At 39.1% G+C, this 72,089-nt stretch overlaps 4 protein-coding genes, 1 long non-coding RNA gene and 1 pseudogene across 9 annotated transcripts in view; 2 read left to right on the top strand and 4 right to left on the bottom strand.

The window, feature by feature from the left end:
* Positions 1-12,677, bottom strand: part of LOC134746471 (phosphatidylinositol 3,4,5-trisphosphate 3-phosphatase and dual-specificity protein phosphatase PTEN) — a 71,101-nt gene extending 58,424 nt beyond the window's left edge. For 3 of the 4 annotated variants that reach the window (XR_010128236.1, XM_063680869.1, XM_063680870.1), the window contains exon 1: positions 11,882-12,677. Coding sequence is in view for 3 of the 4 variants with exons in the window: in XM_063680869.1 (XP_063536939.1) it covers positions 11,882-12,134 (253 nt within the window). In the remaining variant the exon portion in view is untranslated. The remainder of the gene's footprint in view (positions 1-11,881) is intronic. The other variant, XM_063680871.1, reaches the window with a different exon arrangement.
* A 9,874-nt stretch (positions 12,678-22,551) lies between these two features.
* LOC134746466 (nucleolar MIF4G domain-containing protein 1 homolog) lies at positions 22,552-38,150 on the bottom strand. Its single transcript, XM_063680864.1, has 14 exons — positions 37,862-38,150; positions 37,212-37,440; positions 36,160-36,558; positions 35,694-35,965; positions 34,674-34,764; positions 33,855-34,012; positions 32,174-32,228; positions 31,036-31,157; positions 29,964-30,160; positions 29,034-29,209; positions 27,498-27,676; positions 25,706-25,870; positions 24,251-24,382; positions 22,552-22,862 (listed from the first exon to the last, which is right to left on the bottom strand). The coding sequence occupies exons 1-14, from the start codon at positions 38,060-38,062 to the stop codon at positions 22,566-22,568; spliced, it is 2,673 nt and encodes an 890-aa protein (XP_063536934.1). The 5' UTR covers positions 38,063-38,150; the 3' UTR covers positions 22,552-22,565.
* A 452-nt stretch (positions 38,151-38,602) lies between these two features.
* On the top strand, positions 38,603-50,634 carry LOC134746950 (outer mitochondrial transmembrane helix translocase). 2 transcript variants are annotated; one of them, XM_063681522.1, is made up of 8 exons: positions 38,603-38,961; positions 41,639-41,747; positions 42,712-42,856; positions 44,437-44,604; positions 45,136-45,264; positions 46,882-47,021; positions 49,527-49,658; positions 50,454-50,634. In XM_063681522.1, the coding sequence occupies exons 1-8, from the start codon at positions 38,789-38,791 to the stop codon at positions 50,607-50,609; spliced, it is 1,152 nt and encodes a 383-aa protein (XP_063537592.1). In that variant the 5' UTR covers positions 38,603-38,788; the 3' UTR covers positions 50,610-50,634. The 2 variants fall into 2 exon arrangements, with proteins under 2 accessions (XP_063537592.1, XP_063537593.1); XM_063681523.1 differs by having other exon boundaries at positions 41,651-41,747; positions 50,454-50,633.
* Positions 50,635-51,590: 956 nt separating this feature from the next.
* On the top strand, positions 51,591-58,359 carry LOC134746432 (uncharacterized). The gene is made up of 3 exons (XR_010128235.1): positions 51,591-51,689; positions 52,194-52,256; positions 52,531-58,359. It is a non-coding gene; the product is annotated as an uncharacterized LOC134746432 (long non-coding RNA).
* Positions 58,360-60,041: 1,682 nt separating this feature from the next.
* On the bottom strand, positions 60,042-68,211 carry LOC134746412 (uncharacterized; annotated as a pseudogene).
* Positions 68,212-71,004: 2,793 nt separating this feature from the next.
* LOC134746504 (uncharacterized) overlaps positions 71,005-72,089 on the bottom strand; it is a 2,030-nt gene continuing 945 nt past the window's right edge. Inside the window, exon 3 of the mRNA XM_063680915.1 lies at positions 71,005-72,020. Coding sequence (XP_063536985.1) covers positions 71,474-72,020 — 547 coding nt within the window. The 3' untranslated portion in view covers positions 71,005-71,473. The remainder of the gene's footprint in view (positions 72,021-72,089) is intronic.

Here is a 72,089-nt window from a genome sequence, read left to right as displayed (position 1 = left end):
GGAACCCTTATAGGATCACTCGTGCGTCTGTCTGTCTGTCACAGCCTATTTTTAAGAAAACGTTTATTTTACGTTCGCATTTGTACTGCCTATTCTGTGCCATATTTGTGTTCTGTATTTTGTACAATAAAGAGTTTATACATACATACATACATTTTTGGCACAAATATGTGAGATTGTTATGTAGGTACTTTATAGTTGGACGGACGTGAAATTTCGGTTTAAGTACTTAGCACTGTAGACGTGGATTATTTGGAATTTGCGAAATCCTGGCGCAAGGCCAGGTCAAGAGCACCCTAAACCGGCGAGCGTGTATGAAGAATGTTATGAAAGTGAAGGAAGCGAAATAGGTATGTCAGGATCGTAGCAAGTGGAAATCCGTGGTTTCTGCCTACCCCTCGGGGATATAGGCGTGATTATATGTATGTATATATAACACATTAAACTCTCGCGTTTTGTACACATAATTAATGTCATCACCGAGTCTAACGCGATTAAAATTTAAAACCGTCTCACCGCCGTGTCTTCCGTGACCACAGCTAGCGCAACCTAGCAAAAACGTCGGAAACAAGGTAAACTAATGAAATTTAATCGCGGTAATGACATTAATTATGTACACGTACACTACAGCTCAAAAGTATTTAGGCACCCGCAATTTTCACCATACAATTGTATACAAAAATTATTTTCAAAATCATACTGTACGATCGCAGGCAAATGACTCTCTAACATGTTGGATTGAATTTTTATTTAATAGGTAAATATATTGAGCCTCAAATTGTTGCCAAAGACATCCTTTAAAATTTCAAGTTTACTTTATGCAACGATTTAAAAGACCCTTATGGACTAGTTCATACAAAATAAAAATATTTTGTACTGGAAAACGATTTATGGATTTCTTTACGCTGGCCATTTGGTAAATAGGCAATGTACACGAATATTCTGCACATCATTTTGAAGGTCGATATGTCTGTTAAATTAAAAAAGTAAACTGCACAAAAAACTGTTACCCGACTGCGACTTAAGGGGCCCACTGACTATCAGTCCGCCGGACGATATCGGCCTGTCAGTTAAGGGGTCCACGGACTATCAGTCCGCCGGACGATATCGGCCTGTCAGTTAGAACAAATATTTGACAGTTCCGAACAACTGACAGGCCGATATCGTGCGGCGGACTGATAGTCAGTGGACCCCTTTAGAACAAAAAATTGACAGTTCCGAAAACTGACAGGCCGATATCGTCCGGCGGACTGATAGTCAGTGGGCCCCTTTAGCGGTATATAATTCTGAAAGTCGATTTTGTATGAAAAAAATTACGAGTGCCTAAATAGTTATGAGCGGTAGTGTATGTATGTAAAAATGAATGAGACGAATGCGCGGTAAGCTAAGGCAATAAATACTGAATAGCTTTTGTTGACGAAAACGTGTGGTCTTAAAATAAAACTTGTTTTATGTTTAACAATTGCATTATTATGAGGCAATGACCCGTTCCTCGGATATTATTTTTGTATACTGCAGTTAATAGAAATGCAATTTCGAACAGAGCAGACTCTTCCTCACTGACAAGTCCTAGCACGAGTGCGACGCGACTTTATATCGTGCGACTACCCGTCTCCTTCTAACTGTATTGAAGACGGTTGGTCATTATCAAACACTGTGCAGAGTTAGCTTAGCCTGACTCTATCACTATCACGTTTTTGAATAGTAATTTTTTTTAAAGTTAAGAAAAAAAACCGGCCAAGTGCGAGTCGGACTCGCGCACCGAGGGTTCCGTACTTTTTAGTATTTGAGTTCATGAGATACAGCCTGGTGACAGACGGACAGCGGAGTCTTAAGGTAAAGTAATAGGGTCCCGTTTTTACCCTTTGGGTACGGAACCCTAAAAAACATAAGTTCGATCTAAAATAAAATTGCGCATTTTTAGAAGTAATTTTCGTATATTTAGCTTTTTTGCAAAAATTGTCACAAATGTTTAAGGTACGTTGTACGTTTTAGTCCTACTGTCGTGATTTTTCCGCGCGAGTCGGACTCGCGCACTAAGGGTTCCGTACCATTATGCAAAAAACGGCAATAAAATCACGTTTGTTGTATGGGCCCCACTTACATATTTATTTTATCCTGTTTTTAGTATTTGTCGTTATAGCGGCAACAGAAATACATCATCTGTGAAAATTTCAACTGGCAGCTATCACGGTTTATGAGATACAGCCTGGTGACAGACGGACAGACAGACAGACAGCGGAGTCTTAGTAATAGGGTCCCGTTTTTACCCTTTGGTTACGGAACCCTAATAGACGAACGAAACGTCATTGGCTTACATACAGACAAGCAAGCGGTCAGCATATCAACACAGATAATTACTACATAATTATTTTTATAAATAAATAATGCATGTTTAATGGGCCGGCTGTCGTTAAGATTATAATTAAGATTCGGCCTTGGGACGGGTCGGATTTAGATGACTAAATGTGGTATTTTCTATAAAAAGGGACCTTATTGTCGATGGCGCTTACGCCATTATAAAAGATGCTCCAATATAAATACAATGCCGCACGACGCTGTGCAGCGTAAGCGCCATCGACAATTAGGTCCGTTTTCATAGAAAATGCCCCAAATACTAAATTAATGATTACCCTAACAACATAGCTGGATATACGAATACACAAGTGATTAGGCATTTTTGATTTTTTTTTTGGAAAAATAAATATCTTAGGACATAATATTGTCTTCGGTTACCGCGATAGTTACTCATGAAATAAAGCTATGAAAACGGATTATATCGCGTATGCTGAATTTATAATACAGCGCGATATAATCCGTTTTCATCGTTTTATTTCATGATTATATGACATTTTTACACAAATCGATCTATTTTCAGAGTAAGCTTAATAAGGCTGCGTTTCCACCAGAGATGTGTGAGGATGCGTAGCGAGGGATGTCTTTGCTAAGAACCAATAGAATCACTTTATTTCTTACCTATCCTCGCTCGGCGCAGTTCTAGTCGGCAATCATCGCTACGCATGCTCGCACATCACTGTTGGAAACGTAGCCTAATGCTTGTGAAGATCGGCCTAAACTCGTATACATTATAGATTTTTTTGTGCTTTTTGTTTATTAGAAAAGAATTGCCGAAATAACCACAAATCTTCTTACTCGCTTTTTATATCTACCTACACCAATCTAACGTCATAACGGACCAGTTACCGTTAAACATGGCGACAATCTATCGTTGAAAAAAAACTTGCACAATAAAGCTATAACAAACTTGATTAACTTTAAAAAAAAAACATTCTTTAAACAGTCTTTTATCTAATTCAATTGCCACTTCTTATCAGGAGTTCGTACAATTTATAACCCATTAAACAGGTAAACAAACGTTAAGTATCACACCAAAAAAAATTGAGCATTTTTTCACCTTTTTATAAAACATTGAATATGTCCGAAACTAAAAACCCTCATAAGGTACCTTTTCTCGTGGGACGTCACAATTAGCCTTGAATGATTTGCCACACTGGATGCGTTCTGCAGGCAGCGGTCAGGTCAAACTTCAACTTCAAAGGTTGCTGTCAATGTTGTTCATACATAATGCGGGTTTGACCTGACCGCTGACCGCATAACGCATCCTTGAAACGCGTTTAACCATTCTTTAGTCAACCCAGTAATCCATCTTGGCTATTATTTGTAAAGTCCAGCTGATACTGACTGATACTTGGGGTAACTCCAGCCAGCAGATCCTGCAGCAAGGACTAGGAAGAGGAGACTAAAAGGGGGAGTCGATGTTGATACAATAAGCACTGTAAGCTCGCATGGCTCTGCTGATTCAACCTAAGCGGCAGCGAGTCGGTGGAGTATGTCAGCGTCACCTCCACCTCACACCGGTTAAGCCTCAAACGCGAAATCAAAACGCGCGCAAACCGGCTTATTACGCAACAACCCCTGCCACCCCTCCGTAGGCACCCGCAGCTTGCCCGAGACACCGGAGCACCCAGTAGATAGGACTAGAGTGTAGGGTTTGCAGTCAGGATGGTAGGAGAGACGGGAGATTTTAGCCGACCTGAATACAGGCAATTGGCTATTATTTGTAAAATCCATGCTATCACTTTACTAAAAGCAACTACCGAACAATAACGTGATGCCTTTAGACTCTTTTTGGCTTGGACCTTTGGGAGCTCGGTTGCCGGCCGTGTAGCATGGGCTTAATTCAGGATTGGACACAATGTGAACGCGCCCTAATAGGGTAGTTGAGATTTTTTTTAATGGTGTCAGTCGATCAGATTTGTTTTGAGGATCAAATGTATGTATGGGACCCACTGTCTTAAAGCAATACAAAAATCACAAATGATGGTCAAAGTCTGGCATCGCCACTGAGCAAACGCTCTAACACAAATGGCAACACATCGTGACGTCACTGTGTCACTTTGCTTAGAAGCCGTTCCGATGTATGGAGATCAAGGAAATTGCGATTTTGTCGGTGATATGTTGCGTTTATGTATATTGTTGCTTTACAATATTTTTTTAAATAAAATGTAAGGAATCGAATGGTACCGTAATTTTTTTCCTATATGAATGCCAGTAGTGACCCGTGAGTGACCCATTTAAAATGAACTACATTATATGATCTCTCATTATATGGTCATCTAAATGTTGTGCTGATGGCATAAGGGCTCATAAGGGGAAAAGCCCTTGATCGCTGAGGGTGCCTTGAGGCCTACTTACAGAATACATTTTTGAATTTTATTTTAAATAAGCATGTGCCAATAGCATAGGCTGAACAACAACCAAAAGGTACCACATTATCGCTAGTCGATAAGGTTAATTTCAAATTGAAGCTATATGGAAATAGCACCTTATTGACAGCCGACAATAAGTGCCCTTTAGGTTGAGAATGGCACAAATAACACTTAGTAAACAAAATAAATTACTGACTTGTATAAGTCAGAACAAGGAAAGGTTTATGCCTAATAAGAAAATAATGCAAAAGAATAGTTTGCAATCACACTGATAACGCTTGTATGTGTGTCGGGTGAATGACCTAAACCAGCTCTGATTAGGTATAACAAAGCACTAAAAAATATCTGGCCAGTTTATCTTTGTAATGTTGCAGTATTTACAAATGAATAGCAATTTAAACAGTTAACGGCCATTTAATTTAGGACTCCTAACCAAAGGAAGGCAGCTGACCCGACTTAATTATTAGACAGTTTTTAGGGTTCCGTACCCAAAGGGTAAAAACGGGACCCTATTACTAAGACTCCGCTGTCCGTCTGTCTGTCTGTCACCAGGCTGTATCTCATGAACCGTGATAGCTAGACAGTTGAAATTTTCACAGATGATGTATTTCTGTTGCCGCTATAACAACAAATACTAAAAACAGAATAAAATAAATATTTAAGTGGGGCTCCCATACAACAAACGTGATTTTTTTGCCGTTTTTTGCGTAAGGTACGGAACCCTTCATGCGCGAGTCCGACTCGCACTTGGCCGGTTTTGTTTAGATTGAGATGCTAAGCTTTTCATGCCACTTTACTTTGTATCTTATCACATTGACAATAATATGAGATTCCTAGTGGTTTTTAGGGTTCCGTACCCAAAGGGTAAAAATGGGACCCTATTACTAAGACTCCGCTGTCCGTCTGTCTGTCTGTCACCAGGCTGTATCTCATGAACCGTGATAGCTAGACAGTTGAAATTTTCACAGATGATGTATTTCTGTTGCCGCTATAACAACAAATACTAAAAACAGAATAATATAAATATTTAAATGGGGCTCCCATACAACAAACGTGATTTTTTTTGCTGTTTTTTTTCGTAATGGTACGGAACCCTTCGTGCGCGAGTCCGACTCGCACTTGGCCTGTTTTTTAAAATGATTGTCACTGTGACCACTTACATAGTGTAAATAAATCGAATTCAATATTCATTCACTGTATATAGACTACACTCAATTCATTGTCAGTCTGATAAAACAACGATAAAACTAAACTATGTGGGCTCATTGACCCAATGAGGATCTTGGTTTGTACAATTTTTTAGGGTTCCGTACCCAAAGGGTAAAAAAAGAACCCTATTACTAAGACTACGCCGTCCGTCCGTCTGTCTGTCACCAGGCTGTATCTCATGAACCGTGATAGCTAGACAGTTGAAATTTTCACAGATGATGTATTTCTGTTGCCGCTATAACAACAAATACTAAAAACAGAATAATATAAATATTTAAATGGGGCTCCCATACAACAAACGTGATTTTTTTTGCTGTTTTTTTTCGTAATGGTACGGAACCCTTCGTGCGCGAGTCCGACTCGCACTTGGCCTGTTTTTTAAAATGATTGTCACTGTGACCACTTACATAGTGTAAATAAATCGAATTCAATATTCATTCACTGTATATAGACTACACTCAATTCATTGTCAGTCTGATAAAACCACGATAAAACTAAACTATGTGGGCTCATTGACCCAATGAGCATCTTGGTTTGTACAATTTTTTAGGGTTCCGTAACCAAAGGGTAAAAAAAAGAACCCTATTACTAAGACTACGCCGTCCGTCCGTCTGTCTGTCACCAGGCTGTATCTCATGAACCGTGATAGCTAGACAGTTGAAATTTTTACAGATGATGTATTTCTGTTGCCGCTGTAACAACAAATACTAAAAACAGAATAAAATAAATATTAAAAGTTGGGCTCCCATACAAAAAACGTGATTTTTTTGCTGTTTTTTGCGTAATGATACGGAACCCTTCGTGCGTGAATCCGACTCGCACTTGGCCGGTTTTTTATTAAGTTGCAATGTATCTCACTTATATTGTACATATGTACAGGTCAAATCTTGCAAGTTAAATTTGAACCACTTCCCGACTTCCAATGAAGCTGAAAATTTGCATAAGTCTGTTTGTGTAAGTCGGGTGACAATGCAATATTATGGTACCATCAAACTGATCTGATGATGGAGACAGGAGGTGGCCATAGGAACTCTGTGATAAAACAACGAAACCTAATTGTGTTTGGGTTTTTTAGAATTGTCTCGATGAGTATTAGTTGCCTGTGGAAAGACAAGTACAGTCAGTGATAAAAGCTTGTACCAAAAATAAAAAATTTGCCAAATTTGACATTAAAGATCAGCACTATTCATAATTTTGGGCTATTTCATACTACTTGGATATCTCAAGAGTGTTCAGATCTTTGAGGGTTTCATTGCCTCAGTCATATCTAAGTCACAGATCTAAGGCCAGGATTACACTTGTAAGTTTTACTTACGTAAGTAGGGACACAGCTATACTACAGAATGAGATATCAATATCGTTATCTCATTCTAACAAATAGCTTTGTCCCTACTTACGTAAGTAAAACTTACAAGTGTAACCAAGTGGAAGTCTGATAAAGATAATTAAAATAAATATTCAATTACGGGATTTAAACCTGGGATCATCATTTATAACATGTAATATATATATACTTCATATTTTGAAAGAAGAACAGCAATGGGGTGAAGTGGGGTCCATTATATCCTCCCTTACTTTTATACCCTTTTTTATATCATCGCCTTGCATCATCTTATTGATAAATCTACTGAATTTCCTAGTCCTCACGACACAGGCTTGACCTAGTGTGAGGGCTACTGCTAACCAAATTGTCATATTTGTAAGTGAAACCAATTGTTTTATCCTATATTTCATCTATGCCTGGTAACAAAATAAAAATTTTGTATTTTTGTATTTTTTTTGTATATAAATTTAACTGGTGAGACGTAAATAAATGTATTTACTTTCTTTCAATGTCTTACAATTGTAAAAACAAGCAGTTTTCAAGCAAATATTGCTACTGCCGGGACTATCTGATTATGTGGTACCTTTTGCCTGTAAGTGTCATGGTATGTGTGAAAATGTCTTTAAAATCCAAACGGTAACAATAAATAAAATAGCCTTTATTTACAACACAAAGAACAGTTTCACATTAACTCTATTTTATTTACTATCTCCCATCTTTTCTATTCTTTGTTTGCTTGCCCTTTGGCAAAGGCCTCCTCCAACCTTCTTCCTTGTTTTTGCTTGCGTTTACTTTCGTTTTTTTAAATACTACGTCGGTGGCAAACAAGCATACGGCCCGCCTGATGTTAAGCAGTCTCCGTAGCCTACTCTGGCAACCTTACTCACCGGCAGGAACACAACACTATGAGTAGGGTCTAGTGTTAATGGCTGCGGTGTTCTGTAAGGTGGAGGTACTTCCCCATTCAGGCTCTGCTCTAGATCTGGAATGACATCCGCTGTCCTGTGCCCTACCACACAAAGTGAGATGACATTCACAGTGCCCATACCTCTCAGACTACTGGTGTAACTAATGCCACAAGGACAATTGTATTTTTCTTTAAGTTAAAATAGCTGTGATAGAGGAATAAGTTATTACAATTATTACATTAGGGAAAACCTATAATTTGAGAAATATAAATACTGGTACAATTCAATGATTTCGAGAATCTCTGTTTCGCCCTATGGTTCACTGGTAGAGAATGCCTTAAGACATTAAGTCCGACATGTGTTTTTATTTTTATTGCGCAATAAAGTTTCAATAAATAAATGAATGCAGTGTTATTTACCACTGCTCTGTCTGAATAGACAGAAACAAAAACAAAACAGAATTGTTTGTTAAAGTTGTTGTTAGATGTGTTACATAATTTCAAAAAAACAACGTGATCCTAAATGGCTTTTTTAAATACTGACAACTTTATCATAGAGTAACTTATACTAGAGCGGTACTGTCATAGTAAATTTTGTAACCCCAGTAAATTCACTGCCATCTGTCGACACACTTTGACAACTAAAAATGAAGATTTATAAAAATACGATAAACGGTATTTAAATATGGATAAATGAATTTTTTTATTTGCATTAATTATTTTTATGATTTTGACCCATGTTCTTTCACTGAAATGCGTTAAAATTGTTAAATAACAAACGAAACCGTCAACGCCATCTATACGACAGTAGGCCAAAGCTAGTAGCGCCCTCTGAACGAGAATCAAATTTTCTTGATTTTCGAGGCACGTTTTTTTCTTAGACTGTATCCGTCTATTACGGAGTTATATCTATCTTTGACTTTATTAAAAGTGAATGAGCTTAGTACCAAGAAACCGCAATATTAATTGTAGAATAATTGTGGCTTTCCATCAGAGAAGGTCCGTATGCTTCATCTACAATAAAGATATCTATCTGAATTTCTGTTGGAATTTCAGTTGGAACCATCTTCATTGCACTTGAAGCATACCCTCCTAAGGCCCAGCATGTGCAGGGAATAGTTGACTTTTATTTGTTTGAAAATTAACCGAAACAAAAGAAATGCAACTCTGTTCCGATGTGGCGAGCGTGATGGGCACCTTTGCGTCTGGAAGGGCGCGGGACGAGTGGTCTGACTAAGTTCTTAGTTGTCAATTACATAGATTGGATCTTGTTTTTATTAAATTCTTATGCATTACTTGACATTGTTTCAAATTAATATGGTTTAAATTTCATTGAACTGAAGAAAGTAGGTAGGACCTTGGGCCTTAGGAGGATAAGGACGCTGGAGCATATGGAAAGCCACAATCCTACTTCTTTTAATTTATAATTTTAAGTTCATGTTAGGATTACGTCTTATGTTGCGAAAATACCATTTAGTTGAGGTTATACCCTGCTTGTAGTTGCAGGCAGTTTTAGTTTCGCCAGTAGCCGCTGGCGCTAGCAGCTGCAAGCCGGTTTTTGACATGGTCGAATTCATAATTATATAATTTTGTTTCTTATACGTTTTTCTTTTTTCTTGTATACTTGTTTTTATTTTTGTTTGTGCTCATAATGTACTATGTACGCCTGCAACTCCAGAGGAGTTACATGCGCGTTGCCGACCCTAACACTCCTCTCCCTCGAGCTCTGGCAACCTTACTCACCGGCAGGAACACAACACTATGAGTAGGGTCTAGTGTTAATGGCTGCGGTGTTCTGTAAGGTGGAGGTACTTCCCCATTCAGGCTCTGCTCTAGATCTGGAATGACATCCGCTGTCCTGTGCCCTACCACACAAAGTGAGATGACATTCACAGTGCCCATACCTCTCAGACTACTGGTGTAACTAATGCCACAAGGACAATTGTATTTTTCTTTAAGTTAAAATAGCTGTGATAGAGTAATAAGTTATTACAATTATTACATTAGGGAAAACCTATAATTTGAGAAATATAAATACTGGTACAATTCAATGATTTCGAGAATCTCTGTTTCGCCCTATGGTTCACTGGTAGAGAATGCCTTAAGACATTAAGTCCGACATGTGTTTTTATTTTTATTGCGCAATAAAGTTTCAATAAATAAATGAATGCAGTGTTATTTACCACTGCTCTGTCTGAATAGACAGAAACAAAAATATTCTCTATACTCATAATGTATTTTTTGGTTTGGTTAATATGTTTGTAATTATTCCTTGTGTGTATTTTTGTAATGTTTTAATATGTATCTTTGTGTGTTATCTGTCGTGGCATCACCGAATGGGCCCTACGGAAGACCAGCGCTGGCTTTATAGCTAGCATTATGCTGAGTTGGGTCCATTTTGTGATGCACACTTGATGATTTCTTCTTTTCTTGCTGTTGTTGTCTGTACATGTTCGTACTTGTATTGTGATCGTCACAAATAAATATATTTTATCTTGTCTTTATCTTTACAATTTTATTAATTTTTACAACAATCAAACCTAAGCCTAATATTGACGTTAAACCTTTCATAATTATTTGTGTGTGGTTCTAAAATTGTGGGTTCAAACCTCGGTTGTGCTCTAGGTATGGCAGAATAAATCATTCTCAAAAAACATGACTAAACATTTGGTCACAATCTTTATCATACACAAGACAAGAGGTCACATTGTTCGCAACCAATTGTTCACATGAATAATAACAATGATTTATATGAACAGCTTTAATCAGTATATAATCATAGTAAATTATTTTAAAAATAATTAATATTTCACTTTTTTAGAAAATAAATTATAGAAGATCTGCAACCTTGTAATTGTGGTACTTGTAACAAAAATAATGTTTTATAGTAGGTATTAATATACTATCACTTTGTATATCAACGAGAACAAGCACTTCTACTACCTAAAAACATTTTTCATGCTTATAAAAATAGCAGTAAAACAGAAAATAAACTTGTATCTAGAAAAGTAATGGCCCAGATTTTATCCATTTCATAATCACCGTTAATGTGGTCAAGATAAGAATATGCAAAAACTCAAACAGAATGTCTGTAGGCTTCAGAAATATTTTATCAACTAGTTCACACAGCTAGCTGTGTGTGCAGAGCACAGAGTACACATTTATAGGTTATAGTGCTTGTTGCTATGCAAGATTTCAACTACTTTAAACTAGGCAAATATTGAGTGGTGTAAGCAATATTTGCTTCTGAGTTGACACACCTGCTTTATGGACTTTAGTGACTGTATTTTAAGCAGTCAAACCAGATTAGGTACAATCAAATTGAACACATAAGACTTTCTAACTCTAACAACCTTGTGCTCCCAATAAGATATTTTAAATCACTAAGTTTCATGATTATAAATTTCAAATGCAAATTTTAAGCGTTTAAAAACGAGTATAACCTAATCAAGTGTAATATGAATGCAATTTATAGGTTATGAATTGAATGCCCTTGACAGAAGAAAACGATGAACGAGCCAGGTTATCACAATAATTCCAAGGTTGCTAGTCGAGAGCGCAGCGCGCGTGTGCTGCGACTCAAGGCCGTAGCCACGCAGCGGTCGCGAGTCGCGGACCCGGGGGAACTCACCTCTACACACATCCATGTCGCTCTCGCACCCTAAACACGGAAGCACTTTCAACTAGCCATAAAAACACTGAAAAGGATACAGGCTAAGTCCAGGTTAAATCCGTCCTTGATGTAGCGTTTCCGCCGCTTGCTGACCATGCCCTTGATGGGGTTGGTCATCTTGATGTTGGAAATGGAGTTGGCCATGATGGGCAGCGGGCGCAACGGCCGCGGGTCGGCGCGCCGCGGCAGCAGCAGGGCCGCCGTGCCCTTAGCGGGCCCGCCCGCGCCGAGCGCCACTAGCTTCTCCGGGGCCTTCCTCTCGCGGCGCCGGCAGCTCACGCATATACCCATAAAATAACCTCAGCCGTGCCGCGTTCATCGGGCCGGCTGAGCGGAGCGGCCCGCGAGACCCCGGACCGGACGCCGCGGCCGCTCAGCTCGTGTCCGCCATGCTCCGCGACCGCGAGCGCCAAGACAAGCCTGCCCGGCTGCACGCGCCTCGCGCGAAGCGCTGCTCCCCGTTCCCGAGGCTGAGATCCTCGCTCCGCTAAGCTCCTCCGAAACCACTTTCGCACACGGTCACACTATTGCATAGCTTCACACCCGGTACCGAGTTACGCGTACGCACTCTCGCTTCACGATAGAGCGAAGAAAAGATTTATCTCGTGCGAGCGAATGGCGTCCATCGTTCGTTTGCACTAGAACACGGCCGAAGAGAAACAGTTGCACAAGATGGTTATGATGGCCGAAAGTGTTCGTGCATCTCATTCCCGTGCGCCCAAACTCCACGCAAGGGACAGGGAAGGAGCACAACCTCTTATTTTCTAGTGGCTGGTTAGCTCTTTGTTCGAGTTTCCATTATTTAACGTAGCGCCACTGTTGATTCTTCTATCGCCTGTTTCTAAACCTAAATTCACTAAATTTATTTTTTCATGTAAGCTTTTAGGATTCAAGTAATACAATTGATTCTGTTTTATTTCTAAATTACTTTAAAATAAAAACAGTAATAGAGTGTTGCTAGCATACAGAGTGAATGTAGAGTTGTTGTGACTGATTTTCAACAGATGGCGCTATAATCAATGGCGCGAAACGTTAAAATAAATCCCGCACAAACGCACAAAGTCCTACAAATATTTTTTCATTTCTTTATATTCCATGTAATTGAAATAACTGTCATAGTTCATAGTATTATTAGACGTAGAATATAAATTACAGTTTTCAACTTATTCGACTTATAATATAATTAATAATGTCACCTCATCAAAATGGTTAAGATTTAATTAAGCAATGAAATCGTAAAAAATAACAGTAACTGCAATATAAACGAGTAGTAACACGCAATGTCATTATCATAAAATCTGACAGTTTCAGTTCATGCAAATTTAAATACCTAATCCTTATTTGGGTTCATAATTATAATAAAGTCATTCACCCCTGTTTTACGACTCGAAAGTAAACCTATACGGTAGCATGGTAGCAGATAAAATTTAATAAAAGATTACTGCTCTTTTTTCTTGCATTTTAATGGTATTTCCAAAATGGACATTGGTTGAAATTTGAAATCGTGGATAACATCTAGACACGCGGTAGCGTGTCAGCCAAGTTCGAAACAAGAGAACGGGCGACGCAGCGGCCGTGTGTTATATTTTACACGATCCATTTGGAGCCACTTTTGACCCCTACATACCTAACTCAAAATCTATTTAACGTAAACATATGAAATTTGGTTCATTATTAAGACCCTTAAGGCTAACTAGAACCCCAAATTTCATGAATATTAGTTATTCTGTGAATATAGCTCGACTGTTTACAAAGAATTGAGATCTATCTATATCTATGGGTGCCAAGTTCTATTTAATTAGTTCGCTTGGGATGTAATTAAAGTTCAGGATTTGTCTTGGCTAGTTTTTATACCAACAAACTAAATTTTAGAAAAGTAACATAGACAAATAATATAGTGTGTAGCCGTGTACGTAAAAACTAGCCAAGTCAAATTCTGAACTTTAATTACGGGCTCTTGAGCGCGGTCGCAGGGGCCAATGACAGCCTAATATTTGGCCACTGGGCAAAATCGCACGCGCCACATGCTCACTATGAAAAGTGACAATGCACTAAATGTAACTTTTAAATGTAGGTAATAAAATTTTTCAATTTTAATAATTTGTACTCATTTTAATTGTGTCATTATTTAATTTATTATATTTTACCTCCTTCGATATCACGGGCCTATAAATCCCGGTCTTTTGATAGGCTTGCGTGGGGATATAGATCCAACACGTAGAGGCCCCTTGGAGAGCTTTAATGTCATGTAGAACGCCTGCTGGAACCCGTTCACAGGCGCAACAATAGACACCCATGAACCGGTCGCAGCAGGCATTGGGACTATTGCAGAAAAAGTGAACAGTATACCGGTCTATGGATTGAAGTTTAGGTGGACAATGAGACTGGGCTATTGTAAAGAACTCCGGACACCTGCCATAACAATGTTAAAACACGTTATCGAGGCAGGTGGTGACTTGCTGCTAACTAGATGGGCCCCTGAAACTGCCGTCGTGAAGACGACCAGGAGCAACACCGGTGTGAGCGGCTCAGGGGTGTCGAGAGGTGTGCGCCGCTTTCTACCCAGTGGCTGTTAGCAGCCACTGTGCCAACTCGCGTCTTATGCATCTTTGACTTCCACCCCTGGAGCATATAGCCATATTTTACCTTATTATTATGTATACAGATTTAATTTTGTAATAGGTATGTTTGGTAGTATTATTCATTCTATGGATATATAATCCGAAATAAAAGCTTTTTAATTTTTAATTTAATTTTAATTACATCCCAAGCGAACTAGGACTTGGCACCCATATAGATTTCAATTCTTTTTCCGGCGAAGTCAACAACGACGCATATTCCTAATATTGAACTTGGCTCTCATTTGACATTTATATTTTTGATGGGATTAATACTTACACCATACTTACACGATGTAAAGCCTGACCAGTAATATATGATTATTGTCAAGAGGGCGTTGTTATTTTCATGTATAGGGTGACAGTTTAGTATAGTATGAAAAAATTAGTTTCAGTGTAATTCCGCAACATGGCGCGTGATCATATATTTCTGGTCAGGCTTTACAATTTTATCTTCGCCGTACCTCAGAAGTTGACCTAATATTACTTAACTAGTTATTAATTGCATTTTCACTTTTTTTTTTTCGTACCCAAAGGGTAAAAACGGGACCCTATTACTAAGACTCCACTGTCCGTCTGTCTGTCTGTCCGTCTGTCTGCCACCAGGCTGTATCTCATGAACCGTGATAGCTAGACAGTTGAAATTTTCACAGATGTATTTCTGTTGCCGCTATCAACTAAAACTAAAAAGTACGGAACCCTCGGTGAGTGAGTCCGACTCGCTCTTGGCCGTTTTTTTTTGTTGGATTGGACAACATTGTTTTCTGCTGTCTATTAGTAGATATGAACGATAGCCGTACGAAGGAAGGTGGATTATTTTTGCGCGATTTTTTTATGTTATAGAAGGCAAACGAGCAGACGAATCACTTGATGGTAAGCGATTACCGTCGCCCATAAACACTAGCACCAGAGGGGTTGTAAGTGCGTTGCCGGCCTTTAAGATCGAGTACCTACGCTCTCTATATTTTCAATTTAAGTAATATGACTTGGTAAAGTAAATATCGTGTGATATCATAATGTCATGTAAAACAACAAAATCTATTTCTACATTGTGCTAAATAATTTACAATGTAGGTACTATTCGTTATTTTCACATTATCACACCCACGCACAAGCTAGATATTAGATAATTGAGCTCAGTAGACTGCATGCTTGTTACCAACCGAAGAACGTGCAGTTTTGCACGAACACCTTTGCCATAAAAAAAAACTAGTGTCTATTTCTTTTACCACAGAGTCGAAATTTAAACATCCGAATATTTTCCCCGCCTTACGCGCCTAGTAACGCGACGCTCCCATCTTTATCGCTTATCGTATCGATAAGCGATGACAATCGATGCATCGAAGCAAATTTATTTGACCTTGATGCGCTATGATGCAGAATAATTATTATAAATGATGTTTTAATGACTGCTATTAAAGTGTAGGTGGGGCTTAGCAACAAAGACGTCATAATACAGTACATAAATATTAGTATAACAATGAGATAAATATATTTGTGTTACAATAAACTGAATGATTGATAGGTATGTTTGATTAAGCCGCCGACCCATTAGAGGCAAGAGGGACTATTCATGTGTGAATGAGGGCTACCGCGTTTAATTTCGCCGCTAGGGGCGCTAGTGTAGATGGAGGTCTTTCAAAATGTCAAATGCATCGAACAAGCCTACTTTCGTCACTCCCTGGACTCTGCCTCACTCCAGGGAGTGAAACAAAGTAGCTTTTTAATTTAGTGAAGGCCATGAACTGCCACTTCATACTTTTATTAAAAAAAAACTGTATTATTCTGTGTAATTCGAAATACATTTTAACCTTTAATATGTCCTCACTACTGAGGTGAAAAATTATGTGCAACACGAGAGCAAAGTTATTATCTCGTGTTTTTGAGTCCCTCGTTACGCTCAAGATTCTAACTTAGAATCACTCGTTTCGCTCGTGATTCAATTAAAGAATCTTTCGCTTTCTCGGGACTCAAAATAAACGCAAGAAAAACAAACTTTCCTCTCTTGTTGCACAAATAACTATTTCACCTCAGCAGCTCGAACAAGCCTACTTTCGTCACTCCCTGGAGTGAGGAAAGTGCGACTTTCCTCACTCCAGGGAGTGAAACAATGTAGCTTTTTAATTTAGTGAAGGCCATGAACTTCATACTTTTATTACATTTTTTTTATGGTATGGTATGGTATGGTATGGTTTGGTATGGTATGGTATGGTATGGTTTGGTATGGTATGTTATGGTATGGTATGGTATGGTTTGGTATGGTATGGTATGGTATGGTATCGTATCGTATCGTATCGTGTATAATTCGAAATACATTTTTACCTTTAATATGTTCTCACTACTGAGGTGAAAAATTATGTGTGCAACACGAGAGCAAAGTTATTTTACATCTCGTGTTTTTGAGTCCCTCGCTACGCTCAAGATTCTACCTTAGAATCACCCGCTTCTCTCGTGATTCAATTATAGAATCTTTCGCTTTCTCGGGACTCAAAATAAACACTCGCAAGAAAAAACAACTTTACTCTCTTGTTGCACAAATAACTATTGTTCTTAGAAAATAAAAAATCAAAGCAAATCGATTCAAAATAAATGTTATAAAATATTTATCATTCAAAATCATCATTTACTCGTAAAAGTCAATTCTACCAGCGAGCATAAGAAAACAACTCAATTTTTATTACTTTGCCTCACATGAGTCACATGTGAATAAAATGCAACTTTTTATTATTCACTACGACGGGACTTAGTCGCGTAAAATTAAGTTTTAAATTTACCTCCGACGTTTTGAGGTTTCGAGAAGACTGTCTTCTCCGAGACCACGGGGACAACGCCGTCCTCGAAACGTCGGAATAATAATGGTGTTTTGCAACTTTCTTATCAGTTTTTGAACAATCAAGAGAGCCTTTACCAGCTGGTGTGGTAAAAAGTACTTATTTGGTTTGTCCACGTTAGTAACACGTTATTACTATTAACTAACTGATACGGCCAATATTGACTAATGCCTATTTACATACGCCTGCAGTATGACATGTTTGTCTTGGCGTGATAAAGTGATAAGACGATAACACATGGGCTGGGTGCGGAAATCAGTACCGGGATTGGTTTTAGGATGTTTTAACGGACGTCAAAACGTCAAAGCAATTTCAGGATTCTTTTTTGTTCTGGTCCCTTTGTTATAAGTTAGAAACTGAATGGGATCCTAGAAAAATGTTTAGCAAAATAGGGATTGTGATTCAGGGATGTTTCCCGCGGAACGAACTGATGACGAACGCGTAAGCGAATAGCGTCCCTACAGCGTCTGTTGTGTCGAGTGCGGGGTAGTCCCAAGTCCCAACAGTATGTATACCCAAGGTCATAGCTGAGAAGGTGGATTGCAAAATCCCGGTAAACTACCTTAAGGGAAAAAATCGTTTAAACATCTTGAAGACGGTCAGGCGATATCATAAAAGTGATGACCAATAGCGTGGCACTTAAATATGTAGGTGTTGAAAGAAAAAGAAAGAATATTAGAAATATTATATTAGAAATGTTTCTACAGTTATAAAGAATTTATTGAAAACAATGAAACAAAATCGAATAATATGTACGAATAATCACTTAATTATAATAATTGAATAATAAATATGTAATAATTGCAAGCTTTTCTTTGAAATTGTGATCTCAATAAACAAATAAGTTGTATGTAAATAATATGTAATTCAAAATAATTAAGTACCTAAAATGTAAGTTGTGACCTGTAATATTACAATTACCAATAAATGATGTCTATGTCTATTAAATGCTTAAAAATTTAAAAATGAAGGGACTTCCATAGATCAACGGTTTCGAATTGTGGCCAAATATGTAAAACAAATAATAATAATTTCCCAAATCAGCCGTCTTAGAGAAATCGGAAACATAAAAAAACTCAAAATTTAAAACCTTTTTGGAGTCTGTTAATCGCAAACGTCAGTAACGTAAACTTTCGAATTTTTAAACGGTTCGTTTACCACCAACGCGAAACATAAAAGAAGCATGGAGACTGTATATATAACATAAAAGGTATTGTCGTTTTAGTGCTTACCTACGTGCCTAATGTGCCTACAAATAGATGTAGGTAAAGGTACCTATAAGCGCACTCGCCGTCTGGTACCTATGACAAGGGCCCTCGAGGCTGAGTAGTCATCCCCACTTCTTATATAAGTACATTGTCTCGAGTGTACCGTTTAAGTAACGTTTGGAGTAGTTGGCAAAATGCATGCTTACTGCATTCTAAGGTGCCTACATACAGTTAGTAACTTAGTAGCAAATAGTATGTATGTATGTATGTATAAACTCTTTATTGTACAAAGACATAGAACACAAATATGGCACAGAAATAGGCAGTACAAAGGCGAACTTATCCCTTTAAGGGATTTCTTCCAGTTAACCTTTGAGTAGATGAGAATTGATGAAGAACGGTAGACAAATATAGCACTGCGTACAATAGACTAGAGGAAAGTCAATAAATTTATAAAAGAGGGCGAAAATAAATAAAATAAGATAAAAATTTGAAGTAACAGTATAACAAATATATATAATACCTACGTTTTATATAATAAATATACATCCATAGTCACAAACAGTTAATTCTGGTCCGATAGCCACAGTTTCCTTAACTGCCCCTTAAGCGATAATAGTTATTTGTGCAACAAGAGAGGAAAGTTGGTTTTTCCTACGAGTGTTTATTTTGAGTCCCGAGAAAGCGAAAGATCCTATAATTGAATCACGAGCGAAGCGAGTGATTCTAAGGTAGAATCTTGAGCGTAGCGAGGGACTCAAAAACACGAGTTGTAAAATAACTTTGCTCTCGTGTTGCACACATAATTTTTCACCTCAGTAGTGAGAACATATTAAAGGTTGAAATGTATTTCGAATTACACAGAATAAACAGAAAAAAAAGTATTATAATATGTACGATACGATACGATACGGGACGGGACCGGACCGGACCGGACCGGACCGGACCGGACCAGACCGTACCGTACCGTACCATAGTTCATGGCCTCCACTAAATTAAAAAGCTACATTGTTTCACTCCCTGGAGTGAGGAAAGTCGCACTTTCCTCACTCCAGGGAGTGACGAAAGTAGGCTTGTTCGAGCTGCTGAGGTGAAAATTAAATAACTCTCTAGAAGCGCTGATGGCCTAGCGGTAAGAGCGTGCGCCTTGCAATCCAGAGGTCGCGGGTTCAAACCCCGGCTCGTACCAATGAGTTTTTCGGAACTTATGTACGAAATATCATTTGATATTTACCAGTCGCTTTTCGGTGAAGGAAAACATCGTGAGGAAACCGGACTAATCCTAACAATGCCTAATAGTTTCCCCTCTGGGTTGGAAGGTCAGATGGCAGTCGCTTTCGTAAAAACTAGTGCCTACGCCAATTCTTGGGATTAGTTGCCAAGCGGACCCCAGGCTCCCATGAGCCGTGGCAAAAATGCCGGGATAACGCGAGGAAGAAGAAGAAATTAAATTACTTTCTACATGACCAAATCGATTTTATCTATAAATTATGCATAATAGTTATTTGTTATACAAGGGTGCAAAGTTGTATTTTACCCGCGAGTGTGGAATTGAAATATGAGCAAGCGAAAGGATTTTATAGTTGAACCACGAGCGAAGCGAGTGGTTCTAAAATAGAATCCTGAGCGTAGCGAGTGTTTCAACACACGAGAAGTAAAATACATTTGCACCCGTGTGTAACACAAAACTTTTCCCCTCACTATAGCGAGGAAAGTGCAACATCCACAGGCGTTAGATCATCTTCATCACTGGAATCACTAATTTTTTTACGATATTATAACAGAAAACACTAGAAATTCTGATTTTTACGTGAGTCGGTGAGAAGAACAGTAAAAATTTTGTTGACAATGTTGACATTTCTGTTCTGACGTATGAAATGTCAACGATGCGTTTTGAAATTGCATCGACTCAACTTGTGCGTTCAGAATTATATCATCATTACAAAAAATCTAACGTTTCTTATGGAATTTTAAGGTTTATGACTTAAAATTATTAAATAAAGCTAAATTTGGTATTTTTTATTAGATTCTCAAACCATTTATTTAATGATAATTAATATCGAACGAACCATTATCATGAGCGTTGTTATCTGTCAAGCTACTTAAACACGCTCCATCCAAGGCCAAATTACTTTCCCCACTAGTGGATAAAATGCGTTTTTCCCCGCTTGTTTTAAAGGATAATAGACGGCTTTCCGAGCTAGTGAGGGGAAAAATTATATGTTTCTTGTGTAGGCTGCATCCATCACTATGCATTACTGATTTTGGCCATCGCAGCTGGCGAGATAGGGACACTATCTGATATAGGATACACGCGTCCATCGATTTTGCAGGTGTGCATACAGTAATCTGATAACGTCCAGACATCTTGCGATAGGGCTTCATTCCCATAACAAGGATTTCATAGAATATGATAGTACCTGCGTTGATATTGAAGTCAAGGACACATTGTTGGGGACCGTTGGCTGTTGATCGGGTTTTGGGTTACTTACAAAAAATACCTACATACTTAATTACCTGTCAAATTTTTAGATGTAATGCAGGTAAGCTACTTAAACCTAGGAGTATCTAACCATACGGATTAGCTATTAACAGGCGTTCCCCTCTGTCGAAAATAGTTGGCCGTCACAATGTATGGGCTGGCGTTTATCTGACATGGATATTTTTACGTTAAGCATACATTTGACGTTCCCCTCCCCCGCAAAAATTGGCAGGCTGTTTTGTACAGAAAATTGCAGACATGGCGTCTCCGTTTGGTTAGATCCTCCTACACTTAAACGCATCAAATCAAGAAGTGGCTAAAAGGATGAGGTTTTTAAAATGGTCTTTTTTGCGTGGTTTTAGGAGTTTAGGGACCTCAAATCTTATTCAAAAGTCTACGTACGCTCCTATTACATTTTTTTTATACTACGTCGGTGGCAAACAAGCATACGGCCCGCCTGATGTTAAGCAGTCTCCGTAGCCTATGTACGGCTGCAACTCCAGAGGAGTTACATGCGCGTTGCCGACCCTAACTGCCGTTCCACTCCCTCGAGCTCTGGCAACCTTACTCACCGGCAGGAACACAACACTATTAGTAGGGTCTAGTGTTATTTGGCTGCGGTTTTCTGTAAGGTGGAGGTACCTCCCCAGTTGGGCTCTGCTCTAGATCTGGAATGACATCCGCTGTCCTGTGCCCTACCACACAAAGCGAGATGTCATTCACAGTGCCCATACCTCTCTTTTGGACGTAGTGTAAGGACATACCCGGGTCCATTAATAACTAAGGTTGCATTATGATAATTTTTGATAACTTTTACTTTTGCTTCTGATTGTACTATCATGGAGCCATTTGATATGGAGTCAGGACTCCTGTCCTGACTCAGGGGACTGCTTGTATGTATTTGTTTGAAGTGTCAATCATCAATGTCAAGCTTAAGTTTCCAATATTGGGCCACAAGATGGCAGACTTTACAATGCATGGTCCTTCAAGGCTGGTGTTAAAACGACACTTATTTATTTACCTAGTTTGCAGTAGTTATTAATTCCAAATTACGACACAAAATGGCAGATTCACAAACGTGTGGTTGCGTCGTGTTAAAGATGTAAACTTTGTCTGATGTATTTCTTAGTTTCAATAAACACATGAGGTAACAATAAACATGATTTATTTAAAACTTCAACTTCGTCTCAAACATACTTATTATCTTCTTAATTTCAACTGTTCTTTCCTTCAAAATCTTCATCTCTTCCTCACTTAGCACCGCACTTTTCTTTCCCGCATTTTTCAACAAGAAGTGTTGTATGAAGAGTTTCAGACTTTCTTTGAACATGTGAAGTTTGAGTGACTTTGCAATGCAGTAGTTGTTTTTTTAAGTTTTACTTTCATTTCTTAATTGTAGGGGGCAGCACAGGAGCCCCTTTCCTATCAGAGTGAAGTGTCAATATGTATAAAGTTATTAATTCCAAATTACGACACAAGATGGCAGACACACAAACGTGTGGTTGCATCGTGTTAAAAATGTAAACTTTGATGTATTTCTTAGTTTAAATAAAACACAAGAGGTAACAATAAACATGATTTATTTAAAACTTCAACTTCGTCTCAAACATAGTTAGTATCTTCTCAACTTCAACTGTTCTTTCCTTCAAAATCTTCATCTCTTCCTCACTTAGCACCGCACTTTTCTTCCCCGCATTTTTCAACAAGAAGTGTTGTATGAATAGCCTTAGACTTTCTCTGAACATGTGAAGTTTGGATGACTTGGCGATGCGGTGGAAGACTTGGAGAGAGGCTTGGAGGTCGGCATTCATGATGATGGCGAGGAGGATTTGTCGGAGGAAGCGGACTGAACTTTTGTTTAGGTCCGAAAATTCTATTACCTGTGAAAAAAAGGAAAAATAGGGTCGCGTTTATGAAATACACACATAATATCTTGATGATTTTATATGATTTTAATGTGAGATATCCCACGTTACATATTATTAGTGTATTAGTGCATTTTAATCTTTAGTGTTATTTCTTTTTTAAAATATTAATTTGTACATACTGTAAGTTTGTCTATTTATTTATTTATTTAATCTTTATTGCACAAAAGAAAACCTTACAGTACAAAAGGCGGACTTAATGCCATAAGGCATTCTCTACCAGTCAACCTTAAGGCTAAGCAGAGAAATTGTGGGCGGTCTATCTGACCTGGCTATAGTTTTCCACTCATCTACTCGAAGGTTAGCTGGAAGAGATCCCTTATAGGGATAAATTCGCCTTTGTACTTCCATTACTATAATTTATTTTTGTAAACCTGTGTTGTGTACAATAAAGTGATTACTACTACTACTTATCCCTTTAACGGGCATAAAGAGTATCAAAATTATGGAAAATTGAACCCTATCACTTTGAAATGAAGGTAAAAAGTAATTGTTGGCATTTGGCAGACTGAAGCGCTACAGCGTGACATTAATAATGTTGTGGCCTGGACCCCACGGACCTAAGTGTTCCAGAGAGTCGATCAGGGTCTCCGTCTCCGGCGTGTCTGCGTCGGTCGGAGTGGACCCCAAAGGGACCCGCAGGACTCTCGGCTCTGGCTTGCCTTAATTGGCCGTCCAGAGAGGAGTCGTTAGAGCTATATGCTCGAGGGGTGGAAGTGTTAAAGGCAGGGACCGGCCCGCTATCCCTTACAGAGGGTTTTGTAAAGGTTTTGCATAAGGCTTAACTCACCTTTATAAGGCTAACCCATATCGCTTATAAGGGTTCCTTTTAGCATATGAGCGTGCTAATTTGAATCGTCTAACTTGTTCATAAAGCACACATCACTTAGGCCCAGTTGCACCAACTACATTTAACAGACCAATTAACGTCAAACAACAGTAAAGTATGAAATTTCTTATGCAATAAAATTTTGCAAACGCTTAATTTAACGGTGACAGACGGTTTGGTGCAACCGACCCTTAGTATCCGAGCGATCGTCGGCGGCGGCATTCTTTGATATATACTAATCCTGTCTCTTTCACGCAAGGATAAACTACGACATTACTAAAGGGAAAGCTTTATAGAAAGCGCTTAATGATAAGGGTAACCCTTATGAATGGGTTAGCAGTTCAAACTGGAAAGTCTTTCAATGTGTTAGCCGTGTTTAAGGGACACCCATTGAAAGGCTTTTATCGCGGAAAGGGTTGTCCGGTCCGAAAAATTTCAGTTTTTAAGAGTTGTAAATAGTACCTAATTCATTTAAAAACTAATAAAGCTCGGTTCATGACGATCAATAACTTACCTTTAGAACAGATAAAGCCAAGCCCTTCTCCATAATGAGGTGTATGAGGAACTGCGCCAGATTGGTCGTGGTCTGCTTCGATAGACTCTCCAAGTCCTTAATCTTGTCCCAAACGGCGAACTGGATGGATAGCTGAAAAAAGTACGGTTATTTAGGCTTGTCCACAGGTGCAATACAAAGATACTTATTATTATTAATTTTACACATAATGTTATACAATAAGATTGAATATCCACCCAACTTGCGACCACCACAACCAGCTACTTTGTAATGTAGATTTGTTCTCATGCTCCCGTGCCTCATTCAAGGCTGCTGTCACAAAATTATATAAAGAATAGATAAGTAGTTTTAGATCATAACATTCATAAATCATAAATATGAATTTAATGTAGTTGTTGTAGTTGAAATAGTTAAGTGTTGCATGTTGTTAGGTTTACATTCTAATACCACTTATGTTCTCGGTGAGATATGCTTAAGGAAACAACATAATCTATAATAGTTATGTATATTCTGTCTATATTGTTCTTCACTTGTATGCTTCTGTTTTATCTCCTTGTAATAAAATAAAATAAATAAATAAACTACAGGCATACATTCTTAGGTACCCTCTTTCATTCTTATTTTTCGCATTGAATAAGCGTCACTGTGTCCCCAGAATGGGACGCCATAACTTAATAAATAGTGATCATACCCATAGTACTCTAACACAAATGCAATGAAAGAAGGGAGAGGATGTCTTGGGAGAGGATCGTCTTTTCGAGCGAAGAATATTTATTCTTCTTTCAATAGAAAAACATTGCTTTATACTGTATGAAACGATAGCCGTAGGTACGAAGGTAGATTATTTTTGTGCGATTTTTTTACGATATAGGAGGCAAACGAGCAGACGGATCACCTGATGGTAAGCGATCACCGCCGCCCATGGACACACGCAACACCAGAGGGGTTGTAAGTGCGCTAGTGTTGTAAGTGCGTTGCCGGCCTTTAAGATGGGAGTACGCTCTTTCCTTGAAGGTTTAGGTCGTATCGGTCCGGAAATAACGCACATTACATACATTAGAAACCTTTAGCAAACCCCGGGATATTAGACTCCAAGCTCCAAGGCACAAAATATCCCTGTAGTTTCCACGTTATGAGTTACCGCCCTAACATAATTTGAGGACATACCCGGGTACTCGGGTTCAATTTACCATTAATTGTAATCCATAACTTATAATACACTGAAGACTCCTCATAGACTGAACATCGTGAGGAAACCGGACTAATCCCAACAAGGCCTAGTTTCCCCTCTGGGTTGGAAGGTCAGATGGCAGTCGCTTTCGTAAAAACTAGTGCCTACGCCAATTCTTGGGATTAGTTGCCAAGCGGACCCCTGGCTCCCATGAGCCGTGGCAAATATGCCGGGACAACGCGAGGAAGATGATGGTGACACTGAAGACTCCTAAAATTCAGTACCTGGTATTTCCTGTCGACGTCACACAGTTTTTGCGCCAGCACGGAGTAGTAAGGGTTGTGGGTTCGTTCCTGCGTGCAGCACGCCAGTAGCACGTGCACTATTTCGCGTTCTTGACTGCCTTTTAGACCTAGGTGTTGGAGTTTCTCGAACGCGTCCATGTAATCCTGAAAATATTTTACAATCCATACTAATATTATAAATGCGAAAGTCTGTCTGTCTGTCTGTGTGTTACCTCTTCACGCTTAAACCGCTGAACCGATTTAGTTGAAATTTGGTATACAGATAGTTTTAGTCCCGGGGAAGGACATAGGATACTTTTTATCCCAGAACTCACCCCTCAAGGGGGTGAAAAGGGGGTGGAAATTTGTATGGGGAATCAATAACCGCTGAACCGATTTAGATGAAACTTGGTATGGGGATAGTTTGATTATAGAATAACTTTTATCCTCGAAATCATCCCTTAAGGGTGTAAAAAATGGGGTGGAAATGTATAGTGTGGACCAATTTGGGGGTGAAAAAGGGTGGATTAAAAACCAGATTTGTTTAAGAATTAAGGTACCCAAATTACTAATTCCACGCAGACGAAGTCGCGGGCAAAAGCTAGTAATATAATAAAATAATGAATCTTCTCTTTTGACGACCGGTCTGGCCTAGTGGGTAGTGACCCTGCCTGTGAAGCCGATGGTCCTGGATTCGAATCCCGGTGGGGGATTTATTTGTGTGATGAGCACAGGTTGTTCCTGAGTCATGGGTGTTTTCTATGTATTTAAGTATTTATATATTATATATTGTCTGAGTACCCATAACACAAGCCTCCTTGGGCTTACAGTGGGACTTAGTCAATCTGTGTAAGAATGGCCTATAATATTTATTTATTTATTTATTGTGATTAACTCATTAGTAATTTTAATAACAAAACTTCCGTGAGACACATACATATTAAACATATTAATAACGGGTCACTCACGTATTTTAAGTCGAAAACGCTCGACATGTTTCACTCCGTACCGAGTAGAGTCATCAGGAGCTTGCGTCGACGTTTTCGACTTAAAATACGTGAGTGACCCGTTATTAATATGTTTAATACATTAGTAATTAAATTAAATTTGTAGTGTCTTATTGGCATTTCGCATAAATCATATCACTGATATTTCGTATCTGAATTGTCACCTACGAGACAGGCTACGCGTACGCGTTACCACAACTATCAAGAAGTTTCGAAGATAAATGAGAATATTCATAGCACGAACGCATAAACAAACATCCCCTTTACGTATGCTGTGCTAAGTATATGGTTAGAGTTTGCTATAATATTATTTTGAGGGCAAAATATAAGTACAATTTGCGATAAAAAAATATAATGCGACCCTGTTTTCACCGAAAAAATTAAGAAAACTCGGAAGGTATTTTATCAATTTTTTTAAATGAATCTGATTTTCAATCATTTCAGCCCCTCGTACAAGATATGGTGAATTGAATTGTAATCATTCATGTAGCAAATGATTCTTGTTTACTTCAAAATTGGCAACCGAAACGACACTTCTCACTGCAAATTTTGAAAAATACTCCCAGGAAAACTCATTTATTTTAGGTTTAAAAAGAGAAAATGCAAACTTTAACTATTTCAGCCGCTAGTTTAGGAAATGATTATTTAAGAACGTTAACAGTTTTTGAATAAATACTAATAGTTACGTCGTAATGTTGAATGAAAAAGGAAGCATTTTGCAAAATACGCTCGTTGTAGGAATAAGACCTCTTAACGAGATTTCCTTTATCTTAATAAGATCTTACCTCAGCGGACATAATAACGCAGAAGATGCTTCTCCGAACGTCTGTATTCATCCTCTGCTTCCTAGCAAGTTCTAGAAGCTTCTGGTCCGTGCTGGGAACTGCTTTGACTTTCTCTTCAGGCATCGGTCGGTTGCCTTCCCACGCGGAGCCTACTACCCACCATTTGCCGCGAGTTTCGGCTGAAATAGAAAAGAAAGGTTGTATATTTACAACGCATGAAGAAAATTAAAAAACCGGCCAAGAGCGAGTCGGACTCGCGTTCCAAGGGTTCCGTACATTACACAATTTAAACAATGTGTTTTTTATGTGAAACGTGAGTAAAATGTCATTAAAAAACCCGTAGGGATCGGATCAAAGACTAAGTAATTAAGTCCGACTCACGCTTGACTGCAATTTCTAATAGGTTTTCCTGTAATCTGTAGGTAAAGATCTAGATTGTGTATTTTTTTCAAAATTTTAGACCCAGTAGTTTCGGAGATAAAGGGGAATGGTCATTTTTTGCCTATTTTCTTGAATAACTTCTAAATTGTTTACCCTAAAATTATAAAAAAAATATATTCGAGATTCTCACAATGAGCTCTTTCATTTGATATATAACATGATATAGTTTAAAAAATTTTATTTTTTAATTTTCTCATTTACCCCCCAAAAGTGGCCCCCATGTTTAAAATTCATTTGTTTACGTTACATGTCCGTCTTTGGGTCACAAACTTACATATGTATACCAAATTTCAACTTAATTGGTCCAGTAGTTTCGGAGAAAATAGGCTGTGACGACGGACAGACAGACAGACGAGTGATCCTATAAGGGTTCCGTTTTTTCTCTTTTGAGGTACGGAACCCTAAAAATGGGGTTGTCTGGTCGAAGTATTTTACAGATGGCGTCAGCATAGGTTTTATCTGTCAGTTCCCTGCGGTAGTGTTTTAATTTATCGCCACTAGTTTCGAATTACCTTTTCGCACGTGTATCGTACAACGTTTTACAGTACACATAGAGTAACTTATACTAGAGCGGTACTGTCATAGTAAATTTTGTAACCCCAGTAAATTCACTGCCATCTGTCGACACGCTTTAAAACTAAAAATGAAGATTTATAAAAATACGATAGAATGTATTTAAATATAGATAAATGAATTTTTTTTATTTGCATTAATTATTTTTATGATTTTGACTGATATGCGTTAAAATTGTTAAATAACAAACGAAACCGTCAACGCCATCTATACGACTGTAGGCCAAAACTAGTAGCGCCCTCTGAACGAGAATAACATTTTCTTGATTTTCGAGGCACGTTTTTTCCTTAGACTGTATCCATCTATTACGGAGTTATATCTATCTTTGCAGTACATATGGGCCGTTTAAACTTTCGACATATGCACGAAAAGTGCTCTTTACGCACTAGTGCGAAAAAGTAGTACCATGTGTACTGTAAATAACTATTGTGGTGTATAATGTGGTATTGAAAAGATGATGATTGATGAGTTAGCAACAATATACTTTAGGTAAATATAATTTGTGTTCATTAGTTTCATTACCTTTGAGTAAATCTTCCAGTGTAATATTGAGTGGAGTAGCATAGTTCCCTTTCCTAATAATCCCTCTGACGGTCTTCTTCAGCTGTTCAACGAAACTCGGATCGTAGTTCGGTATCTTGTTCAGATTATTGTTCTTTACAGCCATTAGAACTTCAAGGAGGAACTTTATTCGAGACCTGGAAACATCATTCTTTGTGACATTTTCAACCTAAAGGTACCACATTGTCGCTTGTCAATAAGGTTGATTTTCAATTAAAGCTATATGGAAATAGCGCCTTATTGACGACCACAGTTGACAACCGACAATAGGTACCCTTTTGATTGAGAATGGTACATTTTTATACTACGTCGGTGGCAAACAAGCATACGGCCCGCCTGATGTTAAGCAGTCATCGTAGCCTATGTACGCCTGAAACTCCAGATGGGTTACATGCGCGTTGCCGACCCTAACACCGCACCCTCGTTGAGCTCTGGCAACCTTACTCACCGGCAGGAACACAACACTATGAGTAGGGCTAATAGGGGTCCCTTTGTTTGACATAATTATTGAAAGTCATAATGTAATGATTGTCATATTATTATAATTCTGAAACCGTTAACTTTCAGGATTTTCCTCAGGTTATCCTACAAATAGGTTAGGTTAGGTTTGTTTTATGGCAATCTTGAAAAGTTACGCGTTTCTGAGAAAACACTAAATTATGACTAACGAAAATGTGGACAAACAAATACATTATGACTTAAAACTATATGGGAAACAATAGAGACCCGAGGTAATATCAATAGTAGTTTTTTAAAGTGTAGGCGGCACAGAAGCCCCCTAGTCATGTAGCTAGCGCGAAGTGTAAATGTCAGACGGAGTCTTAGTAACAGGGTCCCGTTTTTACCCTTTGGGTACGGAGCCTAACCTAAACTAAAGGTAAGGCCACTTACCCAGCCTGGTCACTTCCTTGCACCGCACTAGCTTGCTTTTGCGCGTCTTGTATGAAAGCCTTCAAGGCTAGCGGCTCGTCCTTGCGTAGTGACGCCCCCGCACAGCGGAACGCGCACAACACGCAGTCTATGCTTTTCTCTGTTGGATTCTCAAGTAGGCGGTTCAGGATGTCGTAGAGGAGAGTCGCGTGGAAAATCTGCGAGAAATTATTATATTTTTCAATAGAAAAATATTTTCGATCAGTGATGATGACGACATGACGACCGAGTAAGTTTACCAATTTGTAAACTTACTCGGTCTAGTACTAGGTCAGGCCTATGGAACTCTCCGCGCGAGCTCGGATTTATACCTACGACTCGCTTCCCGCCGGCGGGACTCAAGCTAGCCAGTTGGTTGCCACACGCGATCACGCACGCACGTCACCGCGCGCTATGCCAAAGAAATGTCTTCATCGCGGACAAATAACACAGCTTGTAGTGTGGATGGATGCAGAAACAATAAAACAAATAAATAGTTTTTTCCTCTTTCGACGGATGAGGAAAAGTAAGTAGACATTTTCAATATAGGTACTTACACCTACTGTCATTATTTTTACGATAGTTACAAGCTACGTAGGTATTATTAAATTGTTTTAAAGATGTAGGTAATGTTTTTACGACACATTTATAGCTAGATATCTACCTAAGACACCTAAGTGTTTGAAAAAAGCGTCGGCAACCCTAGCGTTGTGCCGGTGTCGGCGCGCGCGGTGCGGGGAGCGGCGCGTTGAAGGTCACTCCATTGTATTTTTGTGTATGTATCAAAACGGTAGGTATTTGCGTTTTCTTTGAGAGATAAGTATCTGTTCGTAAGAACTATCATATAATCTGTGACTAGGTATAGAAGGTTCACTCTCTAACAAAACGCGTCTATTACAACAGATAATCGCTAGGTGAATAGGTAATTCACTCATGTCGATTTAAAACACTCCCTTCGGTCTTGTTTTAATTTATATCGGCAGTCGTTGCGAATTTCCTACTTTTCGCACTTGTATCGTAATGTACTATTATGCATTAAGTAATCTAAAAGTACCTTGAAACTATACAGATAAGCGAGACAGCACACAATGTTGTCCAAAGTTTTATTCTCCATGGGCTGCGGAATCTGCGTCAGACGGTCGAATATCGTGCACAACTCTTCTAAGAAGTGGGCTCCTGAAATGGGAAAATAACATCAGTATGTATTTAAGTATTTATATATTATATATATCGTTGTCTGAGTACCTATAACACAAGCCTCCTTGGGCTTACCGTGGGACTTAGTCAATCTGTGAAAGAATCCATACTTAATATTATAAATGCGAAAATCTGTCTGTCTGTCTGTCTGTGTGTTACCTCTTTACGCTTGCACCGCTGAACCGATTTAGTTGAAATTTGGTATACAGATAGTTTGAGTCCTGGGGAAGGACATAGGATACTTTTTATCCCAGAACTCACCCCTCAAGGGGGTGAAAAGGGGGTGAAAATTTGTATGGGGAATCAATAACCGCTGAACCGATTTAGATGAAACTTGGTATGGGGATAGTTTGATCTGTGGGAAAGGATATAGAATAACTTTTATCCCCGAAATCATCCCTTAAGGGTGTAAAAAATGGGATGGAAATGTATAGTGTGGACCAATTTGGGGGTGAAAAAAGGATGGATTAAAAAGCAGATTTGTTTAAGAATTAAGTTACCCAAATTACTAATTCCACGCAGACGAAGTCGCGGGCAAAAGCTAGTGTCTTATAATATAATATTTATTTATTTATTAGCAAAGATACATTGATTGAGTAAGATTGTAACAATGCACGTTACTATAGGAAGGTAATTAAATTAATCATAATTTTAAACTCTACTAACACTTAAATGAACGCTTATTACTTCGCGCGAGTGTACTTTCGGCCGATCGACTTCAAGATGTGTAAAATCTATGACAATTGAGTAGTCGACAATTTTTTTTAATGGTATCAGTCGATCAGGTTCGTTTTGAGGATCAAATGTCTGTACCCATTGGGACCCATTGTCTTAAAGCAATACAAAAGTCACAAATGATGGTCAAAGTCTGGCACTCGCACTTTACTAACGAAATGCTCTAACAAAATGGCAACACATCGTAACGTCACTGTGTACTGTTGACACTGTGTTAACGGTTTAACCGCTTAACCCCGGGTTAGCGGGACGGTACTTACCAATTTCCTGCCCCACATTGGCGTGCAACACGCCGACTAGAGCGGCATGCTCGGCCTGGAAATTCAACAAAATATTCAACAAGGGCGTTTTTATAACTCACAAAATTTACAATCATACTGCCATAAAAATTCATAGTAAACAAAACAATCTTTATTATTTTAAAAGAATTAAAATACCTACCATAAATGATCTAATGAACCTGATGTACAGTCGCCATCAGATATATCGGAGCGGACGAGGTGCTCACAAACATCTGAACACGCCTCTATTGTCAAGGAGTTAGAGTGCGTGTTCAGATATTTTTGAGCACCTCGGCCGCTCTGATATATCTAATGGCGACTGTACTAAGATTGGTTGTGTCAACCAATCAGTGAGTGAAAAGAAAAGTGTGTAGTACAGTCATCTGTGATCTATTACTCTTCGAAGGCCGCAATATGTGACACGCTCTTATGGATCTATAAATAAGATCGTGTCAGATATTTTCGCGGTCTTCGAAGAGTCGCATATTATTGCAGGTGACTGTACAACCTTGTACATACAAGTAAAACATAAAATATGAATATTTAGACCATCTATTGGCATATTTTTCTGAACAGTGGCGTGAAAACAAACATACCTGGAGGCGTAGAGGCGCACTCACGGTCCCACAAACTGCCTCCAGCCATAGACCACAGAGAGACAAGCTTACAGAGTGAAGGCTGTTGCTGAAGTAGAGGTTCTCTATGGATGTGCAGGCTTAGTGAAGGTTGGTGTGTGTTTAATCCATACCTGGAGGCGTAGAGGAGCACTCACGGTCCCACAAACTGCCTCCAGCCATAGACCACAGAGAGACAAGCTTACAGAGTGAAGGCTGTTGCTGAAGTAGAGGTTCTCTATGGATGTGCAGGCTTAGTGAAGGTTGGTGTGTGTTTAATACATACCTGGAGGCGTAGAGGAGCGCTCACGGTCCCACAAACTGCCTCCAGCCATAGACCACAGAGAGACAAGCTTACAGAGTGAAGGCTGTTGCTGAAGTAGAGGTTCTCTATGGATGTGCAGGCTTAGTGAAGGTTGGTGTGTGTTTAATCCATACCTGGAGGCGTAGAGGAGCACTCACGGTCCCACAAACTGCCTCCAGCCATAGACCACAGAGAGACAAGCTTACAGAGTGAAGGCTGTTGCTGAAGTAGAGGTTCTCTATGGATGTGCAGGCTTAGTGAAGGTTGGTGTGTGTTTAATCCATACCTGGAGGCGTAGAGGAGCACTCACGGTCCCACAAACTGCCTCCAGCCATAGACCACAGAGAGACGAGCTGACACAGTGACGGATGTTGCTGGAGTAGAGGTTCTCTATGGATGTGCAGCCTTAGTGAAGGTTGGTGTGTGTTTAATCCATACCTGGAGGCGTAGAGGAGCACTCACGGTCCCACAAACTGCCTCCAGCCATAGACCACAGAGAGACGAGCTGACACAGTGACGGATGTTGCTGGAGTAGAGGTTCTCTATGGATGTGCAGCCTTAGTGAAGGTTGGTGTGTGTTTAATCCATACCTGGAGGCGTAGAGGAGCACTCACGGTCCCACAAACTGCCTCCAGCCATAGACCACAGAGAGACAAGCTTACAGAGTGAAGGCTGTTGCTGAAGTAGAGGTTCTCTATGGATGTGCAGCCTTAGTGAAGGTTGGTGTGTGTTTAATACATACCTGGAGGCGTAGAGGCGCACTCACGGTCCCACAAACTGCCTCTAGCCATAGACCACAGAGAGACGAGCTGACAGAGTGGCGGCTGTTGCTGGAATAGAGGTTCTCTATGGATGTGCACGCCCAGTGGAGGTTAGTGTGTGCTAACTTATTTAGGATGCCTGAAAACATTTATGGATCATATAAATTTCATTAGACTGGGATATCGGGAGCTCATAAACAATACAAAAGGTAATCTCGGTCTATATCCCGGTCAATATAAGTCTAGTGAAACTAACCGTGAATCATTCAAAACTTATATATTTTTTTCTGAGGTTGACCGGTAAAGAATGCCTTTTGGCATTAAGTCCGCCTTTTCTACGATACGTTTTTCTTTTGTGCATAATGAAAATCACCCTGAATAAGGCAGTTACTTGTAAGCACTTTGTAAATGAAAACTTTTATATAAAAAAATTCAAGTTACTCGTAATAGAATTGTTTGACCTACCATCACTGTTTTGTCTGTATTGAAAGTCAAACTGAACTTTATTTAGTTCTTTTCCTATCAATTTGTTAAGATGGGATGAGCAACATATTTCATTTCATTTATTTCGTTGTAAAGTCATGTATACATAGAAAGTTTTATTTCACTACATAGTATAAAACAAAGTCGCTTTCCGCTGTCTCTCCGTCTGTCTATGTATGCTTAGATCTTTAAAACTACGCAACGGATTTTGATGCGGTTTTTTAATAGACAGAGTGATTCAAGAGGAAGGTTTATATGTATAATTTGTAAAGGTTTTGTGTAAATTAGCTGCAATTCATAATATATGCAGCACTTACTCTTGATTTGTCGTTTTAGTTGAGCTGTCGCCTGATCAGTTGTAGCATCCTTGTTTCTCAGATGGGGTGGAATGTAGGCACCTTTGTCTTCCTGAAACACAGAACTTATTTGTGCCATTTTCAAACAAAAGAATACTTATTGTCGCTTGTCAGTAAGGCGCTATTTCCATATAGCTTCAATTAGAAATGAACCTTATCGACAAGCGACAATGTGGTACCTTTTGGTTGAAAACGTCACATTTATTTATTTATTTAAACTTGATTGCACCAAGATATACAATTATGTACAAATGGCGGAGCTGAAAATTGTTGAGCATTAGACTTTCCGTTCGTCGCGACATCTATTGACAAGTAGCAGTACTGACAATTCCGCTACTTGACGCTAGATGTTAGACTACGAAAATAATAGAATAGAATGAGATTTTATTCGTAAGCACAAACAAACAAGTCATTACATAATACAAAAGAAAACATAAAATAAGATTAAAGTGCCACAAAATGGCCTTCATCTCAGCATGTTGCTGGTGACTTCCAGCGCTGATCTTCCGATGAGACTATCAGGTGAGAAGAATCACGGAAGGTAACAGACAAGAAGAAAAGATACATAAAATAACATACAATGGACAAATAGTTAATGGTCGTTTTTGTAACAAAACTGATGTATGGAGTGAGCACTCTATGTTTACTTATTTCTCTATGTCGCCATCTAGCGTCAAGTAGTGATTTTATCAGTACTGCCACTTGACAATAGATGTCGCGACGAACGAAAAGCCTAATGCTCAATAATTTTCAGCTAATATTATAACTGGATTAACCGGAACTCTATTTTCAACTCGTTTTGCTAATATTAGTTGTAAATTGTTTTAGCAATACATTTTTCTTGACATCTGGTGTCAAGTAGCGGTACTGATAAATCCACTACTACGAAATAACCCGCGTTTTGGTAAAATAATAATGTATGTACTGTATGGACTTAGCACTATCCTTACTTATTTCTCTATGCTATGATTTAGTCCTTACCTTTATAACATTTCCTTCTTTATCCCTCTTCCGTCCATAAATATCTTCCCAAACATCTGGTTTCTCTATCACCTTTTCCTCAATTTCATCCCCAAATTCATCTCCACTCCCCAAATCATCATCATCGGATAGATGTGATACTTCATCATCACTGAACATTTTGGATAATTCTTCTTCTGAAACTACCCTTTCTTTGGCTGTTTTCTTCTCTGGCTTTGGGACTGGGTCTTCTTTCGATTTTTGTTTAGATTTTGATGATTTTGTAGGTTTTTCTGAAAGAAAAAAAAAAAACAGTATATCAAACTAACAATAGAATGTACAATTTCCTAACAGTTGAGTCAATATTATTTTTCTTTATTTGTGTAATGCCTTTTTCAACATCAATTTCATTTTGTTTGGATATAAGTTCTGTTTGGCTCATTAGTTGGCTAAAAGATAGAAAAAACAAAACAAATAAAACACATACCTTCAGGTTCTTCATCAGAATCTTCTTTATCACTTAAATCACCATCTTCATCATAATCACTATTATCATTAAAATCATCATCATCTCCACTCATATTTTCATTCATTTCATCATCATCATCAATATGACTCATATCATCTTCATCAGCATCACCATCACTGCCAAGATCACTATTTCCCTCACTAAATTCATCATCATCGTCACTGTTTTTATAATTTTTAGTTTTAGAAACTTTAGTTTTTGCATCCTTAGATTTTTTATCTTTATTTTTCTTTAATTCTTTACCGGTGACTGCCGCTAGGTCCTCTTCAAAGTCCGATTCGCCTTCAACATTTGCTAGATGTTTTTCGGCGGCTACTATTTGTTCCGTTGTTTGTCTGTCACAGATTTCTAGTACATCTGATTTAGATATTAAGGAATATTTTTACTAATATGCTAAAATTTGTTTTCTATAAAAGTACTTTTAAAGACAATTAGAAAAATAAGTAATTAAAAAAGACTTTGTATTGTAAGTTTTCTGATCCATGTTTTTACATAGGTAGATGTAAGTTTTTTTTAATGGGCTATAAAAAATTATGAAGTAATGGGTCATGGATTAAAAAAAAAATTAAGGATATTAATATTACATACATTAATCATGGCAAGTATTTTTTTTACAAATTCCCAATGTTTTTGCACTGTTAGAAAATACTTCAAAATTTTCAAGCAACACAAAAGGGTGTTTTCTAAAATAAATACTCTTTCAAATCAGAATCACTAGCATATTCAATCATGCTGATAAAAAAAATGTCCCAAAAATTTATATGAAAATTGTAAATTCTACTAAAACATTATGTAATGGAACTGACATTTTGGGACATCTTTTTTTAATGGCAGCATGGAGAATGCTGTCGATTCCGAGTAGAATGAGCCGAAGAATGTCCAGATTTGACAGAATCAGGTTTTCAATATGTATTTTAGAAAACGCCCAAAAACACATTGCCTAAACCTGTAGTTTTTACCATGACGGCACTGAAATAATAACTAGTCAACAAATAAATAAAAAAGGATACAATCAAGACCATCATCCTCAAAGAATTTCTTCTTATTTTTAACCTTGTTCAACCCGAGTTGCTTTTCTAATTTCTTTATCATCCTGTCCTCTTCCTCATTGGCTTCTAAAAACATCTTCCGTCTCTGTTCATCCATCTGAGCTTTTAGACGGTCTGCTTCTTTTTTCTCCTTTTCACGCTCTTTTTGTATAATATCAATTGGCAATGGTTGGGATTTTTCCTTTTTCTTCTAAAAATAAAAAAAATAATTGTGTACCTATGAAATAAAACTATGAAAACGGATTATATCGCGTATATTGAATTTATAATACATCCCGACGTTTCGAACTCTTTACAGCGTTCGTGGTCAACGGGTGACACCCGTTGACCACGAACGCTGTAAAGAGTTCGAAACGTCGGGATGTATTATAAATTCAATATACGCGATATAATCCGTTTTCATAGTTTTATTTCATGAGTAACTATCGCGGTAACCGAAGACAATATTGTGTACCTATGTTATAATTTGTGGAATAAGAATTGATATAGTTGGTCAAGCAAATCTTGTCAGTAGAAAAAGGCACACCGCGCAATGTTTGGTAGTGTCAATAACCAACTATGAAAACTACGGAATTTATTTTGATATTGGTTTCTAATAGACTTCTATTTACCTTAACTTCTACATCAGGGTCTGGAGCATCAGAGGGTCGCTTTACAAACCTCCCTGGTGTATACTTTGGTTGTTCATGGACAGTTTTCTTATTTAAATAATGTTCCTGTCTATGAACTTTCTTTTGCTTCCTTTTCTGTTTGCGCAATGCTTTGCGGGTGTTTGGGAAACTTGCACGTGCTGCTTGTTTTGGTTTCTTCATGATATCAACTTTACAATCACCGCTACGAGGAAGATGGAAGAAAGAAACTTATTATTTAAAAACAAGAACTTTTAGGTTATTCACGATTTTCACGAACTTACGTCAACTTGACAGTTTCATTCACATGGCCTATTCCGTTTAGGAATTGCTATAATTATGAAACATAATTTTTACTTCCCTGAACTTAGGTGGAAAAAGATTGTCATGTAAAAAAACCCTGCTATTGAATGAACAAAAATCAATGCATATATTTATGTTAATAATAATAAAGCTTTACTACTTTACAATACATTAAAAAAACTGCTCGATATTTTTCAAATATGATTTCCGAACGAAACTGGTTTAACGTTCCGTTTCACTTATTTTTGTAATCACTTTGACCATAGACAATAATAACCAAATTTTCTAAGCCGCATGAAAATGTTTTAACTCTTCACTTTAATTACCGGAAACAAATTACTGCATTTCATATTGATAGGTTACGTTTATTAGCAAAAATATTCGAAGATTACATGAATCTTTGAAAGTTCAACGTGACAGTTGTTGGTTTGGAAACGGAATGTTTCCTGTCTAGTTTGTCTATCACTCAAAAATCACAAAAAGCGTGATTTGAAGGAATTTTTGTGACCAAAATAAAATATTTTACTCGTGTAACTCGAAAAGCACCGCCAATAGGGCACCAGCTCTGTATTTTTTCAGTTATAAAGTGTTAGATATACAAAAGGCATGATGGTGGAAGGCTCTGCATTTACCCGAACCGATGTGTTCCAAATGGCAATACGGGTCTGCTTCGTGTCTGCCGTCACTTATTTCTCAATCAAATGGCTCGTCAACCAGATAGACCCGACATCCAAGAGCCGGAAGAAGGCTGAAGAGCGTGCACGGGAACAGTTACGCAAGTATGTATCGATCGGGGAATACCAGCCAGTTTTCTAAATTCCGTCGTGCTTTCGTCTTTTTCCTATTAATTCCAGAACTGCTGCTTACCTAATGCATGTTGCATTGGATATTTTTGGTTACGGATTTACAATGTTATTTACATGTGTTTTTGTACAACGTTTCTCATTAGATACCAATACGAATTTTCCCTCCAAAATTATTTGTAAAAATGTTTACATCATTTATCAGGTTGAAGTTGGCATCGTCATACCAGACGTTATAGAATGAATATTTATGTTGTTTGGTTATGAATGGCTTATGCAATTCAATGTTAATTTAAGTACTCCAATAAGTCTTGTAACACATGGAATTCAGTTCCCTTGTCACCATCATTAAATGCTTCTCCCCTCAAATTAAACATTTTGAAGTCATAAAATAAATCTCTGTTACAACAAAACCAAATCTCGGGGCCAAACTATTTCTCCGAGGGGCTACCGCGAAAACCGAAATTCGCAAAATGCGGATATCTTTCTCTTTTACTCCAATGAAGGTGTAATTAGAGTGACAGGGAAAAATGCCCGCAATTTGCGAACTTCGATTTTCGCGGTTATAGCCCAGTTCCCTAGGAGCTGTTTTATACCTTAATACAGAAGTTTATTTCTAACAGAGTTGAAAAGAAAGTTATGGGTTATTTATTTATTTATTTAATAAGCAGGCAGGCAGTTATGGCAACTGATATGTCCTGTATCCAGTAATCATAAAGATATATATCATGAACGAGTATTAAATGTGGTGTGGTGGTGATGGGTTATGGGTGTTTTTTAAAATGCCCCCTGCAGTAGTGGGCAAAATACGGTCTGCGAAAGGATTTTATCCGGCCCGCCGCCGGTCCTTCATTCATCACGGACAATGCTGCAATTCTGGCCCTCTGAAATTTCTTAAAGTTTTCTGGCCCCCCCATGAATAAAGTTTGCCCACCACTGTTCTAATGTCTGCATTATGTAATATTTGTAACAATTATAACTACTAATCCATTCATGTATAAATTATTTAACCTTTCGAGACCCTGGGTAGCCAGTTATATGTTACCTATTATATGTCGCCATATTTGTCCAGGGTCTCAAAAGGTTAACTAACTCCGTATGTGGCTATTTGTTCAAGCATGTGTATTTGTGTATTGTGTCATAATAACTATAAAGTATTCATTTGCCCATCAAATAAAAACCTCTATATATGCGCGTTGCCGACCCTTTAAAAACCTGTTACTCCCTTTTTTAAGAACCCCATACTGTTACCTGTTCAATCATACAATTTTTTTTTTTTTTATCTATTTTTTTATGGGGTTTCGTCACTCAGTGACGATGTCACCCCTGTACTGAGATCTATAGTAATATAGAAGTACTGCAATACCACTGTAGGTAAAAAATAATGCAGTGGTGTACCACTACATTATTCTTAACTATAGCTTGCACATTATCCTGGCCTCGTCTGATAGTGGCGATGCCAGGACGATGTTGCAGCTACCTATGTAGGCAGTTTTGCTAAAATTCTTAACTCATTTTTAACTATAAAACTCCCGTGAGACTCAAACATATTAGATTATTTTAAACCGGGTCACTCACGTATTATTAAGTCGAATAGCTCGACATGTTTCGGTCCAATTTACGAGGACCGTCTTCACGGAGACACGACACGTCTTCACTGGTCGAGGGCGCGGCGTGTACTGCGGGCCAAAGCCCGACTCGCCCGGCCGCTCACGACAGACGGCGTCGGCGGTGCCGGCGACGTCACCGTTGCTAGGATAGCTCTACCCTCCGTATTGCGTTTGTCAAATGTCGGATCGCACACGTTCTTAACTCATGTTTTTAATTCACTGGGATACTTCTATGTGCATCATAAGATCATAACAATAACTTTAGATACATACATACATAGATACATTTAAACCTTTTATGTGTGGTCAAATTGAATCAATATCTTTTTTAGGGTACCGTACCCAAAGGGTAAAAATGGGACCCTATTACTAAGACTCCACTGTCTATCTGTCTTTCTGTCACTAGGTTGTATGTATCTCATGGACTGTGATAGCTAGACAGTTGAAGTTTTCACAAATGATGTACTTCTGTTGCCGCTATAACAACAAATATAAAAAGTACGGAACCCTCAGTGGGCGAGTTCGACGCGCACATGGCCGGTTCTTTTATGTTCATATCAGGAGAATCAAGCTTGTCTGTCGTATTTTTTTCCAGAGAAGCCATAAAACGAATCTATTTATATCAAAATGCAGTTAATTATGTATGTAAATATTCTCTACTAGGACCCTCAATAACTATTGAGATAATTAAAAATATATATGTATTATATTATATATTATTTTAGCCAACTTGAATGAGAACAGAAAGAGATCAAAATCTATCTTTGAAAGTTTATCTTGAAAAGACAAATTGAAGATTACTATAAATCTGAATTAATAAATTAAAACATGTAATATTCATTATAAATTGTTTTTGTTGTATATTATAATTTCTTTGTAGTTTTACATGTACGTAAAATGTTTAATTATTGGTGCAATAAATAATATTTACTTAATTTTATTTAATAATTAATCTAATAATAATTAATCTAATATCTTGTATTATATTTATTCTGTGTTTATGTATCTGTATGAATGGCCACTATACAGTCCGTGCATTTAAGGGTGTCTTCCAGAGCGGGGCTCGGCAGCAAGCACACGCTACAGTTAGACAAGCTCACCGACCATGAGATGATCATCGCCTCGCAGCTGGTGGTGCCCGATGAGATCAATGTGAGTAAGACTTCATTGCCACCGCTGCCACCATGTAGTGAAACAACTTGCTAGACAAACACTGGTTACTGCAAAATGTAGTATTGTAAAAGTACCCAAACTAGGTGGCGCTGAATATCCACATACACTACCCACTACTAAAGGTTGTCTGGAAGAGATCGCTTTTTAGCAATAAGACCGCCTGTTGTTACCTGGTTCTATTTTTTCTTTAAATATTTCTTTGTAGTTTTACATGTATGTAAAATGTATAATTTTGGTGCAATAAAGAATATTTACTTACTTACTTACACTACCGCTCAAAAGTATTTAGGCACCCGCAATTTTCACCATACAATTGTATACAAAATCTATTTTCAAAATCATACTGTTCGCAGGCAAATGACTCTCTTACATGTTGGATTGAATTTTTATTTAGGTAAATATATTGAGCCTCAAATTGTTCCCAAAGATATCTTTTAAAATTTCGAGTTTACTTTATGCAACGATTTAAAAAACCCTTATGTGCTAGTTCATACAAAATAAAACGATTTTGTACTAGAAAACGATTTATGGATTTTTTGCGCTTGCCATTTGGTAAATAGGCGATGTACACGAATATTCTGCACATCATTTTGAAGCTCGATATGTCTGTTAAATTAAAAAAGTAAACTGCACAAAAAACTGTTACCCGACTGTGACAGCGGTATAATTCTGAAAGTCGATGTTGTATAGAATTGTATGGAAAAAAATACGAGTGCCTAAATAGTTATGAGCGGTAGTGTACATGGTAACAAAGTTATTAAAAAATGTGCCATTTTCAACCAAAAGGGTACTTATATTGTCGCTTGTCAGTAAGGCGCTATTTCCATATAGCTTCAATGAGAAATCAACCTTATCGACAAGCGACAATGCGGTACCTTTTGGTTGAAAACGTCACAAATGTTGACGACCAAAACAAACAATATCATCAATATTACTTTTACAGGTGAACTGGAAGGACATCGCGGGCCTGGACGCCCTGATCCAAGAGCTCCGGGAGACTGTGATCCTGCCCATTCAGAAGCGCGATCTGTTCGCTGACAGCCGCCTCACGCAGCCCCCTAAGGGGGTACTGCTCCATGGACCACCAGGTATGCCTATCCGATCTGCTTATACGTACGTAAAACTTATTCTAGGGGTTTGCGGAAAAATTACTTATACAACTCTTTAAACTCTCGCGTTTTGAACACATTTTAGTTATACGAACGGGTCTACCTTAAGGGTCTACCGCGATTTAATTTCGTTGTTTGTACCTTAAATTCCGACGTTTCAGCTGAGTTGGGGGTACTTTAGCCCTTACAAGGTTAGTTTGTCCACCCACGAAAACCCATTTATTGAATTAACAAATTCTTAAAAACGACACTAAACGCTTACACAAAAAACAGATTAATCGTAATGTCGTTTTTAAAAATTTATAAATTCAATAAAATAGGTTTTTATGGGTAAGCAAAGTAACCTTGGAGGGCTAAAGTACAGTCGAAGGCAAAAATATCGATCCAGACAAATGGCTCAAAAATATATGAACACGACTTTATTGTCTAAGGTGTATGAGCGTACACATATTTTTGAAACTTCGGGAATGTATATACATTAATGTATATAAATCGTAAGTACAACCCGTCTACGGAGCCGAGGATCATGCTGTGTGGCGTACCCCTAAAAGTGGTCGATCGCTTCAAGTATCTGGGGCATATGCTTACAGATGACTTGAAGGACGATCTAGATCTGGAAAGAGAGAGAAGAGCGACGGCAGTGAGAGGCAACATGCTCGCCCGCAGGTTCGCACGGTGTAACAAAGCAGTTAAATTGACGCTCTTTAGAGCCTACTGCCAGACTTTCTACACGAGCAGCCTGTGGGTGAGGTTTACACAACGGGCCTATAACGCATTGCGCGTTCAATATAATAACATCTTGAGGATGCTGTTGCGGCTGCCGAAGCACTGCAGCGCGTCCGGCATGTTCGCTGAGGCGCGAGTAGATGACTTTTTCGCCATTAGGCGGAAAAGAATCGCCTCCATGCTGAGACGGGTGCGCGGCAGCAGCAACAGTCTTCTCAGGGTGTTGGCCGAGCGCCTCGACTGCCCTGTTACGAAGTTTTGGGTGGAGGTGGCCATTGGGAGAGCGAAATAAAGCTTGGCAACCTGCGCTCCTGGTCTCCGAGTGGCCACGTCTAACCAAATACTTACCTAGCTTTTAGTTTTTACTTAGAGATAAATATTTTTTAGTTGTAATATTATTAATTAATTTAGTACTTAACATAGTTTTTAGGTTTTTTTTTTATATACTAACACCGTTATGGATCAATGCAGATCTGAAATAAACGATTTTTATTTATTTATTATAATGGGGTCTCTATTGTTTGACATAATTATTGAAAGTCATAATGTAATGATTGTCATATTATCATTAGTCATAATTTGGTTTTTCTCAGAAACGCGTAACTTTTCAGGATTGCCATAAAACAAACCTAACCTAACCTAACCTATCTACAGGATAACTCGAGGAAAATCCTGAAAAGTTAACGGTTTCAGAATTATGACTAATGATATTATGACACTCATTACATTATGTCTTTCAATAATTATGTCAAACAAAGGGACCCCATATTAATGCCCTTAACTATACCCCGACCAATGTATGAAAAATGTTAATACTTATTATTTGACTCTAGGATGCGGCAAGACCCTGATAGCTAAAGCCACAGCCAAGGAGGCGAACATGAGTTTCATCAACCTGGACGTGTCGCTGCTGACCGACAAGTGGTACGGCGAGACGCAGAAACTGGCCGCTGCCGTCTTCAGTCTGGCCGTCAAACTACAACCTTGCATCGTTTTTATAGGTACGTGCAGACTTAAGGCCGTTCCATCGGTTTGCTGCTATCACTGTCACATTTCGCAAGAAAGAACGGGAAAGACAATGCGCGCCAAGTGTCAAGTTTGATCGAATTTTGTCGATTTTATTTTAATTTTAAAAACGTTGCCTTATACAATATAGAAATTCGAAATAATTAGAATGTAAGCAGGGGTTGCATACCCATATCCCTTAGCCCATATAATCTTAAAAATATAAGATTGGAACTTAGAATATTGTAATTCTTGTTCTTTATAAAAATAAACAGTTTAACTTTTTTTTTAATTTTTTTGAAAGCGGTAAAGTTACTATTTAAGTTAAGATTGTTGTTTCTTCTTTTTTTTGTTTATAGTGTCTCATAATAAATAACCTAGTAAAGTTGGATTAAAAGTTCTAGTTAGAGGTTACTTTGGGAATTAATTGTATCGAGTGGAGTGTCATATTTCGTGTATCGGAACCTTATAAATTAAAGATAATATATAAGTTAACATTAATATCTGGTTTTAAATATTGTTCACAGATGAGATCGAGTCATTCCTCCGCACTCGCACGCAGCACGACCACGAAGCGACGGCCATGATGAAAACACAATTCATGTCGCTCTGGGACGGACTTATTACTGATAACAATTGCACTGTCATCATTATGGGTAAGTCTTTTCTAAGCTCGGATGAACTACTTACCGTAAAACGGGGTCACCAGAAATCGCGGGGTGACAAGAGAAAATTTCGTACTAAGACTCCGCTGTCTGTCACCAGGTTGTATCTCATGAACCGTGATAGCTAGACAGTTGAAATTTTCACAGATGTATTTCTGTTGCCGCTATAACAAGAAATATTAAAAACAGAATAAAATATTTAAGTGGGGCTCCCATACAACAAACGTGATTTTTATGCAGTTTTTTGCGTAATGGCACAGAACCCTTCGTGCGCGAGTCCGACTCGCACTTGACTGTTTTCTTTAATGAAAGCTGTGTTTGAATTGACTTTCCCAATCAGATACTTATCTTTATTCAGCCTTCACTCCACCTATAAATATGCCATTTTCAGCCAAAAGGGTACTTATTGTCGCTTGTCAGTAAGGCGCTATTTCCAAATAGCTTCAATTAGAAATCAACCTTATCAACAAGCGACAATGTGGTACCTTTTGGTTGAAAACGTCACAAAAATTTGGTTTAAATTGCTATCTTATGTAAAGGATGTATAGTAATCAACAGTTGTTGAAAGTGTATGCGTATGGCCTTAACCAGCAAGTTATTACAGGACAGACGGGGGTAATGGTTTTTCACTAGGTAAAGAAAGTTGTACATATTAGTAGATAATTTGTGCCATTTTCAATCAAAAGGGTACTTATTGTCGCTTGTCAGTAAGGCGCTATTTCCATATAGTTTGTAATGGCGCGCCTAGCCGCGCATTACAACATCATGCAACGGCCACGTGACAGACAGCGGAGCTACCTGTCGAGCCGCGGCCACCGATCGAGTGCCAGCCCACTCGCCCCACCCGCCGCGCGCCGTGCCGAGAGTATAAAAGCGGCGCGCGCCCATACAACAGCGTCAGTTGGGCTCACCGCCTTCTGCAGTGAGGACAGCTGATCTCCCGGTCGAGCCGGCGTGTTTTCAGATGCGTAGGCACCCGGTTCCCCTCCGACCCTTCCTGCTTCCCGTAACCCAGTCCGAGCCGGCGTGTTTTCAGACGCGTAGGCACCTGGATTACGTACCCCATCCTACCCTGTATCTTGGTCCGAGCCGGCGTGTTTTAGACGCGTAGGCACCCTTGATACTCCCTATCGCCCTGATCAGAGCCGGCGTGTTTTAGACGCGTAGGCACCCTAGGCGCTCCCCTCCGATTCGCATATCCTTCCCGTCTCGCCATCCCCTTCACTCTTAGGGGATACCGTTCCCAAATCCGCGAGTAGCTTAGGGTCCGCGCCGTACCGTTACAATAATTAGAAGCCACCCCGCGTCGTACCTAGGATACCTAGACTTAAGGAATCTTACTTTATAATAAACCGGCATAAAAGCCCGCCGATTTGTATTACAACATTACAACTGTGTTTCCTTATTCTCACTCTGCACCCTCTCTCCTCTGAGCTAAATAGGAAACCCTTGCTCCCGTCTGGAACAAGGGAGGTGTATGAGGTCGCGCCCGCCCCGGCGAACGTGACCCCATCACAAGCTTCAATTAGAAATCAACCTTATCGACAAGCGACAATGTGGTACCTTTTGGTTGAAAACGTCACATTTAACTCAATCACATATTTTCAGGGGCGACCAACCGACCACAGGACTTAGACAAGGCCATCCAACGTCGCATGCCGGCCGCCTTCCACGTACCGATGCCTAACGAATCTCAGCGGGAGACCATTCTCAAGTTGATCCTTCGAGATGAACCTGTGGCGCCCTCTGTGAGTATATACAACCGACCACAAGACTCGTGGCTCAAATGGTTTTTTAACTTTTTTTAAGGCGAGTCTGCAGGCCGCTTTGGGACATTTTCGTTTCATTTTATAAAAACGTAATTGCGTAGTCGTCAAAACGTCAAACTGACAGTGACCGCTGCCCGCCTACCTGCCCGTACGCGTCCTTGCATTCCTTCCGCGTGCTCGCACGGTCAGATCGCATATCTATACAAAGTATCAAATCAAATCAAATCACTTTATTGCCAAAACATGATAGTACAAAAAATAGCAATACAACAATACAATACAAAAGTTCTAGTATAAGTATGTTAGCTTATTCTAGGTTAAATACTAACTTTTTGTCTAATCAAATAGATAATCAAATTTTGCAATACATGTTGGCCATGGGTACCAAGCTTAGCATGTGCTAGACTGAAGTCCAGCGCCGGTTTTCAATTTGGCCCCTTTTTTGGAGGTCTGACGAAGTACATGATGATCTTTTCTGAGCCGTTATATGTAAAATGATTAATAATTTTTAAGAAAAAAAAACCGGCTTCAATGGGGGATGCCGCTGAAAGTTCACTTATTGTTGATGGTGCACTCTTAGATTCCAGACAATGAAATGAAAAAGACAGCATCTTTTGCCTAATTATGTAGAAAAGGAGGTAAAACGACCCACTTTTCTAGTAGCATTTCGTTTTTGTAAGGGTCGCAGTTCTAACCTAACCTAACCTACTTTTCTGATAGCATTTCGTTTCTGTAAGGGTCACAGCTCTAACCTAACCTAACCTACTTTTCTGATAGCAGTTCTGTTCTGTGAGAATCGCAGTTCAAAACCTACCCACCCACCTAACCCACTTTTCTAGTACCATTTCCGGGTCCGGGTCTGGGTCCGGATCCTAGTCCGGGTCTGTGTCCGTCTGTCCGGGTCCAAGTTTAGGTCAGAGTTCGGTCCGGGTCCGAGTTAAGGTCCATGTTCAGACCCGGGTCCGGGTCCGAGTCCGGGTCCAAGTTTAGGTCTGGGTCCATAAGGAAGAAAACAAATCGCCAAACGTGAACTATGTGTCATCGAAGAGTTCCATTCTGATCATCATCAGCAGTTCTACTTCATCAAATGTCACTTTTTTAAATGTAAATGCTGGATTTGTTGATGAAAATACAAAAATCACTATATGTATGCCTTTCACATTTGAGGAGTTCCCTCGGTTCCTCGTGGGTCTCATCATCAGAACTCAAGCTTGACAAAAATATGTCTTAAAAACTTAAGTTGCTTAACAAACATAAAGAAGAGGACAAATCGCCTAACGTAAACTATGCGTCATTAAAGAGTTCCATTCTGATCATCATCAGCAGTTCCACTTCATCAAATGTCACTTTTTAAAATGGAAATGCTGGATTTGTTGATAAAAATACAAAAATCACTATATGTATGCCTTTCACATTTGAGGAGTTCCCTCGATTCCTCATGGATCCCATCATCAGAACTCGAACTTGACAAAAATGTTTCTTGAAATCCTAATTTGCTTAACAAACATAACGAAGAGGACAAATCGCCAAACGTGACCTATGCGTCATAGAAGAGTTCCGTTTTGATCATCATCAGCAGTTCCACTTCATCAAATGTCACTTTTTAAATGTAAGTGCTTGATTTGTTGATGAAAATACTAAAATCACTATATGTATGCCTTTAATATTTGAGGAGTTCCCTCGATTCCTCATGGATCCCATCATCAGAACTGCTTTTTGACAAAAACGGGATCAATCTGTATGTATATACTTATAATCAAAAAAAGAATTTTCAAAATCGGTCCAGAAATGACGGAGTTATGGAGTAACAAACATTTAAAAAAAAAAACAAAAAAAAAACAACCGAATTGAGAACCTCCTTTGAAATCTTCAAGTCGGTTAAAAAACTATGTTACAATTATATATATATAGAGACGGACAATGTTGTGCAAATGTTCATACATAGTGCGGGCTGGGTTCAATTTGACCTGACCGCTGAACGCAGAATGCATCATCCAGTGTGGCAAATCCTTTAATGCTTAAATTCGGGTCAAGGCATAAGCGAGCGCTGAGGCAGTCCCTACTGCGAATCTCCACTAATAATCCTCGGCCGTGGTCCGAGGGTCATGTTTTTACGTTGAACAGACGTTATGGTGGGTTCCCACGGCCCGTGTTATGACAGGTCAGGCACGCCTGTGCCTGTGCTGTACGGCTTCCGTCGGGAGTGGGTGACGACCGGCGACCACAGGGCTCATTGGATGCGACCATTCCCACGATCTGAGGCGCGATCAGATCTGTGAAACAACGGGCCGTGGGAACCCACCTTTAGCGAGATGTATTTCGATCACTGCGCCATCTATCGGTAGGTGGCGTAACTAGCATCGAAGCGTAGTTGCATTGGTGTAGTGGTCGACTTACATCTTGTTTGCTGCAAGATGCAGTACTACTAGCGACATCTGTTGACGTGTAGTGGTAGGGGCGTTACAGTAGTTGTTTCGTGTTCAGATCGAGTTCCGCCGCCTGGCCGCGGCCACGGAGGGGTTCTCCGGCTCCGACCTGCACGAGCTGTGTCGCCAGGCCGCCGTCTATAGAGTACGGGATCTAGCAAGGGAAGAGATGGCCAAGGATGCATCGCAGGTATGTTACACGCATCACTACATACTATAAAACAAAGTCGCTATCCGCTGTCTGTCTGTCCCTACGTATGCTTAAATCTTTAAAACTATGCAACGGATTTTGATGCGGTTTTTTTTAATAGATAGAGTGATTCAGGAGGAAGGTTTATAATGTATAATTTGTAAAGGTTTTGTGTAAACTAGTTGAACTACTAGTGCGAAGCCGGTAAACTAAAGCGCTATAAACTATCTGACAACATCTATTATCTTGCATTATGTGGTTCATATAAGATTAAACCTTTTAACAAGTGACAATGTGTCCATATTGTTAGCTATAGCTAAATAGGAACTACTAATTATGCAATTATTCGCTCCGCACGTGACTGTGGCGCTAGCCTAACGGCTTTGAAACAATGCATATAAGTTATCTGACAACTGAGGACCTCCCGCGAATCACGTTCGACGTGTTGTCTACTTGCCTCCCTGTCACACTTATGTACGAATTTACAAGTGTGACAGATAGGCAACACGTCGAACGTGGTTCGCGGGAGGCCCTCTGGCAATGTCAAATATTTAATTAAATTAAAGTAGACATCTACATAATTCACATGTCGTCCTATGACAATTTTCATTTTTACCACGTTGTGCATTGTCGTCGCATGTATTTCTACTTTTGCCTCGTATGACGACCGCATTTGTCAGAAAAACTAATTACGACTAATGTACAGTTATCAAGTTAAAATAACAATACTTTGTGGTATATCTGATCTAAGATAACAACACCCATCTTATTGTATACCAAACTTGTCATCTACAGAAATCCGGCAAAGGCGATGAAGACTCGGACTCTGAGTACCACGACGCAATCCGCCCGATCACCATGGAGGACCTGCGCCAGTCCCTCACCAAGCTCAAGGAGGCCAAGATCCAGTGCGGGGCGCTGCCCCCTAGTATGCGGATAGAGCTGGATTAGGTGAGAACTTTAATATTTACAATCACCATGGAGGACCTGCGCCAGTCCCTCACCAAGCTCAAGGAGGCCAAGATCCAGTGCGGGGCGCTGCCCCCTAGTATGCGGATAGAGCTGGATTAGGTGAGAACTTTAATATTTACAATCACCATGGAGGACCTGCGCCAGTCCCTCACCAAGCTCAAGGAGGCCAAGATCCAGTGCGGGGCGCTGCCCCCTAGTATGCGGATAGAGCTGGATTAGGTGAGAACTTTAATATTTACAATCACCATGGAGGACCTGCGCCAGTCCCTCACCAAGCTCAAGGAGGCCAAGATCCAGTGCGGGGCGCTGCCCCCTAGTATGCGGATAGAGCTGGACTAGGTGACAACTTTAATATTTACAATCACCATGGAGGACCTGCGCCAGTCCCTCACCAAGCTCAAGGAGGCCAAGATCCAGTGCGGGGCGCTGCCCCCTAGTATGCGGATAGAGCTGGATTAGGTGAGAACTTTAATATTTACAATCACCATGGAGGACCTGCGCCAGTCCCTCACCAAGCTCAAGGAGGCCAAGATCCAGTGCGGGGCGCTGCCCCCTAGTATGCGGATAGAGCTGGATTAGGTGAGAACTTTAATATTTACAATCACCATGGAGGACCTGCGCCAGTCCCTCACCAAGCTCAAGGAGGCCAAGATCCAGTGCGGGGCGCTGCCCCCTAGTATGCGGATAGAGCTGGATTAGGTGAGAACTTTAATATTTACAATCACCATGGAGGACCTGCGCCAGTCCCTCACCAAGCTCAAGGAGGCCAAGATCCAGTGCGGGGCGCTGCCCCCTAGTATGCGGATAGAGCTGGACTAGGTGACAACTTTAATATTTACAATCACCATGGAGGACCTGCGCCAGTCCCTCACCAAGCTCAAGGAGGCCAAGATCCAGTGCGGGGCGCTGCCCCCTAGTATGCGGATAGAGCTGGATTAGGTGAGAACTTTAATATTTACAATCACCATGGAGGACCTGCGCCAGTCCCTCACCAAGCTCAAGGAGGCCAAGATCCAGTGCGGGGCGCTGCCCCCTAGTATGCGGATAGAGCTGGACTAGGTGAGAACTTTAATATTTCCACACAGAATGTTCTGTTACAATGCGCTGAGGATTGGGACTCTGAATACCAAGACGCAGGGCGCTCAATCACCAATCACCAATAACCATGCTAATAGAAGCTATAGTTTGTCAAAGGACTGTCTCATTTCAAACATAGACAGAGATAATCATACTATCTTTGTCTTACACTAGTACTAGAACCCAAAAAAAACTTATATGACAGATAATGTAAACGAATATGACAGATTTTGTTAGCGTCTGACACATAACCTAACATTTTTACGAAGGTTATTTTCCCTGAAATATTAAGAATTAACATTTCATTTAACTAAAAAATGTATATAAATAAAATATTTAAGTATATAGACTGTTGATAAGGTCATGGTTGTCCTTTTAAAGAGCGAGATTACGAAGTAATTAAGGTAAAATGATTTGTTTAAATTGTTTGCAAGTTCTATTGACGACGACTTTAAGTGCCAACTTTAATTTTGTCATTTTTTTCAGAACTCGACTCGCACTGTACTTTGCTGGTTGCTGTCAACTGTCAATATTAGATTAGACATAGAGGTATGGATGGTATAGAAAGGATGCCAATCTCTTATGGCAGAATTGTTGCAAAGGTGACCGCTTTCAACTTTAAATAATAGTTCCTAATCTCTCCGGTGGCGCTAGTTAGGCTCTGGGACATAAGCCATATAAGGCAACAAATAACCCGACCAAATTACGTAGGTTGTTTTTGGTAGTATTTCGGTGTATGGTGGCGCCGCCTAATTACTGTTTTTTGATGGACACTTTTCATACATAGAGATTTGGCTCCTTTATATAGTCTCCATGCATAGAGGCTTCTAATTGTGAAGTTAACTTGAACGAAGTGAGTTAATTTAACAGGTATTTATGTAGTTATACTAATACAAGCCATATTTTAATGGTAGCGTTATCTTCATTAAAGAGAATCGAGTTTATATCGCTTATCGCCGTGGATAAAACCATCTTGATTTGATAACATACTTCATTTATGTATGAGTACATTTTATCATCTTAATCCAGTGAAATAAAATAGACGACCGCGACCATGATATGTTTTTATCCACAACGACAAGTGATAGTCGTGTTGTGTGAGAAATCATGAGTTTAATATGACAATGATGGGAACTTGAAGGGAATGTTAATATAAGTTGGTAAATATCTATTGCCATGACTTTTGCCATGCGTAGTTGGCAGTAAAGCACATTTATATAATAATATGTGCTTCAATGAGGTTCTTGTGATTAGAAAAAGTTCCGAACATATAATTTGTAGACATGTAATTATATCATAAAACCATTTTATTGACTGTGTTTAATACCCCAAATACTGTCATTTAATTAAGGGCAAGTTTGATTCTTTAATCTAATCGTCATTTCAATATTTGGGATTTAAAAACACTTCGAAATATGTTCATATTTGTGAGTATTACTATTAGTCCGTTATATTACCAAGGTTTTGTGAACTAATAAAAATAAAAGTCAGGTAAAATAGTTCATATTACAAAATAAAAGTGTCATTTTGACATCTTTTGTGTAATTGAAAGCTGGTATGTATCAGTGATAATTATGAATATTATTAGTTCATAAAATATACTTGGTAGCATAGATATAACAGTGGCATGGCGTCTGTTTATAAGACTTTTTAGGCATCATCTATTCAAAATATTTATCAGTACGGTTTTTACTCACTATTATTTTTAGTCGCTTTTGGCGACATGTTTCGGATTCTTTGGGCATCCATCCTCAGGCACGAGTGTCCACGGCGGTTGTACGTCCAACCACGTGCAAAACCGTACTGATAAATATTTTGAAATATGTCTCACGATAGTTTAAGTGCGAGCATCATCTATTCTTAATACAATCAATATTACCATATTCATTTGATTGCCTTTAGCAATATTGTGTAGTTATTTGCCGATTTTTGTGCTATAATATTAATAAGCCAAAACTAAGGTGTAGCTTTTTGCAATGATAATTGTTAGGTCTTTGGTCGCCATGCCATTATTCATTGGAGTTTTAGTGATTTAAAAAAGTTACCAGTATCAACCGGAGATATTATGTAGATAAACAAATAAGACACCCATTTGCATAAACTTTCATATAAAAAAATAGGTCGTCGTCGATATGCGCTTCCCTAGGGCGTGTAATCAAAAAAGAAATCAATATAAAGATTAGCACGCTTCTGGCGAGTTTCGGTAGCTCAGTTGGTTTAGAGCAATCGGACCGGTGTTCCGACAGGTCGCAATCTCTAGTCTTATCAGAAGCGGCGAATTTTCAGTTTTTTCTTTGAATAGAATAATAATAATAAGGTAATGTTAACGGCGATAAATCTTATAAAAGTTTTTGCAACTGGGTTACCGTCACGCCGTTTGATCCTATTCTAGTTCAGTATAGTTCAGTTCAGACTCTTCAGACTACTCATTTACTTAGTTCATTTGAGAGCATTACTTAAAAAAATCCCTCTTGGTAAATTGTCGAATACTCTATGAATTTCATGTTATTTCTACTCAATCACGGGCTCTGTCGATCCTAATAGCAAAAAATAAAGTCACAATATTTATTTCCTCTTGTGTTACTATAATTTCATACAGTTTCTATGGCGATAACACATAGGAAAGCTTCAAAATGTATGAACAATTTAGGCCTCTTTCTTCTGGGATGGAATAATAAAGGTGGGTTTTTTTTTGAGAAATGCTCTATATGGGGGTTTTTAGAAAAAATGATACCATTTCCTTTTTTTTTCGACAAACCATCTACTTTTAGGTTATTTAGACTCAGAATCACGAGTACTATTGAATGAGACAAAGAAAAAAGTATTTCCAGTTTTTCATACAAATTTTGGCTGTCAGTTTTGTAACGGTCCATACAAAATGTATGTGAAAATGCGTTACAAAACTGACAGTTTTTTTGGGCACATTATTTTCTTTTAAAATCGATAGTCCTCGTGATTCTGAGTACGAAATAACCCAAAAGTTGATGGATTTACGAAAAAAAGTAAATGGTACACTTTTAAGTGAAACTGCCCATATTCTCGTTTTGATGAACAATGTGCTAACAACTACAGAATAATAGTTTTGGCCGTATCAGCTTAACTTTAAAGTAGAAATTCGATTGAAAGCTAAGTCTGCTTTTACACTTTTGTATATACGCTTCCAGCAATAATTTTAGATGTTAGATTAGTTTAGCTTCGAATTTAAATTAAATCAAAGTTTTGTACTAAAATGTACCCAACCTTATCATGTGTTACTTAGGTGCATTTTGGCTTGATATTGATATGTGTTAACTTATTGCTAACTTAAAGTTTTTAAATAAGACAATACTTTAGGAATGGGCATTTGAATGTATTTCTTTTCGTTAGAATTTAGTACTTGTACTTTAAAAAATATATGTATCAAGTTTTTTTATATAAAATTTTGAAAACTATTATGTATCCAGATACAATGCAAAACAGTATCTTTTAATTAAAACTCAATTCAACAAGCGATCTATACTGAAACACATGATTTACTCTTTTAACATTTTAGGGTTCCATAATCACCCTAAAATGTTAAAAAAGTCATATGTGTTTCAGTTTAGATTTTTCCATAGCCAAATTGAAAAAACGGACCTTTATTAGATTCCAACATAACAAGAAAATAGTTATTTGTTATACAAGGGTGCAAAGTTGTATTTTACCCGCGAGTGTTTCAACACACGAGAAGTAAAATACATTTGCACCCGTGTGTAACACAAAACTTTTCCCCTCACTATAGCGAGGAAAGTGCAACATCCACAGGCGTTAGATCATCTTCATCACTGGAATCACAATTTTTTTTACGATATTATAACAGAAAACACTAGAAATTCTGATTTTTACGTGAGTCGGTGAGAAGAACAGTAAAAATTATGTTGACAATGTTGACATTTCTGTTCTGACGTATGAAATGTCAACGATGCGTTTTGGAATTGCATCGACTCAACTTGTGCGTTCCGAATTATATTTAACATCATTACAAAAAATCTAACGTTTCTTATGGAGTTTTAAGGTTTATGACTTAAAATTATTAAATTTGGAAGTTTTTATTAGATTCTCAAACCATTTATTTAATGATAATTAATATCGAACGAACCATTATCATGAGCGTTTTACGTTTTGTTATCTGTCAAGCTACTTAAACACGCTCCATCCAAGGTCAAATTACTTTCCCCACTAGTGGATAAAACGCGTTTTTCCCCGCTTGTATTGAAGGATAAAAGACAACTTTCCGAGCTAGTGAGGGTAAAATATATTTACTGGGTAATAAAATGCATTATATTTTAAAATATTAATGGATATATCGACCCAACTATTTATAAAACAGTTTATAATAATAAATATCAACTAAAGTGACCTGACAAATTGAAAATATAAATCGTTAAATTATTACAAGTTAAATTTGAAGAATTTTTACCAAAATTAAAGTGTTACGCTGAGTTCTATTGTATATAAGCTTTGTTGTGGGTATATTTCGATTGAAATTGTAAAAATACGCTTGAAATTTTGGTTACGCTGCAGGCAGTGTTTTTCTAATTATTTGTATAAGTGAGAATTTAGAGTTGTTACATTTGTTACCAAACCAGCGCTTGAATTTATTAATTATAATATTGATGGGATCCTTTTTTTAGCGTTTGCCAATGTCGCCATAAATTTAAATTGAAAATGTAAAGGCGCGTGAATTTACTAACTTGTCTATGATGGTTTTTTAACATTTCAAGTAAAGCAATGTCTTGCAAATTATGGAGGACAGTTTAAAAACTTACGCAGACAAAGTCGCGGGCAAAGAGTGTATATTTAGTACTGCAGATGAAAATCCATTTTATGCCAAAAATGCCTTACATCATTTTGGAAAATAACTGATACTTTTTTTATTTTATTTTTATTACTGACTAAGTCCCACGGTAAGCCCAAGGAGGCTTGTGTTATGGGTACTCAGACAACAAATATCTGTGCTCATCACACAAATAAATGCCCTTACCGGGATTCGAACCCAGGACCATCGGCTTCACAGGCAGGGTCACTACCCACTAGGCCAGACCGGTCGTCCTTTTTTAAACTGCTGGATCGATTTTTATCAAACATATCTGAGAACCGCCGCATGGATACTCGCTTTCGCGTAAAAAAACCCATCGAAATCGGTCCATCCGTTTGAGAGCTAACGATGCCGCATACATTGGAGTCAAACATGTAAAACCTCTCTTTTTGCGTCTACGGTTAAGGCCGTTCCATCAGTTTGCCGCTGTCTTTGTCACATTTCGCAAGAAAGAACGGGAAAGAACATACGCGCCATGTGTCAATTTTGATCGAATTTTGTCGGTTTTTATTTATTTTAAAAACGTTACCTTACAATATCGAAATTCTAAAGCTATGAAATTACTATTTACGTTAAGATTGTTTTTTCTTCTTTTTTTGTTTATAGTATCACATAATAAATAACCGAGTAAAGTAGGATTAAAAGTCCGAGTTAGAGGTTACTTTGGGAATTAATTGTATCGAGCGAAGTGTCATAATTCGTGTATCGGAAGCTATGTTGTTAAAGATAATATAGTCAAGAACTACATATATTTTTTTCACGTCTACGAATATCAACGCCTCTTAGAAAAACATGATCATATAAGGAGATTTTTCGCCTTCTGGCTCAGGGAACCGCCTTAAAACGATAAGATTCATACAATCGTTTGTATAGCTTTCTTGTATATTGTGTGCATTTTATTTATACTTTTGTAGTGAAATACAATATTAAGATTTTTATAAATAACTTCAGGTTAGGTCTATTCAGCTAATTCCGAAAATGAATTCTAATATGAGTAATTTTCGAAATTATCCGAAATAATGAAGTATTCGGAATTACCCGAATGTGGTCTTAAAGTCGCAATATTTCATAGGAGTGAAGGCCCTGCTTTAAATGGTTTAAAAGCATAAGTAATTAAAATTAATGAGTTTCACAATTTTGTGTGTTAATCCTTAATCCGTTTGTTCATTTATATATGAAATGTTTTTATCAATTTTCCTGTTAGACTAAGAATGCCGTACGTTTGTAAAATAAAAGGTTTTGTGAGTTAGATTCAAGGTTTTTTTTTTTTTTTTCAAATATGAACGCAATTCTGAAACATGAAACAATAATATCACTTACTCAAAATTTCACCGAAATCTCAATTATATGTTGCTCAATAAAAGCATTCCTTTGCTTTTTATTCGTATTTTAATCGTAAACTACTTGTGATTGGGTATTTTTAATAATTTGTTTTTAGCGTAATTTGAACAGCCCCAATCTACTATACTAAATGTGTTAAAACTAAATTATTGTGTCAAACACAAATATCATGACGAGCGATATAATTGTTAAACGTGAAATTTCTGTAATTGTTTATTTGCAAACTTACATGTTATGAAAGGCTATGTGTGCGACTGCAGCGCCCGCCTGGTGTCTATTTCACATTTCTGCCACGCTGTGCGTTTGCCAAAGCTTTCACACTCAAAGCCAATAGGAGAAAGGTGTAGGATAAATTAAAATAGTGTAAAATATTGACCACTTCTCAAACATAATGTAGTGAAATGACAATCTTTGTTATCGTTGATTTGTGCGCAAATATTTATTGTGTAAATAAAGACAATTATGATTGGAAAATATGTTTTCATTATTAAATATATATACCTACTTGAAATCTTAATAAGATTTGCTTCGGTGAGCCAACGAGAATGGCTTTATTAAACGAAATAAATCAAGCAACATTCGACTTAATAAACGTGAATTATGTCTGATTTTCACGTCAGTTTTGTATTTCGAAATCAAAAGGTTTATAATAAAACAAACACTTACAAATAATAAGTTTAATGTAGAACATTAAAAATTTTAGTTTAATAAATAATTTTGTAATAAATATAAACACACACCCTACACACAGATACACACTAGAACCCTACTCAGTGTTGTGTTCCTGCCGGTGAGTAAGGTTGCCTGAGCTCAACGAGGGAGAGGAGTGTTAGGGTCGGCAACGCGCATGTAACTCCTCTGGAGTTGCAGGCGTACATAGGCTACGGAGATTGCTTAACATCAGACGGGCCGTATGCTTGTTTGCCACCGACGTAGTATAAAAAGAAATACATTAAGGCCCTTCGCCCGTTTAACCCTTAAATGCATAATGATGTATATATGCATCGTATATTTGATGGTCCGTGGCTCAATATGCAGCTATCCAAAATCACATTTATTACTTTTATACAGCATGACACATCTATTTCAATTTATTAAAAAGTTATACAAAAAATCATGCATTTAAGGGTTAATGTATCATTTGTCAAAGTGGTTCTTCGTTAACGGCATGCAATTAAATATAGAAAAGACGAACGTCATGCACTTCAAATTGAAGGCGAACAATTATAATTTAAGTATATCACTTGACGGGATTTACGATCCGCAAGTAGACCAGGGTCAATACCTAGGCTGCACTATAAATATTGTGGTATTTTCTATAAAAAGGGACCTTATTGTCGATGGCGCTTACGCCATTATTAACGATGCTGCTATATAAATACAATGCCGCGCGACGCTGTGCGGCGTAAGCGCCATCGACAATAAGGTCCCTTTTCATAGAAAATGCCCCATATTGACTCCGGCCTCACGTGGTCCCCTCACATTCAGTCGCTGTGTGATAGGTTGGCGTTAGCGTGCTTTGAACTCTCTAGACTTGCCAAAACCCTATCATTTAAAACATAAAAAACCGGCCAAGTGCGAGTCCAACTCGCTCACGAAGGGTTCCTTACCATTACGCAAAAAGCGGCAAAAACATCACGTTTGTTGTATGGGAGCCCCAATTAAATATGCATATTATTATGATATTGTCTTCGGTTACCGCGATAGTTACTCATGAAATAAAACTATGAAAACGGATTATATCGCGTATATTGAATTTATAATACATCCCGACGTTTCGAACTCTTTACAGCGTTCGTGGTCAACGGGTGACTGAGGAAAAATTACAATGTGCAAAAATACCCACCGTTAATATCCGTTTTCATAGTTTTATTTCATATTATTATGTTTTTAGTTTTGGTTGTTACAGCGGCAACAGAAATACATCATCTGTGAAAATTTCAATTGTCTAGCTGTCACGGTTCATGAGATACAGCCTGGTGACAGACGGACAGACAGACAGACAGCGGAGTCTTAGTAATAGGGCCCCAAAACCCTTTGTGGTGATCGGTAAGTTTAGTTGTTATTTGTATGACGCAAAAAAAATGTGAAAGAAGCTAAATAGCAATGTCAGTCGTAACTTAAACTAATGACATTGATAATAGAAAATATAACAATTAAGGCAATATAGCTATATCAGAGCACCCCCTGAACTCTTCTTGCGGGCCGCACCCCAGTTTCCCAGTCCCATCGGGACACCACCCCCAATTATTCCCAGTCACATACCTCCATTGCAGCACGCAATGCTCACACGACAAAGCAGGCAGCTTATAGTTCACAGTGTAAGTAGTGCTACCTTTCATAGGGTAATATTTAGTTCCACCGCTCTCTAATTCTAGAAGCCTGTCAAAGCATTCTTGGGTGTTATTCGTGTGGTCAGTACACAGTCTGAACTCCCAAAAGCCTTTGTGGTAAGTGGTTAGTCTAGTTGTGGTTTGTATGATGGAACCAGGGAGGTATTTGGCGACAATGACGCCGCGATAGTCCCTGCCATTGTATTCGTAACGACGAGGGGTTGGATTGTTGTATGGGTCGCCGCAGAGTCCGCATCTGAAATAAATTGAAATTTATATTTACTTACTTTACTGGCTCAGTGACTCAAAAAGGATCTTGTCCTCTGACACAAGAGAACTCCACTGCTCTATTCTGCGCCACTACATGCTGGTTGGGTATTTTGAGGGCGGACAGGAATTGGGGCTTCGTCACTCCAGCGGTATCTGGAACGCCCGGACGGACGTTTACCACCCGGGTACCCCAGATATGCTCTACTCACAGCACCAACCTCTCCCATCCTATCCATGTGTCCGAGTCAGCGGAGTCGTGTGGCTTTAATCTCGCCAGTTGTATTGGGCACCGCAACCAGCTCCTCTAGCTCCCTATTTTTTCCAAGCCTTCAACTTTCAAGTTGGAACTTGTAGGTACTTGGTCTAAAATCACTATTGAAATTGAAGTTTTAAAGACTAATCTAACCTAATTGGCTAAGTGGCAAATATGTCAGCGGAACAAAAATCTACATCGGAGACAAAAAAAACAAGGTACTTACTTGCCCTTATTGTGAGATTCCACTGCATCGCCATACCTCCGCAATTCAGGCCGTTGTCATCATAGTTGATTGGAGTTTTGAAGCCATATCGCCAAGCGGTTGTAGCATCTCATACCTGGGTCCTAACTCCCAGTTCTTACTCCCACGGGCTGATGCTCTGGATTCTCCAATCGGCTATAATTCCTTAACGCTTTTGCGTTCTCTTTCTGTCTGATTCTCGTCTTCCAAATTACTCCCTGAAACTTTTGATATAAAATGTTTACTTTCTGGCTATCATTTCTAAATTCTCCCTAAACTCCTTCTACCCTAATACGGCCCTGACCCGTCCGGTTACTTACCTTGCTGTTTTTCTAATCATTTCATGTTTTTATAATAATTTCGAAGCTAATCGACCTAAAATTCACTATAAATTTTCCTTGACATATTTGTTTCTTTGTTTCGACATAATCCGTCAAACTATTAATTTACTCTAAATTCCTTAGCATGAAGTTTAGGTCGTATAGTTTTCAAGTAGTTTGTTCTAAATTTTATCTAAAAATTGTTACTGGTGAACAAATATTTTCAAATATTTTCAAAAATAATAACAAAGTAAACAATAATTCTAGAAAATGTTATCGCTAGCTATATAAGCGGCCCAGCGGACATCTGAATTCAGTTTGCTTCTAGTTCCCAATAAAGGAACGTCAGTTGTAAGGGTCCGTGCGGGGCCAAGCCAGGCCCCGCACCATCAAGAAACCCTCGCTCGCGCTCCTTAAAAAGTTACCTGTGTTCCTGGCGAAGTCTGGCGCTCTCTGCACGCGCCCAAGTCCGGTGGTGCTTTGCGGTTGCTCTAGCGGAGCGCCTCGTCTCCTAGGCGCGCGCTATCGGCGCGCCTCGCCTCAACAGGCGCGTGTTGTCACCGCGCCTCGCCTCTTCGAAGAGCGTGCTTATCAGCGCGCCTTACCCAGCGCGCCTTACCGTGCGCGCGCTATCAGCGCGCCTTACCCAGCGAGCCTTACCGTGCGCGTGCTACCAGCGCGCCTTACTGTGCGCGTGCTGCCAGCACGCCTCACCTTTGCGCGTGCTATCTGCGCGCCTTACCTTTGCGCGTGCTATCTGCGCGCCTTACCTTTGCGCGTGCTATCTGCGTGCCTTACCCTTGCGCGTGCTATCTGCGCGCCTTACTGTGTGCGTGCTACCAGCGCGCCTCACCTTGCGCGTGCTATCTGCGCGCCTTACCTTTGCGCGTGCTATCTGCGCGCCTTACCTTTGCGCGTGCTATCTGCGCGCCTTACTGTGCGCGTGCTACCAGCGCGCCTCACCTTGCGCGTGCTATCAGCGCGCCTATCCGTGTGCGTGCTCCTGCCTTGCGCGTGCTACTAGCGCAACTATAAACGTATTTTTATTCTTTTTGTAATTTAAACCATCTGTTAGCGTGTCATATTTAGACTATAGCCGATAAATAAAGAACCTACCCCTGTTATATCTATCCTTTCCTTTCTACCTCCTCACTCCCAGCTCCGTTACTCACTCCTCCAATATACGTGGAGGAGGGAGTAACGTGACAGTTTTGGCGCCCAACTTTTAAATTTACCGGCTTTCTTAACCCTCTAAATTCTAAATTATAGACAGCATCCTTGTCTTTAAATCTTAAATAACTTTTCGGCCTCTTTCTGTTTAATTTTCTATTTCCTTAGTCAATATGGCACGTTTTTTAGATTATCTTATTATAGCAATCAGACTAGATAGCTACTTTTTTTATCACTTTTATTTCTAATGATGTATTTTTTATAGGTCTTTAACTTTATAATAATTGTACTTCTTTTACTCTGCAGCTCAGCCCGTCCTCGTCCTCCCCTTTTTTTCTTCTTCAAGCTCGTTTTCATTCTTCATTAACTTCCATTTTACATTTCTTTCATTTTGTGTGAGTGTTTCATCTGTAGATATTTCTTCATATTCTCGGGTGGCTTAATAAGCCAGGTGCCCTTCTTTTTCTTTTCTTCACCCTGCAGAGCGGTAGTCCAACTCTGAAGAAAAAAATAAGCCTTATGGTCAAACACTACTTTTTTTTTTACTCTACTGTGGTAGGTCTACCCCTACCACAACCTAAGTAGGCTCTACCCCTACTCTCTATTCTCGTCGGCTCTAAACCGACTAGAACTTGTACATAAACTTATCTTCGCGGAGCGGCTGACTACTCCCTTAAAATAAGCCTTAGGTCGTTCATTATTATCTTATTATCTTTTCTAGTGGAGCGGCTGACTACTCCCTTCTATAAAGAAGCCTCAGGTCATAGCGAGGACTTCTTAGGAGTGTGTGTCATAGAGCGTGAACCACATCCCCTTCCTTTGCCAGAGACTTATGAATGCGTGATTATGACAGGAGATGTATGAGTGCAGGGAAGTTCCTCGATCTATTCATCTTCTTCTCCATTATATCACTCATCCTCTCGTTCCATTTATTCATCCCCATTAACGAGCTTGCTCTTTCTTTCTTCTGACTTACTGACTTACCTACCTACTTACTTACTTACTTACTTACTTACCTGCTTACTTAACTACTTACTTCCTTTACTTTCCCCTAAAACTTAACTCTTCACAAAAAAAAACTTTTCCGTTTAAGATTACGACAAAGTTTTTTTTCCGTGGTTTTTGGGGTAATGTAGCATCTCATACCTGGGTCCTAACTCCCAGTTCTTACTCCCACGGGCTGATGCTCTGGATTCTCCAATCGGCTATAATTCCTTAACGCTTTTGCGTTCTCTTTCTGTCTGATTCTCGTCTTCCAAATTACTCCCTGAAACTTTTGATATAAAATGTTTACTTTCTGGCTATCATTTCTAAATTCTCCCTAAACTCCTTCTACCCTAATACGGCCCTGACCCGTCCGGTTACTTACCTTGCTGTTTTTCTAATCATTTCATGTTTTTATAATAATTTCGAAGCTAATCGACCTAAAATTCACTATAAATTTTCCTTGACATATTTGTTTCTTTGTTTCGACATAATCCGTCAAACTATTAATTTACTCTAAATTCCTTAGCATGAAGTTTAGGTCGTATAGTTTTCAAGTAGTTTGTTCTAAATTTTATCTAAAAATTGTTACTGGTGAACAAATATTTTCAAATATTTTCAAAAATAATAACAAAGTAAACAATAATTCTAGAAAATGTTATCGCTAGCTATATAAGCGGCCCAGCGGACATCTGAATTCAGTTTGCTTCTAGTTCCCAATAAAGGAACGTCAGTTGTAAGGGTCCGTGCGGGGCCAAGCCAGGCCCCGCACCATCAAGAAACCCTCGCTCGCGCTCCTTAAAAAGTTACCTGTGTTCCTGGCGAAGTCTGGCGCTCTCTGCACGCGCCCAAGTCCGGTGGTGCTTTGCGGTTGCTCTAGCGGAGCGCCTCGTCTCCTAGGCGCGCGCTATCGGCGCGCCTCGCCTCAACAGGCGCGTGTTGTCACCGCGCCTCGCCTCTTCGAAGAGCGTGCTTATCAGCGCGCCTTACCCAGCGCGCCTTACCGTGCGCGCGCTATCAGCGCGCCTTACCCAGCGAGCCTTACCGTGCGCGTGCTACCAGCGCGCCTTACTGTGCGCGTGCTGCCAGCACGCCTCACCTTTGCGCGTGCTATCTGCGCGCCTTACCTTTGCGCGTGCTATCTGCGCGCCTTACCTTTGCGCGTGCTATCTGCGTGCCTTACCCTTGCGCGTGCTATCTGCGCGCCTTACTGTGTGCGTGCTACCAGCGCGCCTCACCTTGCGCGTGCTATCTGCGCGCCTTACCTTTGCGCGTGCTATCTGCGCGCCTTACCTTTGCGCGTGCTATCTGCGCGCCTTACTGTGCGCGTGCTACCAGCGCGCCTCACCTTGCGCGTGCTATCAGCGCGCCTATCCGTGTGCGTGCTCCTGCCTTGCGCGTGCTACTAGCGCAACTATAAACGTATTTTTATTCTTTTTGTAATTTAAACCATCTGTTAGCGTGTCATATTTAGACTATAGCCGATAAATAAAGAACCTACCCCTGTTATATCTATCCTTTCCTTTCTACCTCCTCACTCCCAGCTCCGTTACTCACTCCTCCAATATACGTGGAGGAGGGAGTAACGTGACAGTAACGTAAGCGGTTGCGCGGCCTGGCGGGTTCAACACCATGCCGTGACCGAGCACCAAGGACGCGGAATATAGCAGGATGGCCAAGCTAATCTGTAAGTACCGGTGTTTTTATATAGATGGCGCGAGTTGAAAAGGGGATCGGACTGTCAGGTCAAATAGTTATAAGTTTAACTGTTTGTACGCCTAATGGCAAGACCATGGTGATTCCATATCTTTATGTTCCATCATTGTATATATATACCCATGTTCTACAGACAATAAACGAATTATGAATTATGAAAATAAGTTAATATTTAATAACTACTTTTAGGTACGGTACATATGGTGTTCCATTACGACACCCTGTGCTATAATAAGCCCATTACCTAACTACTTCGAGAGTCCCCGGCAAGCTCTGCCAAATTTCACCTTCCCATACAAACGGAGTTTCGTTGTCATTTAAAACCTACGGGTTGGACTGTAATGAAACTTTGCATAGAATGACATGAGGTATATCTAGGTCTGTAATTAGTTTATATAGCCCCAGTTTATAAAACAAACAAAATATAACAAAAACAAAACTTTGCATGAAAAACTTAAATTATTTTGTGTATTTTCGTATGTTTGCTCGTAAGTAGTTTAATAGTTTTAATACGCCATATAATTATCTTATATCTTACAGCGTACATTAAATGTAGGTAGAGTGAGACCAAGAACAGTCTGCCACGATTATGATAGCATACGCAGTGCAAGTGTCATTTTTACCTATACCTACGTCATAATTTCATAAAAGTTTGACGTTTAAAATAACACTTGTACTGCGTGTGCTATCAAAATCGTAGCAGACTTATCTATAATCTAGCATTAATAAAAAATTAATACTTACAGAATTAATCATTACAGTGACTTCAATTCACAATTTAAATAAAATATGAATTATATCTTGTTGTTACTTTAGCAGTTGAACTTGATGTATGGAATTTCAGCCTTGATATATTTTGAGTGCAATGACTCCCGCACTTTTATCGCAGTCTAGCCACAGATTAATAAATAGTTACGTCTGGCTAACATATTAGGAGCAGAGGGAGCAGATAATCTATTTTCATCCCTTTCTTCCGGTTCATATTCCGGTGTAGGAAAAGGATAGAACATTGTACCTTATTTGTTAAATTCCTACAGGAAATTTTGCGAATTTTCCTACCATTGTTTATTTCAGTGTAGGTCTATCGTCAGGTGACAACCAAAACACTAATTACTATCACAAGTTCTGCCATAGTGAACCATATTAGTACTAAAACAAGGTTGATTTTTGTTTAATATTTTTTTTAGTAATTAGTACCAGAACTCGTCCCCTGACGATATGATGTATTAGTAATCGTTTCGATATAGGTATTTATATTCAGCAGTTGATATTGATAATAGTAATTCGCTTTTGTCGCTAAATGAGTACCTAGCACCGACAGGTCTTTACCCGGCCCTTTCTAATTAATACAATTAGAAAAAGACGGGTAGACTATCTGGCGCGCGATATACTGCCGTGGCGCTCTTGTGCTAAGTTACAAAGAGAAATGAAACTCGAGGTTTAAATGTTATTTTTTATTTAAAAGTACTCGTAGGTATGTTGTTCGAATACTTTTACAGTTCTCTTTGGTTTTTTTGGCTTCTGATGAAGACCCGGCTGAGCCTGTAAAAAAATAAACAAGCGATATAATTAACCATGATAAGTCTGCAACGATTTTGACACACGCAGTGTAAGTGTTAATACGTCATAATTTCATAGAAGTTTGTTATGTTGTTGTGTCCTGTCACGGTCGCCATGTGGTAAGTATGGGACTCGGAGGAGAAGTGAAACACACGTGCTTGCTCGTGAGCGTCTATAATGTAACTAACTCAACGTACATCGACAACTTATATCTATATCTTATTTTACTACGCACACCTCTTGCACTGCGTGTGCTATCAAGATCATTGCAGACTTGGTCTAACTACCATTATTAGACTTATTTGACTGGAGGGAGTGGCGGGTGGCATTTCCCATACGTATGGCTACCAATGAAGAAGGCCTATGGTTTTCAAATAAATAGAAAACAAAGAAATCTTATGGAATTTCTTGGTGTTTTATCAACTTAAAGGGTTGAAAAAGTTAAAGTTCGTCTCCCACTTTGTTTGCTAAGGAGGTATCGACGCTAATAAAATAATTGAGCAGAACCTGTGACATCTTAGTACAGTCAAGTGTAAAAATATGGGTGCATACAACTTACTCAAAAATATGTCCCATAGCTCTTAATTCGCTGACATAAGAGCTATGGGACATATTTTTGAGTATATATGATGATTGATGAGTGCACCCATATTTTTACACTTGACTGTATACCTATTAAGCAGTCATACAAAAGTCCAAACAAAAAATCTTTAAGCAGTGATAATAGGGGATATTACTGCAATGTTCTGCCACCAGAGTGCAGCACTAGCCTTTTTAGTAAACCATAGAGTAACTTATACATACTGTACCTTTAACAGGTTTTTGACAAGTTTTCAGAGATAATAAAATATGACATTGATACATCAGGGGCTACAGTATGGAGTTCTTCAAAAAAGGAGTGTACAGGTTTTTAAAGGGTCGGCAACGCGCGTGTAATATCTCCGGTGTTGCAGGCGTCCATAGGCTACGGTAACTGCTTACCATCAAGCGGGCCGTATGCTTGATTGCCACCGACGTGGTATAAAAAAATAATAAGGCGGTTTGTTTACAGAGGACCTACCGGAAAACGCGAATCCGAAATTTCGCTATCTGCCTCTTTATCGCTCGAATATGCAAGAGTGACATAGAGATGTTACATAAAGAAATTTTCTTGTTTCACGATAGTTTCAGATTGTGGTAGTGGCGTCCTGGCGCCCCCTACGCGGAGTTTCGCGTAATATTCCCTATTATAAACCATCAGATTTTTGATCTCAATAATCAAAGTTCAACAAACCTTTTTCTTCTTCTTGCGACTATTTTTCTTTGTTTTCCGCTTGTCATTTGTCCTATACTCGTATCGCAAGAGTTTCGATTTGGGCTGACGGTTCTTTTGTCTCGGCTGTTGTTTTGAGGGTTTAGATTTTTGAGGTCGAGATTGGTTTGAGGAGTGTTGAGGTCCAGTCTGAGGTTGTCCATTTGAGGGTTGAGGTTGTCCATTAGAGGGATGTCGATGTGATTGAGGATGCTGCGTTTGAGTTAGTTTTTGTGAGGAAATCTGTTGATTTCCGGGATTTCGATTTGAAGATTGTAGATGATGTATGATCGGTCTTTGTGGGTTTGACTGTTGAATAGATTGCCGATTTGGATGTTGGGAATCGGCATTGCTATTGTGTTTCTGTAAATATTGGGGATCTTTCGATGGATATGGTATATTTGATTGTTGATGTCGGTTCGCAGTTTGTGGGTATTGTTGCGATGGATAATATGAGGGATGATTTTGAGGATACTGTTGTGCATTTGAGGGTAGTTGTTGACGGTTTGACTGTTGAGGTTGTTGATTGGAGGGATGGGGTTGACGGTTCGAGTGTTGAGGTTGCTGATTTGAGGGTTGTGGGGGTCGATTTGAGTATTGAGGTTGATTTGAGGGATGTGGATGTCTGTTCGAGTGTGGAGATTGCTCAATTGAGTTTTGTGACTGTCTATTGGCTTGTGGTCTCTGAGACGCTTCTTTCGATGGCTTTGGTTGTCGATTCGACGGTTTGGTGTTGGTGGGACGTTGAGGTGGCGACGGCCGCTTCGGGTCTTTGCGTGTCAGGCTACCTGTGTAAAAAGATATCCAATTAAATCGTCTGCTATTGCTGCTGAAACTTAGCATTTTTTTCTGAATAATGCCATCAAACACAAGAAATCCGGTTTTTAAATAAAAATATGTGGAGTCCGTCTTAGTCTGCACCGAATTGGCAGTTAAGGGGCCCCCTGACTATCAGTCCGCCGGCCGATATTGGACTCTCTGTTAGAACAAAAATTTTACAGTCCCGAACAACTGACAGGCCGATATCGTCCGGCGGACTGATAGTCTAAAAGAATCTCCATTTGGTCATGCTCGAGAACCAGTGTTTGCATCAAAGATAGGCAAGCCGGGGTCAATTAGTTTTACTTTTAATTTGAACTGGAAACGCTGCTTAATATTTGTTTGTAAATATGTATATAGAACTACCTATAATCTTCGCTTCTACCTATACACCGTGTTTTTTTCAAAAGTCTTGAATTTCAATAGTGCGTTGCGTTCCTGATAAGTAACTTTCACAGAAACCGGTATTCTAATTAACTCAATTTTTTAGATAATCAATAAAAAATATTCTGATAAGGTTCCCCTCTGTCGAAAATAGTCGGCCAATGGTCATACACAATGTATACACAATGGACTGACGTTTATCTGACATGGCTATTTGACGTTCCCCTCCCCCGCAAAAATCGGCACTTTTTTGTACAGAAACTTATAGACAAGGCGTCTCCGTTTGGTTATGTCCTCTAAGCCTCTGAATGAATGAATGAATGTTTATATGTCTGACTAATGATCATAAATTTATATTAAAATCTAAATCCGTGACTGTACCTTGGTTTTTGACAAGTTTTCAGTGATAATAAAATATGACATTGATGCATCAAGGCGGTTTGTTTACAGAGGGCCTACCGGGAAACGCAAGTGACAGAGATGTTAGATAACGAAATTTCGATTTTCACGTTTCGCGATAGACCCTCAGATTGTTGTAGTGGCGCCACCTACGCAGTTTCGCGTAATATTCCCTATTCTTAAAACATAATTCGTGCCGTATATGACGTGGCACATATCGTTCAGACATGTGTACATTGACTCCATGGACCTTATTCAAATTAAACAACGTGTTACGGTTTTGATACGACCCTGACGATCGTCTTTGTGATTGGCGCACGCATGACTTTGATTTTATTTCGCATGCACCATTAAGCGTGAGCGATCTCCAAGATCGTATCAAAATAAGATCAAAACTGTAACAATTTGTTATTTCAGAATCGGTTTCCATGACTATGTACGTAGTTCTCACTCACTCGCTTCTACTACACCTACTCTCTTCGCTACTCTGAGTAGATATAGCTATGAGGAAAAATCGGAAAGTGCGATTCGGACTCGCCCACCGAGGGTTCCGTACTTTTTAGTATTTGTTGTTAAATATAGCGGCAACAGAAATACATCATCTGTGAAAATTTCAACTGTCTAGCTATCACGGTTCATGAGATACAGCCTGGTGACAGACAGACGGACAGACAAACGGACAGCGGAGTCTTAATAATAGAGTCCCGTTTTTACCCTTTGGGTACGAAACCCTAAAAAACATAATAGTATGCTATCAACAAAATGCAAAAATGATTTTTGTTTAGGCAGGTGTGGCTCACTCCGCGATTTCGTCGCGTCGCTACAAGTACATGCGGCCCACACCAATTTTGGTGTCCAGCCATAGTAGTTGCCGCGCACCGCTACGGAACGGACGCCTGCTCGCGCTTGCGCCACCTAGCGGTCATATCTGCCGTAATAGACGCGTTTTGTTAGAGAGTTAACCTTCTATACCAATTAATATTACCCTCTGCCAACAAACTAGCTGTCTTGGAGTTTGGCAGAATAAGTAAATATAAAATAGGGTTTATTTCGCAATGTTTTTATTATTTTTTATTATTTATTCTGTGGTTTAGGTAGGTAGGTTAACGGCACCAATCATGGGCCATCTCTAGGAGAGGTAGGTTGGTCACACAACCAACCACCACATCACCAACATTGGTATTTGAGATAACAATCGTGCTATCCTTTTGATATTGCTGCATGTGGGCTCACTGGGCTACATATATATTTACGTAACTATCCTATCTTCTACATAGTAGTTACAAATATCTTTATTGAATATAATCTCATAAGTTTGATGCATGATCACGAGCATGAACAAATAAGACGTATTATTAAAACAAACAAATTTTACTAGGTATGTTTTATTGTAAAATAATAAATAACTTATACTAAGCAGTTCCAGAAGCATACATTCATTCTCCTCCAAAATATACTTTAATATTATTAATAGACCCAACTTTACCTAACGACATATGGCGCCAAAATGAGGCAAAAACTTAAAACGGGGTCCCTTTGTTCGACATAATTATTGAAAGTCATAATGTAATGATTGTCATATTATCATTAGTCATAATTCTGAAACCGTTAACTTTTCAGGATCTTCCTCAGGTTTTCCTATAGAAAATTTAGGTTAGATTAGGTTTGTTTTATGGCAATCTTGAAAAGTTACGCGTTTCTGAGAAAAACCAAATTCTGACTAACGAAAATGTGGACAAACAATACATTATGACTTAAAACTATATGGGAAACAATAGAGACCCACTTAAAACACTAGTTGACAAGTCAATTCGATATTTAAAGCTGTATAAAACCTACTTAAAATTACTCTTTCAAATCATTCTCAACTTCCTTACCTTGATCTAACTCATAGAATCCGTGCTGCAAATAGTAGAGAAGCGGCGACGGGACGTTTTCGTTGCTTAGTGTCTTCGACACGCCAATAGCGATATCGGAGCATGCACGGAACTCCTCCTGATTCCCGCAGCCTAAGCCTGACGTTCCGTTATTGCAGGTACCCCAGTTATTTCCAGCCACATATCTCCATTGGAGCACGCAATGCTCACAGATTAATCCAGATGGTAGTTTATAGTTGACTTCGTACATTCCACTGCCTCTGTTTGGAGTGTATTTTGTCTCCCCGTCTTCTGATACGAGTAAATGCTTGTTGAAGCATGCTTGGGAATTGTCGGTCGGGTCAGGGCATAGTCTGAACTCCCAGTAGCCCCTGTGGGAGGCGGTGAGGTGGGTGGTGATGGCGATGGTTGCGCCGGGGAGGTATTTGGCGACGATGACGCCCTGGCCGTAGGTGCCGCCGAGCTCGTGGGGGCGCGGGGATGGGATGCTATAGGAGTCGCCGCAGATTCCGCATCTGGGGGAGAATGAAGGGTCAAAGATGGGTTTTCAGAAATGTGCAGCTGTGTTATTTTTATGATAAGTT

This window comes from Cydia strobilella, chromosome 13, assembly GCF_947568885.1.
Source record: "Cydia strobilella chromosome 13, ilCydStro3.1, whole genome shotgun sequence".
Taxonomy (NCBI): Eukaryota; Metazoa; Arthropoda; class Insecta; order Lepidoptera; family Tortricidae; genus Cydia; species Cydia strobilella.
Note: the sequence above shows the minus strand (reverse complement) of the source record. Positions and strands in the feature narration are given on the sequence as shown.

Excerpts from the sequence above, each read along its gene's own strand:
- LOC134746950 (XM_063681522.1), top strand. The coding sequence starts at position 38,789 with ATGATGGTGGAAGGCTCTGCATTTACCCGAACCGATGTGTTCCAAATG. Across the intron at positions 41,748-42,711 it reads TGGTGCCCGATGAGATCAAT|GTGAACTGGAAGGACATCGC; the intron begins GTGAGTAAGACT and ends TTACTTTTACAG. Across the intron at positions 44,605-45,135 it reads ACCTTGCATCGTTTTTATAG|ATGAGATCGAGTCATTCCTC; the intron begins GTACGTGCAGAC and ends TATTGTTCACAG.
- LOC134746466 (XM_063680864.1), bottom strand. The coding sequence starts at position 38,062 with ATGAAGAAACCAAAACAAGCAGCACGTGCAAGTTTCCCAAACACCCGC. Across the intron at positions 32,229-33,854 it reads GTGCGCCTCTACGCCTCCAG|GCCGAGCATGCCGCTCTAGT; the intron begins GTATGTATTAAA and ends TTGAATTTCCAG. Across the intron at positions 25,871-27,497 it reads GCGTTATTATGTCCGCTGAG|GATTACATGGACGCGTTCGA; the intron begins GTAAGATCTTAT and ends AAATATTTTCAG.